A 72,089-nucleotide genomic window follows, 5' to 3' on the forward strand; every position below is an offset into this window, starting at 1 on the left:
ACATCATTCACTGAGTTGTTACCTACCATAGAGAACAAACATATGTTTGAAGTACTTCTAAGAGTTCATTAAAGTTTTGTTAATAAATGTAAGATTTTCCTTTTAATAAAAATCAAAACTCAAAATCAAATCCAGTGGAGAAACCTTCCATTCTGTTCCAGAGCCAAACGTCTTCTGCTGCGTTCCCTGCAGTTTTCTGAAAAATTGACTGTCCATCATTAATTTGGAGTTTACAGCAACTAAGAATAACAATAACACATGAAACTTCTTTCTACTGTGTTGTCATCTTCCCTTAGCACCTATTCTCTTTTTTTTTTCTTCTTCTTCTTTTGCCTGTCCCGTTTGGCTCTTTTGCCATCAGAATTATTGTCTAAAGGCGAAGCAAGATGCCCAGCGGATTTACTTTACCAAATGGACCATCCCAGCCTTGACGTAATGGTCTATTTGATTCACCTTTTATTGTTTATTTTATTTTCACTTGCTGAATACGGGACAGACTTGACTGGGGGAAAGAAAGGGGAGAAAGAAAGAGGGAAAGAAAAACAGCTGAGAAGAGGGACGGGGGAAAAGGGCAAAAAACAAAAACCAACAGAATAAGTAGACAAAAAATACATATATCGATCACCTGGATCACCTGTTGAGAAAGAAAAACGAAAACAAGCAGAAGAAAATGAGAGTAATAGAATAAACAACATCAGAATATGGGAATATGACAGTAAATACTAAATATTAAACATTATTGTGCAGCACGTAAGATTGACAGCACACAGCGTGCTTTGAGGTAGGAGCCAAAAAGGGTGTAGTTTGTGTGTGTGAGCACCCGTGTGTACACCTGTGAGCATGGACGCGCTTGTTTTTTTTAAAGGGTTCCTTCATGTAATGATCTGCTAGAGGGTGTGGGGGGCCACTGCCCCGTCCTCCAGGGCATGAAGCAGGTACGGAGGAGATCAAGACTCCAGACATCCAGAGGCCCCCAGAACACAAGAGACCAAGGAAGACCAACAGAGGGGCAGCCGCGCCACTATCCCAGAAAGAGCTGAGGAGAGTCCCAGATGAGGGGTCACTCAGCAGCCGCGGAGCAGAAGCCAGGGGGGGTTGCAGTGACGTGCCCGTGAGCTCCGCCGGCAGCCAGCTGTGCCTGAGTGACCGAGCCCCAGGCCCAGAGGCCGAGGGCACCCCATCCCCGAAGTGGCCCGAGCGAGCCCCAGGCCCCGATAAGCAGCCACCAAGGAGTGAGCCGGTGTGTACCTGGACGCCCATCCCCGGACACAAAGAACCACCAACGCACCGATGTCTGAGGGCGTCCGCCACCGGCAGGGGAAGTGGTGGGGGGAGATAGGCCTCCAAACCTTGGAGGGCCTGAGATGTCCCCAGAGAGGTGGCGTCTGATACCCAACCTGACATATAGACACAGACATACAGGCACACACAGATACAAACATCCATTCCCACCCTCATGCTCTCATAAGCAATTACTCCACACTCAACCAACGTGAAGACAGACATAAAGAGACGCTGTACACACAATCACACTCCCCAAGCGTACTCTAAGAACCGGGTCTAGGTACCCTTGCCCCTGAAGGGGGAAACTGCACCCAGACCCAGGTGGTGTTACCCTTTTCCCTGCGGTGGGGAGATGCAGACCGCCCCGACTCCGCAGCAGCAGGGAGGCCCCACATTCCAGACCCCAGTCGGACGGCCAACTCCTCCTCCTAGCCCCCCCGCTCCAGCAGGTCGCAGAGACCAAGGGTGTGAGAAGACTCCAAACCTCCCTCCACCCGCTCATATGTAGTGTTGATGTATGTGTGTTCTAAGGTGCATTTAAAACCCAGGAGGGCATGGAGGTACCTGCCAGAGAGCAGCAGGTAAGCGCATAGCCCCTCCTGCTAGCCCTCAATGTCTGCGTGTATTTAAAATTGAGAGGTGGGCAACGACGCCAGGGGTGAGGTGTACACCCTGATGGTCTTTTGGAGTCCGTGTAGTGTGCCCACCCCCAAGATCCTATATGTATGTGTTATGAGAGTGTGAGTAATGTGAATGTCTAAGTTGTGGGATAAAATTGAGGCAGAGGCAGCCAGAAGGGGACAGAGGGGGGGGGGATGCCTCCTCTGCACCCTGGTGACACACCCCTACCCCAAGGCCCTGCATGTGTGGGTGATTGTGGTGGAGCGGGAAGAGGGAGGCAGCTGGAGATGGCGAGGGAAGGTTTTGCTGAAAAGAATGATACCAAACAGGGCAAAGTAAATAGTTTTTAACGGTGAAATGTAGAGGTCAAATCAAAAGTAGTTAAAATGGCCAATAACACCCTAGACCCCAGAGAGTTAAACATTTTTTTAAAGTAAAGCAATAGTTACTTTTCAAGTAATTAATTACTTTTAGAATCTTGTAACTCAGTTACTAACTCAGTTACTTTTTTGAGGAAGTAACTAGTAACTATAATTAATTACTTTTTTGTTTTTGTTTTAGTTGTTTGTCGCAACACCACAATGACTGCAGGATACACAGGTTAGCTTGCTGTGATGGATTTTAAGTAAAGAACAGTGTGTAACTGCTGCACAGTGGCTGTGGTTGCATGCTCAGAGTTAGGTTGCATCTGTGCAACCTAATGCAGCAGAGATTCATATGAGGTTTAGCTGATGATGCTTAGATGCACTGACTGAATTCCACCTTCATTAAAACTGTATAGTGTCTAATATAAAGACCGTATAAACAGTGTACTGTCAATGTAGAGGATCGAAATCACCAGAGTCATTGCTCTTAGAGTAACTGGTGTGACAATAAAATACACAAGCACAAAAAGAGACACAATCAAACTTGGAATAAACATCTGAAAGTAGGATATCACTCATAAGTAACAAAAAGCTGTCTGACAGTAATGTGACAACAATAAGAGGTAGTGAGCAGATGTAAAAGCATTCTTTTTGAAAAGAGGTCAACATGTTGATACAATGAAAGTGTCACGGCTGCGACAGCAGTCATGTGGTGTTGTGAAGGAGGACCCAAGGAGGACCAGAACCAAAACAGAGCCCCAAGAGTCCACACAAAAGGTTCCTTACCCACACTAGAGTTCAGGTGGGCTGACCTAGAGATTGACAGCACAGGAGCCCAGGGTGAAACAGTTAGGGGGGCCAGCCACGCAGAAGGTGATGGTGACTCAAGAGAACAGGGGTGTTGCATCCTGTGAGGCTGTGGGAGTGTGTGGGCGTGGTGTTGTCCTCTCCCGCTCCTCCTCCTTCCTTCTTGCCCCTCTCTCTGCCCCTGCCTTCTCCTTTAGGACACACCTGCTCATCTGCCCTCATTTACCACCAATTACCCTCCAGAGGTGATATAAGCTGGAGGAGAGCAATGCAGGTGGGAGAGGCTTTTGGTGGATTTCCTCTGCGCTGGTCTGTGTGTGATTCTGGCCTAGGTGTGGAAAAGGCCTGCTGTGCGTGTGTGACCAGCCCCACCGTGCGTGGCTATTTTGTGAGTAGCTTTCAACTGGGCAGTTGTTTCTTGTAGGTGAAGCGGCCTCCTTTTCTTTGGATTGGTTTATTGCTAATAGCAGTGTTGCTGTCTTTTTCTGTTGAATCCTTATAATTGTTTTCTTAGTTGAAGCGGCCACCATTTCTTTGGGTTGGCCTGTCTGATTTATCGTCAAAGCAGCGTTGCTGCCTCTTTCTGTTGATACTGTTTATATGGTTATTGGTTTATTGGTTATAATAAAGACTTATTTTGTGTTAAACACTTCTGCCTGTACAACTGTTGAGTTCCGGTATGATGGCGCCTGTGTTTGGCTTTGCCACTGCCGGGTGCACTTTGTCACGCTCTTTCAGCGTGCTGTTTTTCTCTGCTCTGCTGTTTTCTATTTGTATCAATGATGTACTGGCTGCCTTGGTTTATGATCGTTTGACGCTGTTATCCATCCGATCTTCAATGATGGCTCAAGATGTCTCATCCTCCTGCTCCTTTGGCACTTTCCATCCTCCGCACTCGTTTGGCACTTTCCATCCTCCGCCAGTAGCTGGATCCTCGGCCGGCGTCCTCAGCGGTCCCCGCAGACCACGGAGAAGGAGAGGAAGAAGAGCAGGTATCCAGGTGAAACTTAGGCTTTTCTGGCGGCGGGGTCTGACTGGAAAGCGATGTCGAGCGTGCTTTGTTACCTATGCTCAGAATAGCTCCATGGAGAGGAATTTGTTTTCCACGTCCCTGCTTGGATATGCAGGGCCCGGCTCGCCGAGACCGTGCTGCCTCAGAAGGGTTCATCCAGACTCTCCTGCTGACTGGATTTTCATCCCCTCGGTGAGTGGAATCTACGAGCGTGAAGGCTCGAACCCCGAGTATTTACGTCCTCTAACTCGAGCCCCTGCTAAAAATGATGCTTCCACCCCGCTGAACATGGCGCTTTTTAATGCCCGATCATTGACTAATAAATCGTTCGTTCTTAACGATTTTATATCTTCCAAAAAACTGGACTTCCTATTTCTGACCTAGACCTGGCAGCGGGACTTGGACTGTTCGTCTCTCATTGAACTGTGCCCGAACGGCTATTCCGTCATCGGCCAGCCTCGGGGATCTGGTCGTGGAGGAGGTCTCGCGGTGGCATTTCAGGGCCGTTTCAACTGCCGCTCAGTGAAAGTTGGACACTTTTTTTCGTTTGAACTACAGCTGATCAAAATCGGAAGTAAGGATCCTTTTTATTGTGCTGTGGTGTATCGTCCACCCGGCCCGAATAGCTTGTTTTTATCGGAGTTTAGCGACTTCCTGTCCTCTACTATGAGGTTGTCCAGACTGCTTTTAGTTGGGGATTTTAACATGCATGTTGATGATGACTCCGACCTCTTTGCCAGAGGTTTTATCAACATTATGGATTCTTTTCATTTTACCCAGCATGTGTCAGGCCCCACACATAACAAAGGACACACACTGGACCTCGTTTTTACTTTGGGTTTGAATATTGATTCTATTTGTTCTGAGGACATTTTTATCTCTGATCACCATTGTATTCTTTTTAACATGTCTATTCATGAGCCGTTGTCTCCTGTTCACCGGACAATTATCTCGCGCATCATAAATTCCTCCACAGCGGAGAATTTCACGGATGCTTTTAATTTAACTCTGTCCCCGCAGAACGGTGTTGATTTCTTAACAGATCTATTTAATAACCATTGTTTTTCGATTTTAGATGAAATCTGTCCGGTTAAAATATGACCAGTTTCTGTTTCCAAATCCGTACCCTGGCAAAATGACAACATCCGCTCCATAAAACGTGACTGTCGTAAAGCTGAGCGCTCATGGAGGAAAACTCATTTAAATGTTCATTTCCTTTACTTAAAGGATCTTTTAGCCTCTTTTAACAATGCAATTAGAGATGCGAGGGCTGCTTATTTTTCTCATCTGGTTGCAAAGAGCAAAGGTAATCCTAAAGTGTTATTTGACACTATTACTGATATTATTACTCCTGCTCCACCTGCTGCCATTATTTCTTCTAATGAAGACTGTGAAACATTTCTTTCTTTCTTTCTGGAAAAAATTGGTAATGTAAGGAAAAAATTGTCCCCATCAGCATCTGCATTGTCAGTTCCTACGCCAGCTCGGCCTGTCATTTTAGAAAGCTTTCTACCCGTCTCACTGTCAGAGCTGGAAAAAATAGTTAATGCAACAAAAGCATCATCATGTTCACTCGACATTATACCCGCATCGTTATTCAAAAATGTCTTTCACTCTATTGGTCCCTGTGTGCTCACCATAGTTAACACCTCACTGGGATCTGGTAAAGTCCCTGCTTATTTTAAAACTGCTGTTATACACCCCCTGTTAAAAAAGCCTATGCTGGACCCATCTCTCACTAGCAATTACAGACCAATCTCAAAAATACCGTTAATTGCTAAGATATTAGAGAAGGTTGTGGCTAAGCAGCTTACAGCAGTTTTAGACAAACATAATCTCTTTGACAAATTTCAGTCTGGCTTTCGTAGAGCTCATTCTACTGAAACAGCCCTTCTTAGAGTTTCCAGTGACATTCTGATGCAAAACGATGTGGGAAAGTGTTCTGTACTCCTAATGTTGGACCTCACGTCAGCCTTTGACACCGCTGACCATTACATTTAGCTTGAAAGGCTGAAATACTGGGTTGGTGTATCTGGGTCTGCCTTAGAGTGGTTCTCCTCGTATTTCTATGAACGATACTTTTCTGTGGCGGTCTCTAAGTTCAGGTCATCTTCTACGTCCCTGTCCTATGGTGTGCCACAAGGTTCTGTGCTGGGGCCTTTATTGTTTTTAATATATTTACTTCCTCTCCAGCATGTTTTGAGCCCTTTTGAGGACATTCGCTACCACTGCTATGCAGACGACATCCAGCTATATATGTCTTTTAAACCAGAAGATGTTTCTAAGCTGCAGATTCTAAATGTGTGCTTAGAAACCATCAAAGGTTGGATGGCTGACAACTTCCTCCAACTTAATGAAGAAAAGACTGAAGTCCTTGTATGTGCTCCAGACAGACATGTACCTAACATAATGAATGCTCTTGGTCCTCTTTCAACATTTGTGAAATCGTCTATCAGGAACCTAGGAGTAACCTTTGATTCTGCTCTTACCCTGGACGTTCACGTCAAATCTCTGGTTCGGTCCTGCTTCTATCATTTAAGAAACATTTCTAAACTAAGCCCCATAGTATCTCACACTGAACTGGAGATTGTTATTCATGCATTCATTTCATCACGATTGGACTATTGTAATTCACTGTTTACATGTCTAAACAAAAACTCCCTGGAGCGCCTGCAGATTGTCCAAAATGCTGCAGCAAGACTTCTGACAAGAACATCTAAGTACTCTCATGTGACACCGTTGCTTATACAGCTGCACTGGCTCCCCGTTGAATTCAGAGTCCATTTTAAGATACTGGTTCTGACATTTAAAGCTCTTCAAGGACAAGCACCAGCCTATATCATTGAACTGTTACAGCCTTATGTCCCTAGTAGGTCCCTGAGGTCTTGTGATCAGGGCCTACTTGTTATTCAGCATACTAGGCTGAAAACCAAGGGTGATAGAGCTTTTGCCACTGTGGCCGCCAGACTGTGGAACTGTCTTCCTCAGAACTTAAGATCTGCAGACTCATTGATTACTTTTAAAAAACAGACAAACACGGAATAAACTGCCTCAGCGTTATCAAGTCCTGGCTCGGAAGGAGCAAAAGAAACACAGTTTTTTATTTTCACTAAAGTTTTGAAAATGCCAACTTGGGTGAGGTCAGTTATGATGGAGGTAGGTACCCTACAGCTAATATCCCTTGTCACACAACGAACAACCCCAGAAGAAAAAGTCCTAAAATCTGGGGAAGACGAAGTGTCCCACTCACTCACCACAACCGGCTGCTTGAGAGTTCTCGAGTCTGGCTGTGCGGTGACACGCTGGCAGCGCTTCCTCCTCGGTGATGGCTCCGGCGCGTCAGGTAACTCCACATCCACCGAGGTGGGTCGCGCCTTGTCCGCTGAATTGGGCAGGAAAGCGAAAGCGGCTGGGGGGTGAAGGTGAAGTGTGTTAGGGAAGAAGTTCTGTTGGAGTGGGTGAAGCGATCCCAGTAACCAGGGGAGGCCAGAAAGCAGTCGCTGTAGCTGGGTCTCCAAGGCGCGACGAAACTCCTCCTCCTCATGCTCTAGCCACAGGCTAATCCGCCTTGCAACTGAATCACTTAATTCCTCCAGGAGCTCCTTCGAAGTTGCGAATGCTGCTAGGTCCATTGTGTGGTCACCTCGTACTGTCACGGATATACAATATATACGATATATAATATACGGAGACACACGGGATAAAGAGCAGAGAGAAGCTGAGAACACCAGTTAACACAGATGAACTGATGACGAGCAGACACACACTATACATACACACAAGGGTAATCAGGAAATGACACGCAGCTGAACCTAATGGGCATGGCGAGACACAGACCTTCAAAGTAAAACAGGAAAAAAACAGCAGACCTTCAAAGTAAAACAGGAAAAAAACAGCAGACCTTCAAAGTAAAACGTGTCCCTGAGTTTGTGTTTTACAAACACAAAATCAGGGACACGAACAGAGCACCGGGGGAGGGACACAGGTAGGAATAACTAAACACAAAAACCAAAACCCTAAGAACTAACAAACACACATCAAGAAATCGAAGATTAATGATACAAAACAGAAAACACTGGGTTGCCGACCCAGGACCATGACAGATCTTTGTATTATCTTTGTATTTTTAGTGTACACTGAGGGCCATGGGAGCATTGCAATTTCAAATTCCTGTGTATGACTGTACATATGATCTTTGACAATAAAGCTGACTTTGAGCTTTGAAATAAATGTGCTGATTTTCTTCCCTACCTATTGCCTCTTTTAAGGTATTTACTGCACACGCGACAGTGTAAATCATTTTTAAGAAATTGTTTCAAGTCCTAATTAATTTTTCTAATTGTTCAGTTATATTGGGACAAATATGTAACATGAGGCATACCACAGGCCACAGCATCCCAATAAAACTAGATCTCAACTAGTGATGGGAATTCCGGCTTTTTTTAGAGAACCGGCTCTTTCGGCTCGACTCACTAAAAAGATCCGGCTTTTTCGGCTCCCAACTGGCTCTTCAGGTTGTTTTGTTGCTTTAATTAATGTATTATCAACAACAATATAAAATTATGCACAAAAGGAATTACTAATGTAAAAAAACATGGTTTTATTAATATATGTTTATATATAAATATATAGTGGCCCCTAGAGAAAAAGCACATACAAACTCCAAAAAGCACGTGCACACTCCAAAGCACGTACAAACTCCAAATAACGTACAAACTAAAACACATAGCGTTAACTGACCTTCCAAAACAGAGCTATCTAGATCACTTAAATTACACAATTGAAAGCATATGTGTATTGTTTGTGTATTTATACACAAGCACTCATATATATTCAAATAATTTTTTAAAAAAAATGTTCATTTACCTGTTACTACCACAAACCAAATCCGGTCGTTGGTACTTCCTGGCTTGTGTAGCCACTAGGTAACAAAAGGTCAACACTGCCCCTAGCATCCTGGAGCACTTCCGTCGCGTTTTGGAGTTTGTACGTGTTTTGGAATTTGTTCGTGCTTCGGAATTTGTTCGTGCTTCTGAGTTTTTACGTGTTTTGGAGTTTTTACGTGCTTCTGAGTTTTTATGTGTTTTGGAGTTTGTGCGTGTTTTGGAGTTTGTACGTACTTCTGAGTTTTTACATGTTTTGGAGTTTTTACTTGTTTGGGAGTTTTTACGTGCTTCTGAGTTTTTACCTGTTTTGGAGTTTTTACGTGCTTCTGAGTTTTTATGCGTTTTGGAGTTTGTACATGCTTCGGAGTTTGTACGTGTTTTGGAGTTTGTAAATATACTTTTATTTACTCACTCCACATAAAATGTAATAAATATAAAACCAACTATTTACATTTCAACTTTTAACTATTTAAATTTTCAGCTATTTAAATTTTCAGCTTTTTCCCTTTAAACAAAATTAAAGTGAAACAACACAAAACACTGTTAACACAATTAAATATAAATTAAAATATGCAAAACAAAAAGAAGATGCACATTCTCTGTCATATAGGCCTGCATGAATAAACTTTCTGAATTCTTTATCATCCGCAACTGAAAATAGTTGTGGATGATTACTATACCTTTCTAATGTGACAATGTTGTCTCTTGTTGTTGTCCCTGGCTCTCTTTCTCTCTCTTTCCCTCCTGCTCTGTTCCTGTGCTACTGCGAGTGTAACTACCGTATGGTGTTATTTTTGTGCCACTATTCTGAGCGCACGTAAAAAAAAGTTTGCAGGTGCAAGTGTTGCATTTTGAGGAGAAATTTATTTTGAGCGAAGAAAAGCTGAATTTGAGTGAACAAAATTCATTGCTGCGTGCAGAAAATGTATTTCAGTGTTTGCCATTATCCATACACACACGCAATAGCAGCCCCTCTCACTCAGTTTTTGCATTTGCGCTCGCTCGCAATGTGTTGCTCGCGCTCTCAACATTTCTGCCCGTGCGCGCTCAACTCTTTCTCTACGCTGTTATATTTGTGCCACAAAACCAGCCAATCACAGACTTGGATGCAAAAATATCTGAGTGGCTGTTCTGGTCTCCAATCAGCTCGAAATGACGAAATGCAATATCCCAGAATCCATTTCGTCCAAAACTCAAACGAGGCAGTGGCGGAGGAACACAGAGTGGCGGAGTTTGAAATATTACTCTTTCTGGGTCACAAAATAAACTTTTAAGATATTTTCATGCGAGAATGGTGCTGTGTAAACTTCAAATATCTGCTCGATTCATCAAGACATCACATATTTACATAAGTGCTCTTATGTAAATAAAAACTGAGCAAGAGGGGCTGCTATTGTGTGTGTGTATGGATAATAGCAAACACTGAAATACATTTTTTGCACGCAGCAATGAATTTTGTTCACTCAAATTCAGCTTTTCTTCACTCAAAATAAATTTCTCCTCAAAATGCAACACTTGCACCTGCAAACTTTTTTTATGCGCGCTCAAATTTTTTTTACGTGCGCTCAGAATAGTGGCACAAAAATAACGCCATACTACCGCCCCTCCCCCCTCTGCCCAGCGCAAGCACAAGGCTGGCGTGCGGAGTGAAGTGGGAAAAAAGTGCGAGAGAGAGAGAGGGTGAGAGAAAGAAGAAAAAAAACACGGCTCGCGTCGCTCACTTCAATGAGTCGGCTCTAAGAGCCGTTTCATTCGTGACCAACACATCACTAATCTCAACCATGAAATGCTGAAAGCTAAAAAAAACTCCAGCAAATTTGTTGCAGTTGTGCAGTTCGTTTATAGTGTAAACCTCATCCAACTTCAATACAAACCAACTAAGTTAAAAGAACTTCCCATAGCATGCATGCTTTGTATTGTAGCAAGCAGCAAAATACTGTAGATATGCAAAACTCTGTACTGACTAGCGATAAAAATGAACATAAATTCTCTGTGTTGTCAAATAGTTTACAGCACCTTACTATATTTACTTTTGTTGCTCCCACAACAATACAATACACATCTTGTTTTGTCATCTGGCCAATAAGCAGACTGAACATTCTCACATGGTTTGTAGTGACAGATTTTGGTTTGCTTGGAGTTTATTTGAATTTGTTTGTATGTGAAAACAATCCAAACTATAGGGAAAAGCTACAAGTTTATAAACTCATCCAGTCATTTGGACAAGAGAAAACAAACTATGAGTGTTAACACTCCTTAATAGAGCTGTGCATAAGAAAAAACACCCCTAAACACCCCTAAAACCATGAGCGGACCACAATTCAGTCACAGTTCAGAAACGAATACAGTCACACAGGAAACCATTGCTTCAAGTTATTGCTGCTAAAGGTGGTTCCATAAGCTACTCAGTCATAGGGTGTGCCATATGCAGGTTTACGTGAGTGTGTACTATATATATCACTGTGTAGCTTTCCGTAACTTCATGGCAGGAAGCCATTTTGTCATGGTCTGTCAGTCCTCGCTGGACTGTCACCTTTGCTTTGGTATGCTATGCGTTGTAGTTCACACCTGGTCCCTTCTTTCCTACTATGTCCATTGGTGTGTGTGTGTGTGTGTGTGTTGCTTGTGTGACGATTTGCAGGCAATGCCAGGCTTGAAGAGATTTCCCACACTAAAACCTGACGGCAATCAAGATTCACCTGCTGCTGATGATCAGCAGTTCGGTACTTAACAGAGTGGTTGAGCTTCAATCAACAATGGAGCATTTAGTTATATAGTGAGACAACCCCGACTCTCTATGGTGAACTTGTCTTTGTCCTTCAAGCTGACAGTTTTAGTGGTGGAGTGAGAATCCCATTTGTGTTGTTTGTTGGTACTGGTTGATTCTCATTGTTTACATCATAAAACTGTTCTATTGATCAATTTCAGTTTAATTTTCTTTTTTCTTTCTGTTTATATATATTGTTTATTTATACAGCACCAAGTCCCAACAAATCACAGCAATCCCCTCAAGGTGCTTTATATTGTACAATAAAGACCTCACAACAAATCACCACTCAATCATTCTGCATGGTGTCAAAATTGACCTGGACTTTCACGTGAACAAAGACAAAAGAGAGGAAGCTGCAGCATGGCGAAGTTTAATCCCTGTGGAGGAATGTTATACATGAAAGACCACGTTTCACCAGCAAGGCCAGTGGCCAGGCGAGTAGGCAGAAAGCTTTACTGGGGCCCTATATAACCTCTAAGAGCACCTCTCACACAGGCTACAGCTGATGAAGGACCTCAATTGCCACAAGTGATGCAGATAACCACAGCTGGAAGTACAAACCACTGTTTTTTGCTTCTTTCAGTGATGGAAAGTTAATCATTACTTACTAGTCAAAAAATTCAAAAGTTATTCTTGTATATGCAACTAGTTATTTGCTATGTTTCCTAAACATGAAAGTCAGTATTAATAATATTGTTGATATACTTTGATACTTATACTTTAAATTATGTTCATTTTGAACAGGAAGAAGCAGGAAAAATATACAAGAAAGAATTTTTCATCTCTAACGCCATAGATGAGTGGACTTAGACACCTTGGAACAATGTTAAATAATACATAGTTATAGTATCTTAAATCTTGGTATAAATTTAAATCAACCTGAATGACTGCAGTTTCTATGAATGGGGTCCATAGCCGTAATAGGCAGAGGAGCAGCTGAAAACCATGAAGGATCACTGTTCTCAGTCCTTTTTGTGTTGACTTCTTATTCTCTCCTGATGCAGCTTTGGCCACTTTCATTATTTCAGCATAGGAGAAAATAATAGTGATGCCCATGATCAAGAAATAAAACTGATTTACAGCTGAGCGAACATGATCCTGCCATCTATAAAGCATAAACATCTCCACAGAGCAAATTGCATATTGTTTGTAGAAGCTAATTGAAGCAGTAGCAAAGAACATGGAAATAATAAGAATGCATGGCCCAGAGCTGAGGCCATGAATGATCAGGATACAGTACATAGTGTTGCGTGTGGAGCACAGCTGTCCATGACGAAGAGGCATACAAATGGCCACATAGCGCTCCAGAGTCATTGCTGTCAGAGTAATTGGTGTGACAATAGAATATACAAGCACAAAAAGAGAGATAATTATACACAACCAAACTTGGAATGAACATCTGAAAACGGTTAAAATAAGTAGGATGTCAGTCATGAGTAACAAAAAGCTGTCTGACAGTAATGTGACAAAAAATAAGATGTAGCGAGCAGATGTGTAAAAACATTCCTTTTTAAAAAAGGTCACAATGAGCAACATGTTGATACAAAGAAAGATTATCACCAGGATTTGCACAGTAATGACCCGGTCAGTCAATGGTTGTACCAAAGAAGCACAAATTAATGTGTTGTTACCTGCCATAGAGAATGTACACGAGTGAAGCACTTCTAAAAGTCCATCAGAGTGTAATTATTAAATATTTAGCCTAACCACTCAAGCCAAAAATTTAATCCAGTGAAGAAACCTTTTATTCTTTTTCAGAGACAATGTCTTCTGCTGAGCTCTGGACAGTGCTCTGTGAGGTGACAATGGAACAGTAATTTAAAGATCATACGAAACTGTGTCATCTTTCCTTGATGGCTATTGCTCTCAATGGCTCCACCTCTGTTGGGTCGAAACACAATGGCAACATTCAACAATTAGACCTAACAACCTCATTGATGGAGCTCTCAGGAGACTCAGTAAACAGTAAACACTACATTAAAGTTCTGAAAAAGTTGTTGCATGTTGAGAATTTAATCAGTTGCCATAGTTATTAGCACGTGAAAGAGGATATCATATTATTTTACATGTATTTTTTATAAAGCCCTACTCTGATGTGACACTGACAGGTACTAGGCCAGTACCTTCAGTATACAGTATATGTCTTTCTAAAAGTGCTGTAACTGAGTTTAAGAATAAAGTTTACCCACTGTTGTCATTTTCAATACCCTGTATCAACACAGAGCAGAGCAGCTGCCTGAACGCTACTCCAACAGAGGTTGATTATCTTGTTAATAATTTTGCCTCCTCACTACGTATGACACTGGATAGTGTAGTACTCAAGAAGTACTCGACTCCCTGGTATAATTCTCAAACACATAGCTTAAAGCAGATAACTCGTAATTTGGAGAGGAAATGACGTGTCACAAATTTAGAAGATCATCATTTAGCCTGGAGAAATTGTTTGCTGCTTTATAAGAAAGCCCTCCGTAAAGCCAGAGCATCTTACTATTCACCACTGACTGAAGAAAATAAGAACAACCCAAGGTTTCTCTTCAGCACTGTAGCCAGGCTGACAAAAAGTCAGAGTACTGTTGAGCCAACCATCCCTTTAATCTTTAATGAACTACTGACTTCATGAACTTCTTCACAAATAAAAATTGAATCATTAGAGAAAAAAATACCCATAATCATCTCACAGATGTAACATTATCTACAGCTACTTTCAGTACCACTGATGTTCATTTAGAGTCTTTTTCTCCAATTGATCTTTCTGAGTTAACGCAGCTGTAGTGGCTCCCCATTGAATTCAGAGTCAATTTCAAGATTCTGGTACTGACTTATAGAGCTCTTCATGGACAAGCTCCTGCCTACATCATTGAACTTCTACAGCCCTATGTCCCTAGCAGGTCTCTTAGGTCATGTAATCAGGGTCTACTTGTCATTCATCATACAAGGCTGAGAACTAAAGGAGACAGAGCTTTTGCCACTGTGGCTCCCAGACTGTGGAACTCTCTCCCACTGAGCTTAAGATCTCTGGACTAAGTAGCTGTCACGATCCTGGGTCTTTTAACCCAGCGTTTTGAGTTTTAGTTTATTTTGATGTTTATGGTTTATGTTTAAGTTCATTAGGTTATCTAAGTTCTTTTGTTTATTAGATTTCCCTTGTGTTTTCAACCCCTGTGTTAAGTCTCCTTTGTCCTTTGTGTTTCATGTCTGCATGTCTTTTGTTGTCAAGTTCATGTTGTCATGTCTGTGTTTTATTATGTTTCCTGTTTTATTTTGAAGAGGTCCTGTGTTCCTGTGTTCAGTGTGACGTCGTTATGTGCATGTGTGTCAGCTGTTTCCCCATGTGTTCCCACTTCCCTCATTAGCCTCCTGTGTGTATTTAGTCTTGTTTTCTCATTCAGTCTTTGTCAGGTTGTCTGTTGTTTTCCATGCCATGCTCCTAGGTTTCTATGTTCAAAGTCTCAGGTATTCATGTCCAAGATTATCTGTGTTCATGTTAGGGTCTTTCATGTTGTGCTTTAGTTCACCCAGTTTAGGTTTAGGTTTCAGTTTTGCCCTTGCCCTTTTTGTTTGTAGTTTTTTGCCAGCTCTCAAGAAACAGCTCACTTTTTGTTTATATCAAGTTTTGTTTCATGTTCATTCGTGTCTGCATTTTGGGTCCACTCCTCACTCCATACAGACTGCCTCAGCCAGACTGTGACCTTCTTTCAAAAAACAACTAAAAACACATCTTTTTAGAATTGCATTTTGTTAACTGTTTTCTTTTTTTGTTTCGTACTCTATTATCCTTGTGTGAAGCACTTTGTGATCTTTTATCTAGAAAGGTGCTATATAAATAAAGTTTTACTTACTTTCTTCAGTAACTGCTTCCTCCAAACCATCAACGTGATATATGATCAACCTATCTCTAATAAATAAAATAAGGCCTTCAAGCTGGCTGTAGTTAAACCGTTGCTTAAAAATCCATGTCTTCACACACTAAGGTTAATTATGTTCCACAGGGTTCAGTGCTAGGACCAATTCCATTTACTTTGTGCTGCTAACCTTAGGCAGTATCATCAGAAGGCATAGCATACATTTTCACACCAATTAGTTAAACTGCAGGAATAACTTAAAGACATAAAGACCTGGATTCAAAATCCTGCTCCTCGGGACCTGCTTCATTAGTACCAGAGGTCAGAGCACTGTCCGGTCCCGCCTCATCTGGTCCTGCGCAGCCAGTAGCAGCCTACATCGCCCTCGGGCGATGGTGGTATGTGGCGGGGCGTGGTCTGCAGTGCCCCTGGAGACGAGGCGGATGCACCTGAGCACCATCTGCAGTCACGCCTTGCCTGTGCTCAGCGGTGACTATGGGGAAAAGGAGCCTTCGGGGCCTTCTTGTGAGGCCCCAAAGGCTCCAGTCCTCCACGGAAGATTTTCCACTAGAGGAGTCGTGACAACAACCTACCTACACTCGCCCTTTGACCAAGTAACAAAAGTTGATGGTCACTTGATGCACCCTGAACAGCGTGGACCTACCCATATTTTGTATTCATTACAGATAGGGTGCATCGAGTGAGTCATGACACTTGCACAGAGGAGGAACTCACTCAGCTTTAAAGCTGCTGGGAAATGATCTTCCAGGCAACTCATTATAACCCCATGGCAGGGCATATGGGATATGACAAAACTCTGGAGCAAAGAATGGCATGATTTTATTGGCCTGGCCTCTGCGCAGATATGTGTCGATGGTCCGTATTCCGGCTGCATTGTCAACTGGTTAACCAGCCAGCCATTCCAAAAGCTCCTTTGTGCGAGTTACCATTAATTGATGTCCCATTTGGCCACATACGCATGGACCTCATCGGTCCATTTCACCGGAGTGCACATGGATATAACTTTTTATTAGTTCTGGTGGATTAGCAATGCTATACCCTGAAGCAGTGCTGTTGTGCTTCATTTCTGCAAAGCATGTGGCGCAGGCTCTGTTTCATGCCATCTTCCAAGTTGGCATCCCAAAAGAGATACTGACTGACAAGGCCACATTGTTCATGTCTTGCACACTGTACGAATGTACAGCTGTATTAATTATTGGGCATTAAATCGTTAAATGTAAAAGAAAAGTGTCTGGACTTCTTTAAGTTGCTTGAAGACGTTTCACACCTCATCTGAGCAGCTTCTTCAGTTCTTCAGAACTAAGAACAGCAGACATCTCAGTGATTACAAACATTTACATGACTCAGTTGCATGTGGAAGATGCACAGAAACTTTCGATTGCTTTAGACAAGAGGTTGTCTGTAACTGATTAAAAGAGATCAGAAGATGGAAAATTATGCTGCCTTTGTTTTGTAAGGCAATGAGTATGGAGAAAAGCATTAGGTGCAGAAAATGAAATAATTTTTTGGGGAGCCACTCTTCATGTGTTCTTCAGGTGGCCGCTCCCTGTGATTCTGCATTTATGTTGGTTACTCGAATATATGTCACACTATGCTTACTTTGTTAAACGTTGCAAAACACGCAAATGCTCCCTGAGCAGCACCCTTGCGCTGTGCTTTGCTCAGGGCAACAGGAAAATGTTTTTGTGTGGTAGAAGCTGTAGAAAAGAATGGATTTCAGAGGACAGTTTTCTAAGACTAAAATAAATAGAGAAAAGAGAAAAAAAATGCAAACGCTGCTGATCTCATAGTTATATGTGTACTCATTCAGTGACATACTTTAATAATAATAATAATGGCTTTCTTATTGCGTTTAAATGATATTTATAAGTTTGCATTTATATGCAGAAATAGCATTTCGCTCTATAAACCACCACTGTATATACATAACACTATTTACTTTTTATTTATATTTGTACATTTTATATATTTTTTCTCTTAATACTGTTCATATGTATGTAGTGCTGCAGAATTGTGCAACTGTGCTGTCCCCTCTTCTCTTCACCCTGTACACCTCTGACTTCTGCTGTAACTCTGAATCATGCCATATTCAGATGTTTGCGGACGAAACAGCCATCATGGGGTGTATCTGGGATGACCAGGAAGAGGAGTACAGTAGTCTGGTGAGGAACTTTGTCACATGGAGTCACACAAACCACCTGCAACTGAACACCTCAAAGACCAAGGAACTGGTTCAGGAGGTCCAGACCAGTTCCACTGCCAGTTCGGATAGAGGGAGAGAAGGTGGAGGTGGTCAACACATATGAGTATCTCGGGTTGTGGGTGGACAACAAACTGGACTGCTCATGCAACACACAGCACCTGTATAAAAAAAGGCCAAGGCAGACTGTACTTCCTCAGGAGACTGAGGTTCTTCAACATCTGCAGGAAGCTCCTGAGGATGTTTTACCAGGTTGCCGGAGTACTGTTCTATGCTGTGGTGTGCTGGGGGAGCAGCACAGCAAAGGACGTGTCCAGGCTGGAAAAACTAATCAGGAAGGCTGGCTCTGTGGTTGGCATGAAGCTGGACACTCTGGTGACAATGGCGGAGAGAAGGACACTAAAAAACTGCTGGACATTATGGACAATGCTGGGCATCCTCTGCACACGGCCAGTCTGTTCAGTGACAGGTTGCTTCTCCCGAAGTCAAGGACCAACAGACTTAAAAACTCCTTTGTCCCACATGCCATCAAACTGTTTAACTCCTCGCTGGAGGGGAGAGGGAGGGGAAACAGGGGGACAAAGGAGGGTTGGAACAACTAATCTTTAGTGCCTTTTTCACTGTGCAGTATTTTTTTATATATATATATATATATATATATATATATATATATATATATATATATATATATATGTATGTGTATGTATGTATGTATGTGTGTGTGTGTGTGTGTGTGTGTGTGTGTGTGTGTGTGTGTGTGTGTATATATATATATCCAACAGTGCACTCGCAATAGTTGAAAGCTGAAATGTGCAATTCCCTGATATTCTTATTCCTATTTATTCTTATTTATCCCTATTGTATACTCTGTATTTGTATATGTGTATATATGGTATATTTCTGCTCACATTCCGCAACTTCTGTCGGTGCTGTGCTACTGGAAACTGAATTTCCTGGAGGAACCCAGCTGAGGGATAAATAAAGTTTCATCTAATCTAATCTAATCTAATCTAATGATCAGTACCGAAGCTGTTTTCAAAATAACATTATTCCATCCTTCATCATTCTTCCCCATTCACATAACAGCAATAAAATAAAAGTAGTATTTGTTGTCATATATCATTTGTTTGTCACATAATCCTGATTAATAATGATATTTTTAAGTCTTGTCATGTTGCACATACTCAGTCATTTGGAAATTTCAGTTAAATTATGTTGCAACAATTCATAACAGATAAAGCTAAATCAATCAAGTTGCAACATCATAAAAACTCCACAATTCGTTCTGAGAACCATCTCCTATCAGGAAAAAAAATTATCTTGGACAAATTGTGTAGATACACTTAACATTTATTTAAATTTTGTTTTCTCATTTTAAACTTATGTGTAAACTCTACCTGAAAAGTGACATGTAACTACACACGGAGAGTTGTTTTTAAATGTATAACAATATAGCATCACTGAACATATACAGGAAAGCACGTTGCAAAACTACGAATAATTTAAAATTAATCATTATTTACATGAAATTATTCTTGCATATTGAAACAGTCATTTCCTGTATGGTGTGAGGAAATATGAATGGCAGCATTTATATTTCTGATGTAACTCAAATTATGTTTATTTTGAACAGGATGAAGTAGGCATAAGACTTTTCAGTACAAGAAAAAAATTTTCATCCCTGAGGCCATAGATCAGAGGACTTAAGCACCTTGGAGCAATATTAAACATAATGTAGTTAAAATATCTGATATCTATAAATAACCTGAAATCAATCTGAAGCACTGCAGTTTCAATGAATGGGCACCACAGTTGAATGAGACAAAGCAGCAACTGGAAAGCATGAAGGATCACTGTTTTGAGTCCTTTATGTGTCAACTTCTTTTTCTCTCCTGATGCAGCTTTGGCCACTTTCATTATTTGAACATATGAGAATGCAATAGTGATGCCCATAATCAAGAAATAAAATTGATACACAGCTGATCGAACATGATCCTGCCATCTGTAAAGAGTAAATGCCTCTACACTACATATCATGGATTGCTTGTAGAAGTTAAGTGAGGCAGAAGCAAAGAACATGGACAGAATAATTATACAAGGGCCAGAGCTGACACCGTGAATGATCAGGATACAGTACATAGTGCTGCGTGTGGAGCAGAGCTGTCCATGACGCAGGGGCATACAAATGGCCACATAGCGCTCCAGAGTCATTGCTGTCAGAGTAACTGGTGTGACAATGAAGTAAAGAAGTACAACAACAGAGATAGTTATACACAACCACACTTGTATTGTAAATTCAAAATAGGTCAATATGAGCAAAACATCTGACACCAATAACAAAACACTGTCTGACAGCAGTGTTACAAAAAATAAGATGTAACGTGCAGATGTGTGAAAACATTCCTTTTTAATAAAGATCACAATGAGCAACATGTTGATGCAAAGAAAAATTATTACCAGGATCTGTACGATAATGACACGGTCATTGACTGGTCTCTGCAAAAAAACATCATTCACTGAGTTGTTACCAGCCATAGAGAAGAAACATGTGTTTGAAGTACTTCTAAGAGTTCATTAAAGTTTTGTTAATAAATGTAAGATTTTCCTTTTAAAAATCAAAACTCAAAATCAAATCCAGTGGAGAAACCTTCCATTCTGTTCCAGAGCCAAATGTCTTATGCTGCGTTCCCTGCAGTTTTCTGAGAAATGACTGCATCATTAATTTGAAGCTTACAGCAACTAAGAATAACAATAACACATGAAACTTCCCTGTACTGTGTTGTCATCGTCCCCTAGTACCCATTCTCCTTAGCATCGATGCCTCTAAATAGGTAATTGATGGTATATTCAGGAGACTTTGTAGTAAACTCAACATAACAGACCTAAAAGAATCAAAAAGTTGTTGTTTGCTGAGGAGGTAATCATCTGTAGTTAGTGCAACAAGTAAGACTACATCCCATTATTTTGGCTCTGTCTTAAAAACTCCTAAAGTGATGTGACTGTGACAGGTACTAGGTCTGTTTGTGAGGTATTCAGTTAAGCGAAAACTGTCCTTTCTTTACTAAGCATTGTCTCTTAATTTACCATAAATGAGAAAGTTTAAAATAGCAGAGTTTTGTAAAAATTTTTCTGCCTTTGATTATATTAAACTGTATAGAGACAAGTGCATAACACATGTAAGAAAGACTTGGAAAACATCAGACATTTATATCCTAAAACTGATCACACATAGATTGACCAGTTGGTAGGTTTACTGATGCTAGGTGTTTTTTAAAGATATGTGGCTACTTCAGCTCATCTGTAATCCACCCAGCAGAGACTTCATGGTCCCATTTGTGGCTAATATAGGTAAAAGAATTTGCTAATAACTTACAATTCAAAACAGAGAAGAGAAGTCAGATGGAAAATGTATTGTTTTTTCTTCAGGCATTTTTCCTCACTATTCCCTCTTTTAAATGCACATATCAATTTTTGTTGTATTTTGTCTTGCTAAAGCAGTTAATGAAAAGTGGGTAACTGTCACAGCTAGAAGCCAGAATGTGGAGTGGACCCAAAAACAGATTCAAGCCAAGAAACAGAACTTTGACATGAACAAGGGTTTTATTTACAGTGGCATGAAGGTACAAGAGGATAAGAACATGAACTGTGAAATACAGTGAATGTGAACTAAGAACAAACTGTGACATACTAGGAAACATGAATGAAGTGGAGACTAGGAAGACAAGCTTTGAGTAAACTGTGAGATGCTATGAACTAGCATGGTGTTACTGGGGTTATTAAATATGTGTATATGGGTGTATGTAGATAGATAGATAGATAGATAGATAGATAGATAGATAGATAGATATGTATAAAATTAATAAATAAATGTAAAATAATAATAATACATGTAACATAATGTAATCGTAATGAGGTATTTCTGTAGTGTATTGATTACTAAATAGTGGAAAAGGGGTGAGATTAAATAAGCTTATGCTTCTTCCTGCTCCTTTTTGAACATGAAAGGTTTTTTTGTTTGTTTGTTTTTGGGATTTTTTTTTTTTTTGTGGTTGCTTTGTTTTCCTCTTGTTTTGCTTCATTTGTTTGTCTCTTTTTTATTTCAATGTGGTTGTATTTTTTTTAACATGTTCAAAATAAGATTCAATTCAATTTAACTATGAACTAAGAAGGTGACGTGAAACACTATGTACATGAGCTCAGGGACTATAAACTAGATCGTCCCAGAATATGAATGGTGGTTGACAGGACTCGGCGAGGGGAACAGTGGTACGAGAGTGGGTGCTGGGGAGGCACTGAAACAGAGGGAAGACAGAGTCAGGTTGGTCCTTGGGGAAATGACTGAATTAATCCAAACTGTTAGTTTGAACAGTCTTACTGGGTTGTAGGTGGAGTCATGTGAGAGGGAGGAAGCAGGATAATGAGGCCTGGGTGAGTCGAGTGGAGTAGTGATCCGTGATTCCAAAACAGTGAAGGCAGGGAGGCGAGCAGGTGAGACTGGAGAAAACTGATTGAGAGGTTTACCAGCTATTTGGAGTGCAATGGAGTCCAATGTTCAGGTGAGCGAGGCTATTGCAAGGTTGTAAGGTGAGTCAGGAAACAACTGGGAAGACAAGAACATAGAGGTGAGTACTAGAACAATGAGTGCTGCGAGACACATAAGGCCAAACACTAATGAGGGTTAGCAGACAAGCTGGTGAAGGCTGGTTGTGGACGCTGGTCTTATATACAGCTGGCTTAATCAATCTCAGATGGCCCTCAGGGGAGGAGCAGCTAAGGCTCCGCCCAAAGGTGGAGAGCAGCACTGTGGAAATTTACTGTGACTCACCCAGACCATGACAGGTAAGGGCCATGACAGCTGAAATATTTTGGATTTTAATGAAGGAAAATTCTACCAGAATGGTCTTTATGAACCTCATGTTGAGCCTCTCGAAGCACCTCATGATAGTGGGAATGAATGTAATGTATTTTGAGTTTCTGTTCTGGACTCCACTTGCAGGACAGCATCCAAAATAGATGAGGACCGACTGACCAGATTCAGCATAGATCCAGTTCACCTCTGGTTTTTTCTCAGCTCATCCCACCGGAACAAATTTTGGATGCATCTGTAGTGGCTCATTTTGTCTTAACACAATCTGTATTCCGTATTTTAAATATCTAAAATGTAGCTACATAGAACTGTGAAAGCATTTGTCTCTGATCACATGCCTTTACTGATGAAACTTCATTCATTATAAACCTGGTGTCCTATCCTGCATTTTTTTCAGTTAAAACCATTACTATGAACTCTATTATTTTAGGCAAAGAGTAAAACATCTGTGCTATAGCTTTAAGAGAACCATCATTATTAGCAAAGTCTGATATTAGCTTGGTATAATATCAAGCTAAATGGTAAGACTGCAGTTTTACTGTAAATCAATCAAAATCCATCCATCCACGTCTGCTTATCCTTTTTCAATTCAATTCAATTCAATTTTATTTATATAGTGCCAAATCACAACAACGTACAATAATAGATACAGAGAAAAACCCAACAATCATATGACCCCCTATGAGCAAGCACTTTGGCGACAGTGGGAAGGAAGAAACCTCTGGCAGAACCAGGCTCAGGGAGGGGCGGCCATCTGCTGCGACCGGTTGGGGTGAGAGAAGGAAGACAGGATAAAGACATGATGTCGAAGAGAGACAGAGATTAATAACAGGTATGATTCAATGCAGAGAGGTCTATTAACACATACTGAGTGAGAAAGGTGACTGGAAAGGAAAAACTCAATGCATCATGGGAATCCCCTGGCAGCCTGTCTATTTTAGCACATCTAAGGGAGGATTCAGGCTCACCTGGTCCAGCCCTAACTATATGCTTTAGCAAAAAGGAACGTTTTAAGCCTAATCTGAAAAGTAGAGATAGTGTCTGTCTCCCGAATCCAAACTGGAAGCTGGTTCCACAGAAGAGGGTCCTGAAAACTGAAGGCTCTCCCTCACATTCTACTTTTAAATACTCTAGGAACAACAAGTAAGCCTGCATTGCGAGAGCGAAGTGCTCTAATAGGGTGATATGGTACTACAAGGTCATTAAGATAAGATGGGGCCTGATTATTTAAGACCTTGTATGTGAGGAGCAGGATTTTGAATTCAATTCTGGATTTAACGGGAAGCCAATACAGGAGAAATATGCTCTCTCTTTCTAGTCCCTGTAAGTACTCTTGCAGCAGCATTTTGGATTAACTGAAGGCTTTTCAGGGAGGTTTTAGGACATCCTGATAATAATGAATTACAGTAGTCCAGCCTGGAAGTAATAAATGCATGAACTAGTTTTTCAGCATCACTCTGAGACAGGATATTTCTAATTTTAGAGATGTTGCGCAGATGGAAGAAAGCAGTCTTACATATTTGTTTAATATGTGCATTGAAGGACATGTCTTGGTCAAAAATCACTCCAAGGTTCCTCATATTGTTACTGGAGGCCAAGGTAATGCCATCCAGAGTAAGAATCTGGTTAGATACCATAATTCTAAGATTTTCAGGGCTGAGTACAATAACCTCAGTTTTATCTGAATTAAGAAGCAGAAAGTTAGCAGCCATCCAGGTCTTTATGTCTTTAAGACTTTCCTGCAGTTTAACCAATTGGTGTGTGTTATCTGGCTTCATGGACAGATAGAGTTGGGTGTCATCAGCATAGCAGTGAAAATGTATCCTATATCTTCTAATGATACTGCCTAAGGGAAGCATGTATAATGTAAACAGAATTGGTCCTAGCACTGAACCCTGTGGAACACCATAATTGACCTTAGTGTGTGAAGACGACTCTCCATTTACATGCACAAATTGGAGTCTATTAGATAGATATGATACAAACCACTGCAGCGCAGTACCTGAAATACCTATAGCGTACTCTAATCGCGCTAATAGAATATTATGGCCAACAGTATCGAAAGCTGCACTGAGGTCTAGTAAGACAAGCACACAAATAAGTACACTGTCAGAGGCCATAAGAAGATCATTTGTAACCTTCACTAAAGCCGTTTCTGTGCTGTGATGAGCTCTGAAACCTGACTGAAACTCTTCAAATAAACCATTCCTCTGCAGATGATCTGTTAGCTGTTTGACAGCTACTCTTTCAAGGATTTTTAATATGAAAGGAAGGTTGGAGACTGGCCTATAATTAGCTAAGACAATTAAGTCAAGACATGGCTTTTTAAGCAACGGTTTAACTACTGCCAGCTTAAAGGCCTGTGTTACATAGCTGATTATTAGAGATAAGTTGATCATATATCACGTTGATGGTTTGGAGGAAGCAGTTACTGAAGTTAAGTAAGTAAGTAAAACTTTATTTATATAGCACCTTTCTAGATAAAACATCACTAGTGCTGGAGAAAGTAATTATTGAAGTTAACTCAGAAAGATCAATTGGAGAAATAGAGTCTAAAGGAATATCAATGGTACTGAAAGTAGCTGTAGATAATGTTACATCTGTGGGATGATTATTGGTAATTTTTTCTCTAATGATTAAAATTTTATCTGTGAAGACTGTTAAGGGTTCGAAATTGAGGGAGAGTACAAAACCAAGACAGTCCAGAAGGGTTGGGTCAAAACAATCATTTATTGAGTGCACGCGCGGGAAGATAGTTACTGCACACATCAGCAAGGATCTTCACCAAAATTATACTTCAGATTGCCTTTATAGCATCAGGGTATTATGACGCCCCCTCTTGCGTTTACAAGCACATAATTTGCATCATAAGAACATTATTTGCCTCTTTTACAGACAATGATCAATTTTAAGAATAAATGCAGACACAAGAGTTCCTCTTTCTGGCATCTTGTCCAAATAAGGCGATGGTCTCAGGCCTCTGAGGTCTCCAGGGGCTGGTCATCTCCACGCGTCACCTGTTGTCAGGAAAACTCTAGTGCAGCATGTTAGCTGAATGCATTCAGGCCTCTGCTCAAATCTGTTTCTAGGTTATATGTAGTATATATATGTTTTGTAAGCATGTGTGCAATCTTTCTTAAGCTCCCGGCTTCTTAACCAATGGATCACCCAGACATAACGCTGAATGAAGCTTGAGACCTTTAATTACCTGGGAAAGCTTCAACTCTTTATGAGCACAGAACTGCAATGTGTGTATAGAGATATAACAACGTAAAAATGGTTATGACTGCACCTGTAATAAAGACTAATATGGTGTCAGTATATTTAAATGTCTCCAGGCCATCTTAAAGCTATATGTGACATTGTCAATGCTCTGCTAATGCTATGAGATATATTGTAGCAATAAAGCAATTTTCTTTTAATTCCCCACAAGACGTCTGTGAAGGTTCTCAGTCATCCAGGTCATCGTAGTCAAAGGAGTTGCAATCCTCCGATGTAGAGGAATGCCCAGACCTCTACATCGGAGAGACCAAACAGCCACTTCACAAGCGCATGGCACAACATAGAAGAGCCACCTCCACAGGACAAGACTCAGCAGTCCATCTGCATCTTAAGGATAAAGGACACTCTTTCGAGGATGCCAATGTTCACATTTTGGACAGAGAGGACAGATGGTTTGAAAGAGGAGTGAAAGAGGCCATCTATGTCCACTGTGAGCGACCATCTTTGAACAGAGGTGGTGGTTTACGACATCAACTGTCTGCCATCTATAATCCAGTTTTGAGTTCCCTCCCCAGACGCCTTAATGCCCACTCACATCCTGGGCCATCTGACCTCAGGAATTCACATGACAAGGTGGGGCCAGGTTTCACAATGAGCACACCCGAAACCTTGGCTGATTAGGTCCCACACCCACTTTCACACCTTGGCTCATGTGATTAGAGGATCACCAGGGGGTCCTTTGTCCCTCTTTGGGGGGATACTCCCACTTGGTTTAAATCTGGGACTCTCGGCCATTTGACCTTAGAACTGAAGAAGCTTCTCGGATGAGAGGTGAAACGTCTTCAAGCAACTTAAAGAAGTCCAGACGCTTTTCTTTGCAACTCCTTTGACTTCCCCACAGGACGTTCATGAAGTCATTACTAGTTAACGTTAAAGGGATGGTTGGCTCAACAGTACTCTGACTTTTTGTCAGCCTGGCTACAGTGCTGAAGAGAAACCTAGGGTTGTTCTTATTTTCTTCAATCAGTGATGAATAGTAAGATGTTCTGGCTTTGCGGAGGGCTTTCTTATAAAGCAACAAACTATTTCTCCAGGCTAAATGATGATCTTCTAAATTTGTGACACGCCATTTCCTCTCCAGCTTACGAGTTATCTGGTTTAAGCTGCGTGTTTGAGAATTAGACCGCGGAGTCAGGTACTTCTGATTTGAGGCCTTAGTTTTCACCGGAGCTACAGTATCCAGAGTCGTACGTAGTGAGGAGATAAAATTATTAGCAAGATGATCAACCTCTGTTGGCGTAGCGTTCAGGTAGGTGCTCTGCTCTGTGTTGGTACAGGGCATTGAAGATGATAACAGTGGGTGGATTATATTCTTAAACTTAGTTACAGCATTTTCAGAAAGACATCTACTGTGATGAAGTCTACTCCCCACTGCTGTGTAATCAATTATCGTAAATGTAAGTGTTATTAGGAAATGATCAGACAGGAGAGGGTTTTCAGGAAATACTGTTAAATGCTCAGTTTCAATTCCATATGTTAAAACAAGATCTAGAGTGTGATTAAAGTGGTGGGTGGGTTCTTTTACATTTTGAGAGAAGCCAATTGAGTCTAATAACAGATTAAATGCCATGTTGAGGCTGTCATTTTTTGCATCTACATGAATGTTAAAATCACCCACAATAATTATTTTATCTGAGATGAGTATGGGCAGAAATCTGTGCTTTTGAAAACTGAATAAATGCTTTTGAAAACTGAATTTGAATTAGTCTAATTTGAAATTGAATTTATGGTTTGAAAATGATCATCACTAAATTGAAATCGAATTTTATATTTTGAAAATGAATTGATTTGCTTTGAAACTGCATTTTATCCTTTAAAAATTCAGCTCTCGAATAATTTCAGTTTCACTTCTCACCGTTCAGTTTCAGTTCTACAATTCAATTTCAGTTCCAAAATTCAGTTTTTTGGAACTTACATCCGGTTCCGGTTCAAGCGCAGATTAATAGAACTACGTTTTACTAGCGGACCGAAAGTGTTACTGACGGGATTCTACAGCATCTTGAGCTGAATTAAGACTTCAGAAGTCATTCGTTATGTCGAATGACCAGCGGATAAACTCTCAGGTTGGTAATAAATGTATTACATGTATAAGAACAAGCTTCATGTTAACAAATGATAGCCGTACGGCAACTTTTATGCTTATTGCAGCTGTTAGCTAAAAACGCTAATTTAGCGTAGTTTGCCCTGAATTCAGCTTTGACAAACAAATATGATCGACTGTTTCTAGTAGAATTCCAAAGTTGTCATCTTGTACCCTCTCAGAGCCCTGTATGCTTGCAGAGACCCCTACAGTAGGGAAACATGCAAAACAGTGTCCAAACCTTTGTATTTTAGCTTTATTTATGTCTTACACAGCATCCCAACTCTTTAGCTAACTTAATAACTTTAGCTAAAGTGAATAGTTAGTCTAATTTATTAGTGCAGCATTACTGGATCACCTGTTTAAAGTGATATAATATGATATACAACTATCACTGTGTTTAACTACCATAATAATTCTTAGGGCACTGAGTGCATGCTTAATTAGATTTTTTTTTTAAAACATACTGCTCCATTGCTATGTTTGACAGGCTGAAGTTGTCGGGTCACCTCCTAAATCGACCATCTTTTACAGGTGTTTTGTGCCAGAAATGGAGTGTCCACTGAATTTTGGAACTGAAATTGAATTGTAGAACTGAAACTGAATGGTGAGAAGTGAAACTGAAATTATTCGAGAGCTGAATTTTTAAAGGATAAAATGCAGTTTCAAAGCAAATCAATTCATTTTCAAAATATAAAATTCAATTTCAATTTAGTGATGATCATTTTCAAACCATAAATTCAATTTCAAATTAGACTAATTCAAATTCAGTTTTCAAAAGCATTTATTCAAGTTACAATTCAGATTCAATCTGAGCAATTCAAATTCAAATTTAACTTATTCAAATTCAGTTTCTGATGGCACAGATTTCTGCCCATAGATGAGCACTAAATCAGATAAAAAGTCTGAGAAATCAGACGGAAACTCTGTGTAAGGCCCAGGTGGACGATAGATGATAACAAATAAGACTGGTTTTTGAGTTTTACATCTGGGGTGGGCAAGGCTAAGCATCAGGCTTTCAAACGAATTAAAAGTCTGTCTTGGTCTTTCGTTGATTAATAGGCTGGTGTGAAAAATTGCTGCCACACCGCCCCCTCTGCCTGTGCTTCGAGATTTCTGGTAGTTAGAATGGCTCGGGGGTGTTGATTCATTTAAACTATCATAATCATCCTGCTGCAACCAGGTTTCTGTAAGGCAAAGTAAATCGATTTGTTGATCAATTATTAAGTCATGTACTAACAGAGACTTGGAGGAGAGAGACCTAATATTTAATAATCCACATTTCACTGTTTTACTCTTTGGTTCAGATGTGAATACTGTATTGTTCTTTCTTTGTGATTTTTTTATGTTTAAGTTGTTTGTGGCTGGTTTTTAGCTTTTTTTGTCAGTTTGGGAGCTGACACAGTCTCTATGGAGATGGGTTTTTGGGCGGGTAACAGGAGGAGAGTAACAGGAGGAGAGAAGCTGCAGAGAAGTGTGTAAGACTGCAACTCTGCTTCCTGCTCCCAACTCTAGATAGTCATATTTTGGGGGGTTTAATAAATTTGTCCATATTTCTAGAAATGAGAGCTGCTCCATCCAAAGTGGGATGGATGCCGTCTCTCCTAACAAGACCAGGTTTCCTCCAGAAGGTTTGCCAATTATCTATGAAGCCCACATCGTTTTTTGGACACCACTCAGACAGCCAGCAATTTAAGGAGAACATGCGGCTAAACATGTCACTCCTGGTCTGATTGGGGAGGGGACCAGAGAAAACTACAGAGTCCAACATTGTTTTGGCAAAGTTACACACTGATTCAATATTGATTTTAGTGACCTCCGATTGGCGTAACCGGGTGTCATTACTGCCAACGTGAATTATGATTTTACTGTATTTACGTTTACCCTTAGCCAGCAGTTTTAAATTTCCCTCAATGTCGCCTGCTCTGGCCCCTGGAAGACAATTGACTATGGTTGCCGGTGTCTCTAGCTTCACATGTCTAGAACAGAATCACCAATTACCAGAGTTTGACCCCCCGGCGGGTGTGTCGCCGAGTGGGGAAAAACGGTTAGACACATGAACAGGTTGGTGGTGTACCTGGGGCTTCTGTTTAAGACTATGCTTCCTCCTCACGTCACCCAGTCGCCCTCTTTCCCCAGCTGCTTGGGGTTTGCCGGGGAACAGCTAGCGGGGCCTACGCTATCTTCGGCTGCACCAGCTACAGGGGCCTGGCTAGCTACGGGTGAATGAAGGGTGCGAAGCCGAGTCTCCAATTCAGTAATCCTGGCCTCCAGAGCTGCAAATATGCTACATTTGTTACAAGTATCACTACTGCTAAAGGAGGCCGAGGAGTAACTAACATCTGACACAATGAGCAGGGAAGTGCAGGAGGGACAGGTGAAGAGGCCATGCTGCTAGCGAGTTGGCTACAAGCTAAGCTAAGCTAAGCTAGCGAAACAGTAAAGACACAGTGAGTGAATACTTTGGCTATAAATTAGGGACTGAGTACACAGAGAGTGTGCTTCGGATGAAGCATGTGAAGATTATGCTATGAAGAGATAATGTATCTAAAACTTTAAATAAATCGCTAAGCAGATCAGCTACTCAAAAACATCACCGTGTTTGAGCAGGAACAGGAAGTGATACTCTATCGCAGAGAAAACGCACACCAGCGAACACCAAGTGACAGCGCCAGGGTTGCGGGTGAACTGGAGCCTTTCCCAGCTGTCTTAGGGCAAGAGGCAGGGTAAACCCTAGACAGGTCGCCAGTCTGAGGCAGAGCTAACACACAGACACAGATAATCATTTGCACTCACATTCACACCTATGGGCAATTTAGAGTTTCCAATTAAACTATCCCCACTAATTGCATGTCTTTGGACTATGGGAGGAAGCCAGAGTACCAGGAGAGAACCTACGCAAACACAGGGAGAACATGCAAACTCCACACAGACAGACCCCCGGCCTGATGGTAGAATTGAACTGAACTCAGGACCTTCTTGTCAGGGCTCTGTGTGCGGGCAGGCGGAGATGAGGATCCAAACGCAGGACTCGAACACAGAATTGTAACTCAAAACCTCAGCTTTATTGCTGGAGAAAACAAAACATGAACTGAACAAAGAACACTGGCAACAGAGAACTGAAACACACAGGCATAATTTGATGGTACGACGCGACACTGAGCAAGGGCAAACACAGGGCTAATATACACAGGGAAGTAATCAGGGAATGGAAAACAGGAGGGAGACACAGGTGGGAGAGATAAGGGCTAACGAGACAGGGGGAGCAAAGATGGACACGCTGACATAAGACACAATCCTTCAAAATAAAACAGGAAACAATACAGAAGGACGCAGACTAAGAAACAGACTTTACACGGGCAGAACTAAACATAAACCAGAATAAGCTGGAATATACTAAATAATCATCATCATCATCATACCATAGATCAAGAAAATAACCAAAAATACAAAATCAAACCAAAACGTGAGAACTGAAAATGCTGGGTCAAACTGACCCAGAACCGTGACACTTCTTGCTGTGAGGCAACAGTGCTAACCACCGTGCCACCATGCTGCCTTCAGTCAAAACCAAAATCAGTTTTATTTTATTTTTAAACTCAGGTTATTACATACCACAAGTAAACTAATACTTTACTGAATAATAACTGAAAAACTTAAATGATAATTGGTTATTTAATAAAAAAAAGCTGGCTTAAGGGAAAGAACCACCACAGAGGCTATAGCTATCTGAGCATCTAATCGCAGTTGTGAACATATTGAGCGATAAATCTGATTTTCCTTTCTGTAACTGAAAATAAATAATTATATCATAAAATAGTAAATTAAAAGATAAATATTTATTTAAAAAAGGGAGCATTGTTATGAACATAACAATATTGTGTTTTACTGTGGTATTGTGTTTTACTGATTCAACTGGAATGTGGCTATATAGTTACAAAAGACTACCAGATCACATCCTTATTTAGATATTTTTAAATTCATTCATTCATTTAAAAGGGTAAATTGTCCCTGACAAATAGTTTCTGATTGAAAAGTCAAATGCATAAAGGTTTCCTCTTTTTACAGTAAAACAGCACATGACATACACAACAGCTAAACACAAAACCACCTCTTTAAATGGTGGAAAGATAAAGACTAATAAATAATCAATATGATCAAAATGAATGAATGCTTTGTTTAACAATGAATGTCAACATTATAATTATAATTGATATAGCATGTCAAATTAGGTTTCTTTTGAACATGATGAAGTAAGCAAAAGATTTTAAAGTGCAAAAAAGAATTTTTCATCCCCGAGTCCATAAATGAGAGGACTCAGACACCTTGGAACAATACTAAAAAATACATAATTAAAATATCTGACATTCTGAAATAAATTAAAATCAATCTGAAGGACTGTGTTTTCTATAAATGGGGTAGACAGCTAGAACATTTATTTAAATTTTGTTTTCTCATTTTAAACTTATGTGTAAACTGCACCTGAAAAGTGACATGTAACTGCAGAGTTTTGTTTAAATGCATAACAATATAGCGTCAATGAACGTACACAGGAAAACAAGTTGCAAAACTACTAATAATTTAAAATTAATCATTATTTACATAAAATTATTCTTGCATATTGAAACAGTCATTTCCTGTATGGTCTGAGGAAATATGAATGGCAGCATTTATATTTCTGATGTAACTCAAATTATGTTTATTTTGAACAGGATGAAGTAGGCATAAGACTTTTCAGTACAAGAAAAAAATTTTCATCCCTGAGGCCATAGATCAGAGGACTCAGGCACCTTGGAGCAATACTAAACATAATGTAGTTAGAATATCTGACATCTATAAATAAACTGAAATCAATCTGAAGCACTGCAGTTTCAATGAATGGGCACCACAGCTGAATGAGACAGAGCAACAACTGGAAAGCATGAAGGATCACTGTTTTGAGTCCTTTATGTGTCAACTTCTTTTTCTCTCCTGATGCAGCTTTGGCCACTTTCATTATTTGAACATATGAGTATGCAATAGTGATGCCCATAATCAAGAAATAAAATTGAAACACAGCTGATCGAACATGATCCTGCCATCTGTAAAGAGTAAATGCCACTACACTACATATCATGGATTGCTTGTAGAACTTAAGTGAGGCAGAAGCAAAGAACATGGACAGAATAATTATACAAGGGGCAGAGCTGACACCGTGAATGATCAGGATACAGTACATAGTGCTGCGTGTGGAGCACAGCTGTCCATGACGCAGGGGCATACAAATGGCCACATAGCGCTCCAGAGTCATTGCTGTCAGAGTAACTGGTGTGACAAAAGTATACATAAGCACAAAAATAGTGATGATTATACACAACCACACTTGTATTGTAATTTGAAAATAGGTTAAGATTACCAGGATATCACTCACGAATAACAAAAGGCTGTCCGACAGTAATGTTACAGAAAATAAGATGTAGCGTGCAGATGTGTGAAACGATTCTTTTTTTATAAAAGTCAGAATGAGCAAGATGTTGATACAAAGAAAAATTATTACCAGAATCTGCACAATAATCATCCGGTCATTAGGTTGCTGCAAAAAAACATTATTCACTGAGTTGTTATCTGCCATATAGAACTGAAGCACTTCTCAGAGTTGAGAAAGTGTCATTATTAAATGAATTTTTAAAAACAAAACAAAACCAAAAATTAAGTGCAGCAAAGAAAACTTCTGCTGTCTTCTGTAGCCAAATATCTTCTGCTGGACTGCTGAAGTTGTCTGACAGATGACTGTGCATCATTATTTTAAAGGTTACAGCCTTCGAGAACAACGATCACACAAAACCTTGCTACGCAGTGTCGTCATCTTCCTTTCACACCCATTCCCCTCGATGCCACAATATTATTGATAGATGGAGCACTCAAGAGAGTTTTTTTTTTTCTTTTTGCCTGTCCCGTTCCATACTTTAGTAATCAGAATTGTTTTCTGAAGGACAGGAAAGATGCCCAACGGATTTATTTTTTCAAGTGGAGAAAATATGGCAATGCCATGTTGCCCGCTTGATTGATCTATATTATTATTGTTTATTTTATTTTATTTTATTTTATTTTATTTTATTTTAAGTTATTACAAATTGGACAGACAATTAGACAGTAAAGGAGAAAGAGAAAGAAAGGGAGAAAGAAAAACGGGTGGAAGGGGGGACAGTAAGAGAAGACTGAGAAAATCTGTTGTATCACCTGTTAAAAGAAGAAAAAAGAAAACAAACAACTAGAGAACAACACAATACAGAGATCAAAGCAACAACCTAGATACATGTAAATAACACTAAATGCTAAATATTGAATGTTATTGAGCAGCACACAAGACTGACAGCGCACAATATGCTTTAAGGTAGCAGCCAAGGAAGATATAGTTTGTGTCTGTGAGCACCCGTGTGTACACCTGTGTGTATGAGCGCACTTGAGTTCAACAGGTTTATCCATGTAACGACCTGCTAGAGCAGTGGTGCGGTGAGGGGGGGCAATGGCTCTGCAATGGCGGTATGAAAAAAAATAATGAATGCTTGGACACTGCTAGCATAATGAACATGTTTTTGGACTGGGCTCCCACACAAACATAAAGCAGAGGTTGAAGTATCGCTAAATATGCTTCCAAACCAACTTCCTTGCCAGCCAAAAACTAGAACACATTATGAAGCATATCTTGCCTTTGGCTTCACCTGCACAACACCTGTCGTGCCAAGGTTGGTATCCCCGACAGGATTTGTTTCCTCTTTGTCCTTGTAAAACAAAGGGGGGCCTAGCAACAAAAGTTTGGGAACCACTGTGCTAGAGGGTGTAGGGAGCCATAGCCCTGCCCCCCAGAGCATGAAGCAGACATGGAGGAGACCCAGGACCGAACATCCACAGGCCCCCCAGAGTACGAAAGCCTAAGGAGGACCACCGGAGAGGCAACTGCGCCACCTTTCCGGAAAGAGCTGAGGAGAGTACCAGACGTGGGGTTACCCTGTAGCCACAGTGCAGGCTCTGCCAGCAGCCAGTCGTGCCAGAGCGGACCGAGCCCCGGTCCCATAGGCACGAGGTCCGAGGGCACCCAACCTCCCGGAAGGGGCCCAACCCGGCCACGGGCGCCGGGCCCTGCCAAGCTGCCGCCGGGAGTGCATCAGGTACATACCTGAGTGCTCAGCCCCGGACACCGAGAACCACCAACGCACCGACAGCTGAGGATGTCAGATTTATATTATTGGATTGTCATTTATGCTTAGAAATATCTACTCATTAGGGGTGGGTTTTAATAATCGATTCATCGATTAAAATCGATTCTGGCTTGGATAACGTGAAATCGATTCATTAAAATCCTGAATCGATTTTTTAATATAAATTTATTTTGCCCGAAACGCCAGAATTTCAGGTGAAACCTCACAAAATTTCAACAACCACCAAACAGCTAAGACAGTAAATGAGAGCAGGTACACGGATTCTGCACAAGGACGTAAACACACAGCGTGGACCCGCGGATCAGAATCAGTGAGATGTCGCCTTTCTCACCCGACGGGCGCTGCTGGACGGCAATCACTTTCTGGCAGACAATCACTTTTTGGCACAACAACTGCACGGACACGGTCGGGGCTGAAAGCCGACAGCTCGCTGATTCTGATGTTTCGGCGGGTCCGCGCTTTGTGTTCACGCCCTTTTTGCGCTGATTCTAAAGCTGTTAGTTTTATCTCTCTCCAAACAATATTGACTGAACCAGCAGCAAAAGGTGATCCAAACTAAGCTTCACATAAACATCGTCATGAATTCCCTCTGACTTTTGCTGTTTTGCTTCCAACACGATAAAATCACACTTCATGCACAGCTCTCTCTCTCTCTCTCTCTGTACTTCATGAACAGTTTCCCGTCTAAAAATCTGTTTTCTGCATTATTCGCTTGCTTGTTACGCACAAGTCTACCGTTGTTTACAGCGCTGTCGGCCGCTGTTTTTTTTTTGTTTTTTTTCGTTTTACATACTTCCGAAAAGAAAACCTAATTTCTGCCGTTCAATACTGAACAAATTTAAACTTTTTAAAATTATGCAAAATGCAAAATGCTCAGCCGTGTCTCTAATAAAACCGCTGTAACGTCAGAGGTAACGTTCATATGTTGATTAATGGTTTTCTTTCGTTTTTGATGTACTGCAGAATATTTTTATAAAATCCCAGGCCAGGAAAACCACCTTCATGTTTTTCTGTGTTTTATCTTCAGCTACTTTGACACAAAGGCATCTGCTGTGACGCTCACACCTTTGATAAAGTCTTGCGTGTGTCAGCTTCCTTTTTATAGATACAAAAATATGTAAATGTACTGATCTGAATTATAATATTTCTGACTGTCAAAACTTCCCAGATTCAAATCGAATTTAATTGAATCAAATCGAATTGAATTGAATCGAATCAAATCGAATCGTGGATCGAATCGATTCGGGACCTTGTGAATCGGAAACTGTTGGGTCTGTTCCCACAAACCCCGCTAGTTCTAGAGACTTATTTATCATGAAAGAAAACAAGGCAACAGCGTTCGATCGATTACTTGCGCAAGGGAGGCCTTTGGTCAAGAACCAGCTCTTGGAGCTCACGCTCCTAACCTGTCTCCAGCCCAAAGTCCTTCAAAGAGCAGCTTCCCTCGCAGCTATTTATTGACAAACTGTTACAGTTCACACAATAGTTTACAACACGTACCTCCCCTCTTAACCCCCCTTGGTTACAAAGACGAGGCACTGTGTGTGTGTGTGTGTGTGTGTGTGTGTGTGTGTGTGTGTGAGACCTCCTGCTGGGCAGGAAGCTTACATCAAACAGACCTTCCAGATAGGATGTGTCTGTAATCAAACCTACAGCCCCTCACCCAAAAACTCAAGAATCTGGGGAGGGGGACTGTGGAATTGCTTTACAATGTAGAAATGGATGGTAAGCATAAAAATGACAAACATTTAACAATTCACTCTGACATTTCCCTCCTGTTTTGTTATTTTTATGCTCCAAACTATTCCTATGTAGTATATTCTTATCCATGCACCTCTTGCTTAACATTTTCAGTGCAGGCGTCATTCATACACAGGCTTCTGTCATGTCATTCATTTCAGTCAATTCATATTGTTGTAAAAGTACATAATTAACAAATGTATTAGGAATCATCTTAGTTCGCATTGATCTTATACACGGTAAAATTCATCCTATACATAAACAAATCAAATGTCAACAGTCCAAAAACAGGAATTAATATTTCCAAAAGAAGATGCCACCAAGGACCAGACATTAACCAAGTTATCCAGCCTTGTGGTGCATCTACTCCTGTCATGTGATTCATTATGTATTCCTGCAAGTAAACAACTGAATGTAACAGTCAAAAAGAATGATCAACATTCTCAAAAAATCATATGTCACTACAATCCAACTGTATACAGACATAGACATTCAAACACATCAGTTGACTTTATCGTTTGTCCATGTGGCTCTCAGCTAACTTCAAAGCTGTAGCCTGGTCAACACCCTTCTTTATGACTCCTATCAACCCCCCAAATCTTCTCACTGTAGGCATCCTGTGGGGGTTAGAGTCAACTAGTAAATTATCCGCATTTACAACTCTTCTCCTGTCCTGTTGTCACCACAGGAAAAGCTTTGTAAAGGAAATTGGATCAAGGTGTTTTGATCTTCTTGGCTCAAAACCTCAACCAGCTTAGAGAAGTGTTCATGATGTAAATGTAGACAAAAGGCTTCTCTGTTTACATCCTTCTTGCAGAGGACACAAAGAATAGGTGATGTTGTACAAATTCCATGATAAATCTCCAACTTGGACTAATCCATTGCCCTTCATACACATAGGCAACTGGCCTGTTTCCAGTTCATTTAGCTTTTCAATGTCCTGCTGCGAGTCAGACACTTTGAGTCAGACTAGCAGGTCTGTCGTACCAGAGCAGTTCACCTTTCCAGCTACTGGTGAACCAACCGTCCATTCAGGTTCAGAAGTTGAAAAGTTGGCAGTGTCCCAAGTATGTTTACTCCTGGATGTGTTGCCAAGGCAACCAAACAAACTGTCTCACTCTTAGTGATGCTATATGGCCACAGTCCAGAAGAATGTGTAGCCAGTGGCATCACAAGCATAACCATTGGTCTCGTTCTTTATGTGAGCGGTTGTGTTCACAAACTGCCACCAGTAGTTGTTGAAGACCCAATGCGGGTACTGGGTGTGGTTTGCTCTGTCCCAGTGCGCTCCTGTCATCCCACTCAGGGTCCACAGGCACAAGAAGGCGAACAGCACATTCCCAGCCATTCTAAGTTGGGTTCAGGATCCGTTGGTTTCTTCACCAGGATTGAGATGAGAGGTCCTAGAGATATACTCCCCCCTTTGTACCGCTGGCCTTTTCACCATCACCCAGAGTCGGCCAGGAAGTGTGTTACCTTCTTGCAGTGCGCTTGATGTATCCAAGTATTCCTTTCAGCAATCTTCACTGCTGTGGTCATCGTCAGCAGCATCCGATAAGAACCTTTCCACCGTGAACTGGACCAGCACTTCCTCTCCATGGCCTTGTCAACATCCAATCTCCAGACTTCAGATTCTGCTCCTGCGGAGAAACAGAATCATCTGGCAGATCATTTGTTCTCAAGACTTCTTTATTTTTTAACATTTAAAGCATCTAATCTGCTAATATGCTCAGGTATTTAATCTTAAAGTATAAACTATTGCTGTCATCATCTCCCTCCTGTTGCGACATGGCAAAGCCCATGGCGCAAAATAGCAGCAGTCTTATACAAATTCTAAGGTAGTATTGGTGTATCACACAGATAATAAACACCATCCTGCAAGCTCGCTCCTTCTATAAGTCACAACTGTTTTCCTGCAGTAGGTGAGTGGTTATACATGTCTACCAGTGCATTCCGCATAATAGGCAACGTCTGCTGGCACTGCACTGCTAAAACGTTAACAACATGTTCTCCTAAAGTTGCCTCTTTCGCGATCTTATGTGCAAAAGCATTCTCTAATGCAACCGGATCTTTCCCTCACATGTGTGCTACACATTTACAAACGGCAATTCTACTGGGTAAAAACTCTGCCGTCAGCAGATTTTGCAAGAGTTTGGCGTGTTCTACAGGTTTCCCTGTAGAAGTCGTCACACCTCGTCCCACTCACTGCACTACAAAGAAATGTACTGTAGCAAATGCATACTGGCTATCAGTGTATATTGTCACATCTCGGTTCTCTGCAGCTTTACACGCTTCCGTTAAAGCTAGCATCCCTGCTGCTCAAGCAAATATGAAACATGCTGGTTGTCCTGTACAGATAACTTTCTCACTATCTACTACAGTAAAACCTGTTTTAGTCTGTCCCTCTGCTGCTGTAAAGCTCAAACCATCAACAAACCAAACCTTTCCCTCACCAAGTGGCACAGCTATTAAGTCATCCCTTGGCTTACACTCCTTCTCTACGCGCTGTCTACACTCATGAGAAGTGCCCTCTTCTTTCGTTGACAAAAGGTGTAACGGATTCAGAATTGTGCATCACTTTATGGTTATATGTATGGTTATGAGAGTAACAGCAACATTAAAGACAAGCGTCTTATAGGTGACAGAAATGTAATTTTAGTCTGCAGTAGTAGACATCTACCTCGTGTGGAACTAACAGTGTCAAAAAGGTGAAAAACTATATCCTGAAACATTGTACAGCTTAAGCTGCTGCACATATTGATCTCACGCATGGAAGTAAAGCACAAGCAACTAGAGCTAATCTTTTAGGATAGGAAGTTACTGGCTTCACTTGTGGAAAAAGTGGTGTTAGGTATTTCGCAGTCACCTGGCATTTGTGCTGTTCACAGAACCACAAGTCCATCGCTGGACCTCCTCTGTGCTGTCACTTTTTGGAGCCTGGCACGCTCCCTCAGGTTCAAACGATTCAACGTTGCTGAAGATTTTAAAGGCAGAGCACGTCGTACACCTTAGTTGTCTTCCTCAATGTCAACGTCGAAACTCTTTTATCTTATTTAAGATTTTGCTGTGCAGAGTCTCCTCATGACGATCTCCTGGAAGCTCAGTAGCACAGTTCTCTGTGCTGAAGGTAATCTCCGATCCTCCTGAAGACTCTCTCCAGGCCTCAGCTTCCATCTTATGGACGATCCTCTCAGTCACTCCTTCTCGTCATGGCACCTCACGACATCTGCAAATTAAAATGACACTCCTCTCGCCACATGGCTTCTGCCATGTGTCAACTCCCCAACGAGACATGTACAAGAATGTTGCACAGTCTCCCTAAAACAATCTCCAGGGTTTGTCCCTTGGAGCAGCTTCACTCCAACCTGTAACCCTGTGTAAAAACATTAGTCGGCAATTAAATGTTTAGCTTGTTTAACTCCCAGCTCCACCTGGAGCCTGTATCCTGGAAGACAAAGTCTTTAAATAAAACTTCACATTTTCAACCAACTATAGATCATGAGAGTAATAAGGTATTCAGCATAAAAGACAAATATCATGTGCAGGTTTTCTCCAGTCATTAAATCACTATTATTATTATCATAATTTGTCCCAAATCATGAATCATCCCAATTTATTCCACAATTTAATCGGTGACTTTCCTTAAGCAATGTCACTTCACTTACTATGAGCTCAATAGTGGCCAGCTAATGAGCCCATATTAAACTATTCCATAAACACTGCATCTCTTATTTGTTTTCTCATGTCACTTGTCTGTTTTCTGCTGAATCCTCTACATGCACTCTTAGAAAAAACAAACATTAACAACACACATAAACAATCCTGGTGGTCAGGTGCCGGCCATCCAGATTCCAGAGATGCTGTAAAAAAGAAGTAACACTGGTTTCAAACACAGTGTCACACTGTATTCACTTCTCCCTTATAACACTCATATTTTCTCCAACACAGTGTAAGTTAATCACCAATACACAGCCTGTAACTACAGTTTTCTTCACACAAAATCTCAGTAATCCTGTGATAGAAAAACATCATTAAGATGTGTCCTGCTATAAATCACATGATCGAATCACATGATTAACCATCTACTGTAAAAAGAAAGGTAAATGTTAGCGCTGCGCATTTGTATACACTCTTTCTCACAGTAATTTCTGTAAGCAACACAAGTTAGTGAATAACACACCCATGGTGAATTCACAGACACAGAAAATTTTAAACTAAAAAGGTTAAATTTGCAGAGTTCACATAGTCATGTGACCCAAGTTTCCTCCTGTGGTCTCCTTCTGTTCCTGCAACAGAAGACACACACAGAGATACATCCACACCTTTGTCAGGTGGGGGTTAACTTCACACAATGGTGTTACGTCAGTCAGTCTTGTCAGCTTTTGTCAGTCAGTTTTTTCACTAATTTTTTATTTGCTAATAGTAGAACCCTTCTTGACGCAATAAGTTTCTACTGCCAGCAATGACGTCATTTCAAAAAAGAAGAAGAAAAACTTTAGAAGCGGATTACATCGCTGAATCCTTTTTGGCAGGGACTTGTTTTCTGATTGTCCCAAATAAGTGGCTTTCTCCCAAGCCCATTTTAATTTTTGGAGAAGCTCACTTTCGCAACAGTTTTGTCGACGACGAGTCGTATAGCGCTTCTGTTCTAATCGTGCATCTCTGCTCAAACAGACATCATCAAACGAAACTTTCAGTGCACCATGAAAGTAACAAAATAAAAAGAAAGGAAAGAAAATAAAGGAAAGCAAAGGAAAGAAAGGCCTTGTTAAGTCATGACACGTGTTTTTCATGCCAGGGGGATAAATTGTAACAACCCATTTGGCAGGCTCAACTTAGTAACAAAAGACAAATCAACAGCCAGTTTAATCTCAAACATTCATCCAATCAGCCACACACAACATACAGCATAACCCTGTTGTCTCAGCACATAATAAGTTTCTTCTCATGTAACCAAATGTGTGCCATGGTAAAACTTCTTCACACACCAGAAACTCACAATCAGCTCACTCAGCTCACTCATTTAAGACCCCTCATCAGCATTCTGTTTTCCTCTATGATGCAGTCATCTGTCCTCCTATAATATTCAGTCCACTAGTCTATGTATCACTTTCATCTTACTAGTGACTTGGACAAGATGACAAACAGAATCTCATGCTTAAGATGCTGTCTGGTCTTCATGAGTATCATTTATTGTGTATATGCATGTAGGGTTAGTATGGTTGATGTATTTTCTGTATGTTTTTGTGTTCCTCTCATCACATTTTCATTATTCTCATCACTGCTTAAAACAACACACATCTCTCTCTCTCTTAAAAACAGAAAGTACATTACAGCTGTTTCAGGCTGAGAAACACCAAACACTCTTCGTGCTATCATTCACCACACAACTATTTTATTTCTTTGTCCGCTGGGCAGGTGACCTGCAGAATCACGTCTGCTCCAGCTGGATACCGTTTCACACACACCGTGACGTCAGACACACTCACACTCACTTCTGCTTTAGAGCACAATTTCACTTAATTCTTCAACGATCCACACACCACGTTCTGCCCAATAAAAACTTTGCAGTGTATTTCATTCTCTTTCAAGGCAGACTTCTTTTAAGTTTGCAACTGGCAACGCGACTTACACCAAAACCCAGGCTACGTGTACACAACAGGTCACAGAATTCCATTAACACCGCTTAGGTTAACTTCTGTGCTGCTGCGTTCACTTACTGGCACTCACACACATATACGCTCATTCACACTCTTTTTAGGCCTATAATCCCCCTTACCGCGGCGAGCTCTTTCCTCCTTACCATTGGTGGAGAAACCATACACTCAACGCCCTTAACTGCGGAGAACCTTTTTTTATCTTTATAGAGCTCTATCCTCCTTTCGGTGGAGAAACCGTCCTTACCCTCCTTCTATTCGGTGGAGAAACCTCTTTAAACCTCCTTAAATAAATCAAAAAGATAAAACAAAAACAAAAACACTGGCGGAGAAGCCAGGTAGCTTGCGTCTACACGCACAGCTTGCGCACTCACGTACCTGCTTTAACGCACGGGCACGTAGCCGCTCTCTAAGGCCTTCTGTACTCACTGTTCGTTTTGTTTCCGTTCATGGGAAGAGTCTCTGGTTCCCGTCAATCGCCATCCATCCCGTGGGGAGTTCAGGCGCAAACTGTCCGGCCTGGAACAAAGCAAAGTACCAGGGCTTTCGTCAATCGTCCCAGACGATGGCTGCTAGCAGACTGCGGTGGCGTCCTCTCCCTCCCCTCGCGGTGGAGGCGATGTGTTGGGCTCCGGCTCGGAGGACCAAATAAATGTTGGGTCTGTTCCCACAAACCCCGCTAGTTCTAGAGACTTATTTATCATGAAAGAAAACAAGGCAACAGCGTTCGATCGATTACTTGCGCAAGGGAGGCCTTTGGTCAAGAACCAGCTCTTGGAGCTCACGCTCCTAACCTGTCTCCAGCCCAAAGTCCTTCAAAGAGCAGCTTCCCTCGCAGCTATTTATTGACAAACTGTTACAGTTCACACAATAGTTTACAACACGTACCTCCCCTCTTAACCCCCCTTGGTTACAAAGACGAGGCACTGTGTGTGTGTGTGTGTGTGTGTGTGTGTGTGTGTGTGTGTGAGACCTCCTGCTGGGCAGGAAGCTTACATCAAACAGACCTTCCAGATAGGATGTGTCTGTAATCAAACCTACAGCCCCTCACCCAAAAACTCAAGAATCTGGGGAGGGGGACTGTGGAATTGCTTTACAATGTAGAAATGGATGGTAAGCATAAAAATGACAAACATTTAACAATTCACTCTGACAGAAACGAATCGATTCTAGAAATCAGTGACGATACCCAGCCCTACTACTCATATATGCTTAGAGTTTTATAATCAATGTCATATTGATAGGGGTCTGATCCTTAGTAGTCTGCAAAGACTTTGAGTGCATTCCTGAGTGTTGTGGCATTCACACTCAGATCCTAGGGTCATGGGAAGAGGTTATATCTTCTCTTACTGATATTATGGTATAGTAAACACATCTATATCTGTTTTAGTCTAAGTGCCTTTTGTTTAGATGAACTGCTGGACTTCCAGACCAGCAGGTTTAGGGAAGTCGTTTATGGGGTCACATTCTGACCCCCCACACACACACACACACACACACACGCACACACACACACACACACACATACTTACACACACACAGACGGTACTCTTTGTTCACATGTATACCTATGTAAGACGTCATTTGTTAATGAGCCTATGCATATTCATGTAACCTCAATAAAAGAGCAGTGTTACGAGGGAGCAGACGAGAGCAACTGAAGTCAAGTGGAAGGACCGACACTTGGCTCGGGCCTCCCTCGTATACGAGTAACACAAAGAACTTTGCCTGCTTAGTGTCTAATGCTTTTTGCTGTTGTATTAAAATTCTCTCGTTCCAGCGGCGGGTCTGCGCTAGACAGACCCATCAGAGGACATCAGCCACCAGCAGGGAGTGTGGTGGGGGGAGACAGGCCTCCACACCTAGGGGGGCCTGAGATGTTCCCAGAGAGGCGGCGTCATGTTGCTGCTTGCTGTTCTAAAGTGCATTTATTAAATATGTGTATCTATATATGTATATATATATATATGTATATATATATATATATATATATATACACATATATATGTAGTTTGCCGGGGGTCTGATTCTACCATCAGACCCCCGGCTTGATGGTAGAATTGAACTGAACTCAGGACCTTCTTGCTGTGAGGCAACAGTGCTAACCACCGTGCCACCATACTGCCTTCAGTCAAAACCAAAATCAGTTTTATTTTATTTTTAAACTCAGGTTATTACATACCACAAGTAAACTAATACTTTACTGAATAATCACTGAAAAACTTAAATGATAATTGGTTATTTAATAAAAAAGCTGGCCACCACAGAGGCTATAGCTATCTGAGCATCTAATCGCAGTTGTGAACATATTGAGCGAGAAATCTGATTTTCCTTTCTGTAACTGAAAATAAATAATTATATCATAAAATAGTAAATTAAAAGATAAATATTTATTTAAAAAAGTGAGCATTGTTATGAACATAGATGTGGGTATTGTGTGTTACTGATTCAACTGGAATATGACTATATAGTTACAAAAGACTACCAGATCACATCCTTGTTTAGATATTTTTAAATTCATTCAATTATTTAAAAGGGTAAATTGTCCCTGACAAATAGTTTCTGATTGAAAAGTCAAATGCATAAAGGTTTCCTCTTTTTACAGTAAAACAACACATGACATACACAACAGCTAAACACAAAACCACCTCTTCAAATGGTGGAAAGATAAAGACTAATAAATAATCAATATGATTAAAATGAATGAATGCTTTGTTTAACAATGAATGTCAACATTATAATTATAATTGATATAGCATGTCAAATTAGGTTTCTTTTGAACATGATGAAGTAAGCAAAAGATTTTTAAGTGCAAAAAAGAATTTTTCATCCCTGAGTCCATAAATGAGAGGACTCAGACACCTTGGAACAATACTAAATAATACATAATTAAAATATCTGAAATTTAAAAATAAATTAAAATGAATCTGAAGGACTGTGTTTTCTATAAATGGGGTAGGCAGCTAGATGAGACAGAGGGCAGCTAGAAAGTATGAAGGATCACTGTTTTGAGGCCTTTGTGTATTGACTTCTTATCCTCTCCCGATGCAGCTTTGGCCATTTTCATAATTTGAACGTATGAGAAAATAATAATAATCCTGATAATCAAGAAATAAAACTGATGTATTGCTGATCGATCATGATCCTGCCACCTGTAAAGAATAAACAACTCAACAGTGCAAATCACATATTTTCTGTAGAAATTAAGTGAGACAGTAGCAAAGAACATGGACAGAATAATTATGCAGGGTCCAGAGCTGACAACATGAATGATCAGGATACAGTACATAGTGCTGCGTGTGGAGCACAGCTGTCCATGACGCAGGGGCATACAAATGGCCACATAGCGCTCCAGAGTCATTGCTGTCAGAGTAACTGGTGTGACAATAGTATACAGAAGCACAAAAATAGTGATGATTATACACAACCACACTTGTATTGTAAATTGAAAATAGGTTAAGATTACCAGGATATCACTCACAAATAACAAAAGGCTGTCTGACAGTAATGTTACAGAAAATAAGATGTAGCGTGCAGATGTGTGAAAGGATTCTTTTTTTTTTTTATAAAAGTCAGGATGGGGAACATGTTGATACAAAGACAAATTGTTAGCAGAATCTGCACAAACTTTTTGCGAGATCTCGCAAAAGTTCATCTTAGTTTTTTTTTTTCTTCTCCCATGTCCCTTGCGGGACTCCGTAGGGTTATGATCAGTACCAAAGAAGTTTTTCAAAATAACATTATTCCATCTTCATCATTCTTCCCCATTCACATAACAGCAATACAATAAAAGTAGTATTTGTTTTCATATATCATTTGTTTGTCACATAATCCTGACTTTCAATGATATTTTTTAGGTCTTGTCATGTTGCACATACTTAATCATTTGGAAATTTCAGTTAAATTATGTTGCAACAATTCATAACAGGTAAAGCTAAATCAATCAAGCTGCAACATCATAAAAACTCTACAATTCATTCTGAGAAAGTGAATCATCTTCTATCAGGAAAAAAAAAATCCCTTGGACAAATTGTGTAGATACACTTAACATTTATTTAAATTGTATTTTCTCATTTTAAACTTATGTGTAAACTGCACCTGAAAAGTGACATGTAACTGCAGAGTTTTGTTTAAATGCATAACAATATAGCATCACTGAACATATACAGGAAAGCAAGTTGCAAAACTACTAATAATTTAAAATTAATTATTTACATGAAATTATTCTTGCATATTGAAACAGTCATTTCCTGTATGGTCTGAGGAAATATGAATGGCAGCATTTATATTTCTGATGTAACTCAAATTATGTTTATTTTGAACAGGATGAAGTAGGCATAAGACTTTTCAGTACGAGAAAAATTTTCATCCCTGAGGCCATAGATCAGAGGACTCAAGCACCTTGGAGCAATATTAAACATAATGTAGTTAGAATATCTTACATTTATAAATAACCCGAAATCAATCTGAAGCACTGCAGTTTCAATGAATGGGCACCACAGCTGAATGAGACAGAGCAACAACTGGAAAGCATGAAGGATCACTGTTTTGAGTCCTTTATGTGTCAACTTCTTTTTCTCTCCTGATGCAGCTTTGGCCACTTTCATTATTTGAACATATGAGTATGCAATAGTGATGCCCATAATCAAGAAATAAAATTGAAACACAGCTGATCGAACATGATCCTGCCATCTGTAAAGAGTAAATGCCTCTACACTACATATCAGGGATTGCTTGTAGAACTTAAGTGAGGCAGAAGCAAAGAACATGGACAGAATAATTATAAAAGGGCCAGAGCTGACACCTTGAATGATCAGGATACAGTACATAGTGCTGCGTGTGGAGCACAGCTGTCCATGACGCAGGGGCATACAAATGGCCACATAGCGCTCCAGAGTCATTGCTGTCAGAGTAACTGGTGTGACAAAACTATACATAACCACAAAAATAGTGAAGATTATACACAACCACACTTGTATTGTAAATTCAAAATAGGTCAATATAAGCAAAACATCTGACACCAATAACAAAACACTGTCTGACAGCAGTGTTACAAAAAACAAGATGTAGCGTGCAGATGTGTGAAAGGATTCCTTTTTAACAAAGATCACAATGAGCAACATGTTGATGCAAAGGAAAATTATTACCAGGATCTGTACGACAATGACCCGGTCATCGACTGGTCGCTGCAAAAAAACATCATTTACTGAGTTGTTACCAGCCATAGAGAAGAAACATGTGTTTGAAGTACTTCTAAGAGTTCATTAAAGTTTTGTTAATAAATGTAAGATTTTCCTTTTAAAAATCAAAGTTCAAAATCAAATCCAGTGGAGAAACCTTCCATTCTGTTCCAGAGCCAAATGTCTTCTGCTGCGTTCCCTGCAGTTTTCTGAGAAATGACTGTGCATCATTAATTTGTAGCTTACAACAACTAAGAATAACAATAACACATGAAACTTCCTTCTACTGTGTTGCCATCATCCCCTAGCACCCATTCTCCTTAGCATCGATGCCTCTAAATAGGTAATTGATGGTATACTCAGGAGACTTTGTAGTAAACTCAACATAACTGACCTAAAAGAATCAAAAAGTTGTTGTTTGCTGAGGAGGCAATCACCTGTAGTTAGTGCAACAAGTAAGACTACATCCCATTATTTTGGCTTTATGTCTTAAAAACTCCTAAAGTGATGTGACTGTGACAGGTACTAGGTCTGTTGGTGAGGTATTCAGTTAAGAGAAAACTGTCCTTTCTTTACTAAGCATTGTCTCTTAAATTACCATAAATGAGAAAGTTTAAAATAGCAGAGTTTTGTAAAAAATTTTCTGCCTTTGATTATATTAAACTGTATAGAGACAAGTGCATAACACATGTAAGAAAGACTTGAAAAACATCAGACATTTATATCCTAAAACTGATCACACATAGATTGACCAGTTGGTAGGTTTACTGATGCAAGGTGTGTTTTAAAGATATGTGGCTACTTCAGCTCATCTGTAACCCACCCAGCAGAGACTTCATGGTCCCATTTGTGGCTAATATAGGTAAAAGAATTTGCTAATAACTTAAAATTCAAAACAGAGAAGAGAAGTCAGATGGAAAATGTATTGTTTTTTCTTCAGGCATTTTTCCTCACTATTCCCTCTTTTAAGTGCACATATCAATTTTTGTTGTATTTTGTCTTGCTAAAGCAGTTAATGAAAAGTGGGTAACTGTCACAGCTAGAAGCCAGAATGTGGAGTGGACCCAAAAACAAATTTAAGCCAAGAAACAGAACTTTGACGTGAACAAGGGTTTTATTTACAGTGGCATGAAGGTACAAGAGGATAAGAATATGAACTGTGAAATACAGTGAATGTGAACTAAGAACAAACTGTGACATACTAGGAAACATGAATGAAGTGGAGACTAGGAAGACAAGCTATGAGTAAACTGTGAGATGCTATGAACTAGCATGGTGTTACTGGGGTTATTAAATATGTGTATATGGGTGTATGCCTTTATTGATGAAACTTCATTTGTTATAAACCTGGTGTCCTATCCTGCATGTTTTTCAGTTAAAACCATTACTATGAACTCTATTATTTTAGGCAAAGAGTAAAACATCTGTGCTATCGCTTTAGAGAACCATCATTATTAGCAAAGGCTGATATTAGCTTGGTATAATATGAAGCTAAATGGTAAGACTGCAGTTTTACTGTAAATCAATCAAAATCCATCCATCCACTTCTGCTTATCCTTTTTCAATTCAATTCAATTCAATTTTATTTATATAGCACCAAATCACAACAGCAGTCGCCACAAGGCACTTTATATTGCACAGTAGATCGTACAATAATAGATAGAGAGAAAAACCCAACAATCATATGACCCCCTATGAGCAAGCACTTTGGCAACAGTGGGAAGGAAAAACTCCCTTTTAACAGGAAGAAACCTCCGGCAGAACCAGGCTCAGGGAGGGGTGGCCATCTGCTGCGACCGGTTGGGGTGAGAGAAGGAAGACAGGATAAAGACATGATGTGGAAGAGAGACAGAGATTAATAACAGATATGATTCGATGCAGAGAGGTCTATTAACACATACTGAGTGAGAAAGGTGACTGGAAAGGAAAAACTCAATGCATCATGGGAATCCCCCGGCAGCCTACGTCTATTGCAGCACAACTAAGGGAGGATTCAGGCTCACCTGGTCCAGCCCTAACTATATGCTTTAGCAAAAAGGAAAGTTTTAAGCCTAATCTTAAAAGTAGAGATAGTGGCCGTTTCTCAATTCTCAAGTACGCGAGTACGTACTCGCGTTCTCGGCGAGTACGTACTGGCCGAGAACGCACGGGAGTACGGACTCGCCGAGAACGCGAGCACGGACTCGCGATTTGTACAATTGGAACACCAGCATACGTGATGATGTCACAGGTCCGGAGTTTCTACTGCCGTCCCCTCTTAATTTAACTGTGAGTAACATGTTATCAGGGCTCGCAAAATTTCAAAATCCTTGGTAGCCCTTCGGGCAGGCACTCTTCAGTTTTTGGTAGCCCAAAATAAATTTAAGTAGCCCGAATAAAAAAAAAAAAAAGAGGACAATTTTTTGATTGATGTTTTGTTTCCTTTACAATATTATACTTTAATGTATAATATTGTAAAGGAAACAAAACATCAATCTAAAAATATTTAAAACATAAATTACAACAACAATTTCAACCATCAACTCAAATATTTGGTCCTAATTGAACAGAAATTTCTATGAACTTGCAAGAACTGTGTACAACATGAATCAGTCTGTGTCAGATCCTGAATTTGAAATTTCCACTGAAATCACGGGTAAGAGGCAAGTGGAACCAAGCAGTGGTAGTTCACTCTTTGCAACATAGTACCCTATTCTAAACAGATTTTTCAGGACTTCTTGTTATGCTTGGTTTACTTTTAGTATGCTTTTTGCAATTGGTGTTTGTTCTTGGAAAGATACTGCAGACTGAGCAATAATGTATTTCTTGCATTTCTCATGGGTTCTGATGGGGTCTTTCTGAAAATGACTGGTCCCAGTAACAAAGGCGCTTGTCGACTCAGAAATCGAGGGAAACTCACAACACACCCGGCAGAACATTATGTTATTTAGCTCGTCATATTCCAGCCACATAAATTCTTTTGTCCATGAAACCAAAAAAGCTGCGCTTTCTTTTTCCCTCATTGTCTGATTTGTCATAACTTTTCCGTTTTGTGGTCGGCTTTTCTTTGGCTGCCCCTTCTTCACCCTGACCTCTCTTGTTTGGCTCTGCAGAACTAAAATACCTGCCTAAAGCCATCTGCTCTTACACACATACTTACCTAACGATCAGCAATTCTCTGCGCAATCAACCTCTATCACATGTTTAAGCTTGCTGCAGGAGATTTCACTTGTCATGTTTGATAGTAAGCTAACAATTAATAAGACGATGTCAGAGGAATTGGTGCGCAGTTAATCTGTGACTTACCAATTAGTGGTGCCGCTCTCTACACACAGTTCGCGCGATCGCAAAGTGAAAGTAAAAGCAAAAAACAAGCGCAAATTCAAACGCAATTTCAATGTGTCACATATTGACAGTGGCTCATCGATGCCGATGACATAATTCATGTTAGTGGACACTCAATACTATAGACAGCTGCTGGGGTTTCTTTAACCTGAGTAGTGAGAAGACCACGAGCGGGGGGGGGGGTTGAAAACGATGTGCCGGGAGTCCGCTGTTGAGTTTCGGACGAAATGCATTCTGGGATATTTAGCTGTACCAAGTCCACACCGATGCATGCTCGATAAAACGGGCGGAGCGAGAACACATCCGGGACTTTTTCGCGTTCTCGGCTTGATGCGTACTTCGAAATGGAACAGTACTTGGTCTCCGACTGATGACGTATCACGAGTACACGAGAACGCAAGTACGCACAAGTACGCATATTGAGAAACGCCCAGAGTCTGTCTCCCGAATCCAAACTGGAAGCTGGTTCCACAGAAGAGGGGCCTGAAAACTGAAGGCTCTCCCTCACATTCTACTTTTAAATACTCTAGGAACACCCCCGTTCTCTGCGGCCTGCTGGAGCGGGGGGGGCTAGGAGGAGGAGTTGGCCGTCCAACTGGGGTCTGGAATGTGGGGCCTCCCTGCTGCTGCCGAGTCGGGGCGGTCTGCTTCTCCCCACCGCAGGGAAAAAGGTAACACCACCTGGGTCTGGGTGCAGTTTCCCCCTCAAGGGGCAAGGGTACCTAGACCCGGTTCTTAGAGTGCGCTTGGGGAGTGTGATTGTGTGTACAGCGTCTCTTTATGTCTGTCTTCATGTTGGTTGAGTGTGGAGTAATTGCCTATGAGAGCATGAGGGTGGGAATGGATGTTTGTATCTGTGTGTGCCTGTATGTCTGTGTCTATATGTCAGGTTGGGTATTAGACGCCACCTCTCTGGGGACATCTCAGGCCCTCCAAGGTTTGGAGGCCTATCTCCCCCCACCACTTCCCCTGCCAGTGGCAGACGCCCTCAGACATCGGTGCGTTGGTGGTTCTTTGTGTCCGGGGATGGGCGCCCAGGTACACACCGGCTCACTCCTTGGCGGCTGCTTGTCGGGGCCTGGAGCCTGGGGCTTGCTCGGGCCACTTCGGAGGTGGGGTGCCCTCGGCCTCTCGGCCTGGGGCTCGGTCACTCAGGCACAGCTGGCTGCCGGCGGAGCTCACGGGCACGTCACTGCAACCCCCCCTGGCTTCTGCGGCTGCTGAGTGACCCCTCATCTGGGACTCTCCTCAGCTCTTTCTGGGATAGTGGCGCGGCTGCCCCTCTGTTGGTCTTCCTTGGTCTCTTGTGTTCTGGGGGCCTCTGGATGTCTGGAGTTTTGATCTCCTCCATACCTGCTTCATGCCCTGGAGGACGGGGCAGTGGCCCCCCACACCCTCTAGCAGATCATTACATGAAGGAACCCTTTAAAAAAAACAAGCGCGTCCATGCTCACAGGTGTACACACGGGTGATCACACACACAAACTACACCCTTTTTGGCTCCTACCTCAAAGCACACTGTGCGCTGTCGATCTTACGTGCTGCACAATAATGATAATATTTTGTATTTACTGTCATATTCCCATATATCATTGTGATGTTGTTTATTCTATTACTCTTGTTTTCTTCTGCTTGTTTTCTTTTTTCTTTCTCAAAAGGTGATCCAGGTGATCGATATATGTATTTTTTGTCTGCTAATTCTGTTGGTTTTTGTTTTTTGCCCTTTTTCCCCGTCCCTCTTAGCTGTTTTTCTTTCCCTCTTTCTTTCTCCCCTTTCTTTCCCCCAGTCAAGTCTGTCCCGTATTCAGCAAATGAAAATAAAATAAACAATAAAAGGTGAATCAGATGGACCATTACGGCAAGGCTGGGATGGTCAATTTGGTAAAGTAAATCCGTTGGGCATCTTGCTTCGCCTTTACACAATAATTCTGATGGCAAAAGAGCCAAACGGGACAGGCAAAAAAGAAAAAAGAAAGGCTGCTCCAATTGAACTTATTGTTTCGGAGGAAAACACAAACACAGCGTACAGTCGACTCTTAATAGCATACTTACAACTGGGCTCGTCAGGCACTCTTCTTGGCTGCAGTGGTTATTATTATAATATTTACATGCTTCCAGCTCCCGTTTCTGCTCGATGACAACTTGTACTTTTCCACTCACCTTTTTCTCCCTCCTCGCGCTCACAGACACATAACGGACATGGCAGTCCATTCTCCCTGCCCATGATGCTACATTCTTTAGTGCTATACCTGTAGCATTCTGCCTATTAGCTTAGCACAACAACAACAACAAAAAGGCACTCTCTCACCCAGGAAACACGCAGAGAGAGAGCGTCACCCTACAACCATGGCAACCATAACTTGCCGCGTCGTACAACAGAACATAGCTGTCAAACAAAACCCAAACAGTCCTGACCCGCCACAATATGAAACAGGAAAGTACCGCCGTGTAATCCATTTATTTCAACAAAGTAACTGTATTCTAAATACCACCTTTTTAAACCGTAATTGTAACGGAATACAGTTACTCATATTTTGTATTTTAAATACCTAACGGCGGTACATGTATTCCGTTACTCCCCAACACTGGTGGTACATAGCCGATTATTGGAGATGAACTGATCATATTTAAGATTAAACCATTAATTAATGGCAGGACTTCTTTGAGTAGTTTTGTAGGAATGGGGTCTAAGAGACACGTTGATGGTTTGGAGGAAGTAATTGTTGAAGTTAACTCAAAAAGATCAATTGGAGAAAAATAGTCTAAAGGAATATCAATGGTACTGAAAGTAGCTGTAGATAATGTTACATCTGTGGGATGATTATTGGTAATTTTATCTCTAATGATTACAATTTTATCTGTGAAGAAGTTCATGAAGTCATTACTAGTTAACATTAAAGGGATGGTTGGCTCAACAGTACACTGACTTTTTGTCAGCCTGGCTACAGTGCTGAAGAGAAACCTAGGGTTGTTCTAATTTTCTTCAATCAGTGATGAACAGTAAGATGTTCTGGCTTTGTGGAGAGCTTTCTTATAAAGCAACAAACTATTTCTCCAGGCTAAATGATGATCTTCTAATTTTGTGACACACCATTTCCTCTCCAGCTTACAAGTTATCTGCTTTAGGCTACATGTTTGAGAATTATACCACGGAGCCAGGTATTTCTGATTTGAGGCCTTAGTTTTCACCAGAGCTACAGTATCCAGAGTCGTACGTAGTGAGGAGATAAAATTATTAACAAGATGATCGACCTCTGTTGGTGTAGCGTTCAGGTAGCTGCTCTGCTCTGTGTTGGTACAGGGCACTGAAGGTGATAACAGTGGGTGGATTATATTCTTAAACTTAGTTACAGCGTTTTCAGAAAGACATCTACTGTGATGAAGTCTACTCCCCACTGCTGTGTAATGAATTATCGTAAATGCTACAGGGGCCTGGCTAGCTACAGGTGAATGAAGGGTGCGAAGCCGAGTCTCCAATTCAGTAATCCTGTCCTCCAGAGCTGCAAATATGCTACATTTGTTACAAGTATCACTACTGCTAAAGGAGGCAGAGGAGTAACTAAACATCTGACACAATGAGCAGGCAAGTGCAGGAGGGACAGGTGAAGAGGCCATGCTGCTAGCGAGTTGGCTACAAGCTAAGCTAAGCTAGCGAAACAGTAAAGACACAGTGAGTGAATACTTAGGGATTGGGATTAGGGAGTGAGTACACAGAGAGTGTGTTTCAGATGAAGCCTGTGAAGATTATGCTATGAAGAAAGAATGTATCTAAACTTTTTAAATAAATCGCTAAGCAGATAAGCTACTCAAAAACACCACCGTGTTTGAGCAGGAACAGGAAGTGATACTCTATCGCAGAGAGAACAAACACCAGCGAACACCAAGACACTAACACACAGCCACAGACAACCATTTGCACTCACATTCACATCTATGGGCAATTTAGAGTTTCCAGTTAAACTATCCCCACTAATTGCATGTCTTTGGACTGTGGGAGGAAGCCAGAGTACCAGGAGAGAACCCACGCAAACACGGGGAGAACATGCAAACTCCACTGAACTCAGGACCTTCTTGCTGTGAGGTGACAGTGCTAACCACCGTGCCACCATGCTGCCTTCAGTCAAAACCAAAATCAGTTATTATTTATTTATTTATTTATTTATTTATTATTATTTTATTTTTAAACTCAGATTATTACATACCACAAGTAAACTAATACTTTACTGAGTAATCACTGAAAAACTTAAATGATAATTGGTTATTTAATGAAAAAAACTGGCTTAAGGGAAAGAACCACCACAGAGGCTATAGCTATCTGAGCATCTAATCGCAGTTGTGAACATATTGAGCGATAAATCTGATTTTCCTTTCTGTAACTGAAAATAAATAATTATATTATAAAATAGTAAATTAAAAGATAAATATTTATTTAAAAAGGTGAGCATTGTTATGAACATAGATGTGGGCATTGTGTGTTACTGATTCAACTGATATGGCTATACGGTTACAAAAGACTACCAGATCACATCCTTATTTAGATATTTTTAAATTCATTCATTTATTTAAAAGGATAAATTGTCCCTGAGAAATAGTTTCTGATTGAAAAGTCAAATGCATAAAGGTTTCCTCTTTTTACAGTAAAACAACACATGACATACACAACAGCTAAACACAAAACCACCTCTTTAAATGGTGGAAAGATAAAGACTAATAAATAATCAATATGATTAAAATGAATGAATGCTTTGTTTAACAATGAATGTCAACATTATAATTATAATTGATATAGCGTGTCAAATTAGGTTTCTTTTGAACATGATGAAGTAAGCAAAAGATTTTTAAGTGCAAAAAAGAATTTTTCATCCCTGAGTCCATAAATGAGAGGACTCAGACACCTTGGAACTATACTAAATAATATATAATTAAAATATCTGAAATTCTGAAGTAAATTAAAATGAATCTGAAGGACTGTGTTTTCTATAAATGGGGTAGACAGCTAGAACATTTATTTAAATTTTGTTTTCTCATTTTAAATGTATGTGTAAACTGCACCTGAAAAGTGACATGTAACTGCAGAGTTTTGTTTAAATGCATAACAATATAGCATCACTGAACATATACAGGAAAGCAAGTTGCAAAACTACTAATAATTTAAAATTAATCATTATTTACATAAAATAATGTAAATTTTGTATATGTATATTTGTATATGTATATTTAAACAGTCATTTCCTGTATGATCTGAGGAAATATGAATGGCAGCATTTATATGTCTGATGTAACTCAAATTATGTTTATTTTGAACAGGATGAAGTAGGCATAAGACTTTTCAGTACAAGAAAAAAATTTTCATCCCTGAGGCCATAGATCAGAGGACTCAGGCACCTTGGAGCAATACTAAACATAATGTAGTTAGAATACCTGACATCTATAAATAACCTGAAATCAATCTGAAGCACTGCAGTTTCAATGAATGGGCACCACAGCTGAATGAGACAGAGCAACAACTGGAAAGCATGAAGGATCACTGTTTTGAGTCCTTTATGTGTCAACTTCTTTTTCTCTCCTGATGCAGCTTTGGCCACTTTCATTATTTGAACATATGAGTATGCAATAGTGATGCCCATAATCAAGAAATAAAATTGAAACACAGCTGATCGAACATGATCCTGCCATCTGTAAAGAGTAAATGCCTCTACACTACATATCAATGATTGCTTGTAGAACTTAAGTGAGGCAAAAGCAAAGAACATGGACAGAATAATTATACAAGGGGCAGAGCTGACACCATGAATGATCAGGATACAGTACATAGTGCTGCGTGTGGAGCACAGCTGTCCATGACGCAGGGGCATACAAATGGCCACATAGCGCTCCAGAGTCATTGCTGTCAGAGTAACTGGTGTGACAAAAGTATACATAACCACAATAATAGTGAAGATTATACACAACCACACTTGTATTGTAAACTGAAAATAGGTTAAGATTACCAGGATATCACTCACGAATAACAAAATGCTGTCCGACAGTAATGTTACAGAAAATAAGATGTAGCGTGCAGATGTGTGAAACGATTCTTTTTTTATAAAAGCCAGGATGAGCAACATGTTAATACAAAGAAAAATTATTACTAGAATCTGCACAATAATCATCCGGTCATTAGGTCGCTGCAGAAAAACATTATTCACTGAGTTGTTATCTGCCATATAGAACTGAAGCACTTCTCAGAGTTGAGAAAGTGTCATTATTAAATGAATTTTTTTTTAAAAACAAAACAAAACCAAAAATTAAGTGCAGCAAAGAAAACTTCTGCTGTCTTCTGTAGCCAAATATCTTCTGCTGGACTGCTGAAGTTGTCTGACAGATGACTGTGCATCATTATTTTAAAGGTTACAGCCTTCGAGAACAACAATCACACAAAACCTTGCTACACAGTGTCGTCATCTTCCTTTCGCACCCATTCCCCTCGATGCCACAATATTATTGATAGATGGAGCACTCAAGAGAGTTTTTTTTTTTTCTTGTTGCCTGTCCCGTTCCATACTTTAGTAATCAGAATTGTTTTCTGAAGGACAGGAAAGATGCCCAACGGATTTATTTTTTCAAGTGGAGAAAATATGGCAATGCCATATTGGTCCACTTGATTGATCTATATTATTATTCTTTATTTTATTTTATTTTATTTTTTAAGTTATTACAAATTGGACAGACCATTAGACAGTAAAGGAGAAAGAGAAAGAAAGAAAGGGAGAAAGAAAAACGGGTGGAAAGGGGGACAGTAGGAGAAGACTGAGAAAATCTGTTGTATCACCTGTTAAAAGAAGAAAAAGAAAACAAACAACCAGAGAACAACACAATACAGAGATCAAAGCAACAACCTAGATACATGTAAGTAACACTAAATACTAAATATTAAATATTACTGAGCAGCACGCAAGACTGACAGCGCACAGTATGCGCACGATATGCTAGCAGTGTCCAAGAATGCTTGGACACTGCTACCATAATGAACATGTTTTTGGACTGGGCTCCCACACAAACACAAAGCAGAGGTTGAAGCATCGCCAAATATGCTTCCAAACCAACTTTCTTGCCAGCCAAAAACTAGAACACATAATGAAGCATATCTTGCCTTTGGCTTCACCTGCACAACACCTGTCGTGCCAAGGTTGGTATCCCCGACAGGATTTGTTTCCTCTTTGTCCTTGTAAAACAAAGGGGGGCCTAGCAACAAAAGTTTGGGAACCACTGTGCTAGAGGGTGTAGGGAGCCATAGCCTGCAGGCTCTGCCAGCAGCCAGTCGTGCCAGAGTGGACCGAGCCCCGGTCCCAGAGGCACTAGGTCTGAGGGCACCCAACCTCCCGGAAGGGGCCCGACCCGGCCACGGGTGCCAGGCCCCGCCAAGCTGCCACCGTGAGTGCATCAAGTACATACCTGAGCGCTCAGCCCCGGACACCGAGAACCACCAACGTACCGACAGCTGAGGATATCAGCCACCAGTAGGGAGTGTGGTGGGTTTAGACATGCCTCCACACCTAGGGGGGCCTGAGATGTTCCCAGAGAGGCGGCATCATGTTGCTGCTTGCTGTTCTAAAGTGCATTTAAAACACGGGAGGGGCATGGTGCTTCCTGCCAGAAAGCAGTAGGTGTCAGCACGTCCCCTCCCAAGAACCCTCAATTTCTAGATGTATTTAAAATTGAGAAGTGGGTACCGACCCCAGAGGTTAGGTTGCATATACAAACCGTACTCTGGATACCGTTCTCCCAAAGCCCTATATGTATGTGTTATGAGACTATGAGTAATGTGGATGTCTAGGTTACAGAATAAAATTGAGGCACAGGTGTCCAGAAGAGGACAGAGGAGGAATGCCTCCCCTGTACCTCAGTGACACACCTGTACCCCAAGGCCCTGCATGTGTGCATGGGTGTGATGGAGCGGAAGAGGGAGGCAGATGAGGATGGGGAGGAAAGGAATGGGGGGGGGGGTAAATAGCCCCTCCCTGTGGCCAGCTCCCCCGCTGACCCCCACTTCCCGGAATCCACCAAGGGGCAGGGGGCTCAGGCCCATCCGGTCGGGGGCCCGCAGCAGCACCACCACCAAGCCCCGCAGAGCCCAGGACGACCCACCCAACCCCACTGCAGAGGAAATTACACCTACCCCATCATCCAATCAACTACCACACTACATAAGACAATAGACACCTAGGTTGAGTTCATTCTCCACCTCTCCTGTACCTCTCCCCCAGCTGCAGGGTGGACTCCTGGAGAGCAGAGACCTCCTGGAAGGATGTGACAGCCTCCCCGCCAGTTGAAGGGGCCCCCATTTCTGCCGGTGCACCAGAGGCCCCCTGCTCCAGGGCTAGGCCCCCGTGCATGCACCCACCAACAACCCCGGCGACACACCAATCAGGACCTGAGCCCCAGGGCCCAGGCAGAGCCCCAGCCTGAAGGTGGAGCACCCCCAGAACCCCAAGCCCCCAAGCCCACCCTGGACCACCCAGGGGCAGCTAGGCTACCAGGCCAGTGACCCACGTATGCCAGTACAAACCCTCCCCCAGCCCTCCTGCACGCAGCCACCAGGAAAACACCCAAGAGCCACGAGAGCCCCAACTAGGACATGACAAAACCACGACCCCCCCACTCCAAAGAGCCGATCAAAGGAGCCCAGAGGGATTGAGCTAATGTGGTGGTAGAGGCTGTATCAAGATGTGATCTATCAGACGGTCTCTATAATGGTTAGGTTGAGATTATTTTTATTTTTCCTGTTTATGAGGACCATTTTCTTGGCAATGCATAGGGCGGTGAGAACCATGTGGGCTGTATTCATCTCTGTAGTAACATCATTCAAGTTGCCCAACAAGCAAACTAGAGGAGAGGCTGGAATGTGTACATTTCAGACACTTTGATAAGACTTCACATATCCTGCGCCAAAACCTTTGAACAGGTGGACAGAACCAGAGATTGTCGATGTAGTTGTCAGGTCTATTGCCTTGACAGTGTGAGCAGTTGTTAGAATATGTAAAGCCCATCTTGAACATTTGATGACCTTTATAGTGCACTCTATGCAGTATTTTGTATTGTATTAATTGCAGACTGGGATTTCTAATCAGTTGAAAGGTTTTTAAGCATACCTGAGACCAGAGGTTTTGGATAAACTGACTGATAAATCTGCTTCCCATTCTGCAATAGGAAGGGATATTGATTCATCTATTTGTGTTCTGTATATTTTAGACAATAATTTAGGGGTTTTAAGAGTATGAAATTGTACCACACTTGGTGGTGTTTGTAATTCAACTTTACTGGGTTTAAATTTCTGTTTACAAGCACACCATTGTTTTTCTTGTGACATTACCAATAAGTTTGATGTGTCACATGGCCCTCTTCCTATTGAAAAACAAAAGTTGTATCCAAGATGGCCGACTTCTAAATGGCCACAATGGTCACCACCCATCTTGAGGCGTTTTCCCCCTCACATATACTAATGTGCCACAAACAGGACTTTAACATCACCAACCATTCCCATTTTATTACGGTGTATCCATATAAATGGCCCACCCTGTATAACTAGTCTGTCAAACGGAACAAAGTCTGTTCCTTCTAATGTATGTTCCAAGTATTTAATTCCTTTAATTTAGTCAAATCTGCAAGTTTAGGAGAGACATTAATACCTAAATATTTAATATTTCCAGATTGCAGTGGGGTAGCAGAAAAGTTATGAAAGGAACCGCCTTGCCACCAGGGTGCGCCGTTCAATTTAAACTCACAATTTTCTCACTAAAGCATCATGAAGGACTGGTGTTAATATTCACCGCTTTTGAGGTGGATCTGATGAACCTGTGAAAAGCAGTCATCAGCAGGCATGTCAAAGTATAAAATATGACATTTCCTGTTCCCACTGGGTGGCGCTCTGACTATTCCTGACAATGGGCATATCAATCTGTTCAGGGCGGGCCTGTCATCATGCCTGTAAAGTTTGGTAGTGATCAGACTGGATTTCTCTGAGTTATGCTAATTTCTTTCTTCATGGCGAGACATCAGTGTTCGCCATGCTGCTGGGGTCACACCCTTTGCCGAAAAGTCACACTTTTCACTGTAACCCAAGACCAACTCCTCAAGGCTTTCCTGGAGAAATTTTAGGCTGCTAGGGTCACCCAACTCTATACTGTACCCCAAAGTGTAAAACATGACATTTCCTGTTCCCACTAGGTGGCGCTCTCCCAGATGTCAAATATGGCAGTTGAAATATGTTCAGGGGCGGGGCCTTATCATATGCAAGAAATTTGGTCCAGATCGGACGATTCATATGGGAATGAGAGGCAATAAGATTTTCATTGCAAAAACAGAGTTTTAAAAAAATCTCCGTTTACATGTGGACGAAAGGTCCAAACGCATAGAAACAGCTGCGTTTTCACCAACACCCATGTAGGTGTGGATGTAGGTAGGTGAGGTCACCCCCATGAACAAAAAAACGTGAAAGAATGAGGAATCATCAACATTTGGGCTATATATGCTTACAATACATAGCTTTTTGTTAAGTATAGATAATTTAATGATTAGGAATCTACCCTCAAGTTAATTCTTATGAGTCAGCATAGGGGAAACTAAAACAAATCATAAGTATGGCTCCCCTGCTCCCTTTTTCCAAGGAAGGGCAATTTCTGCCCTGAGATTTTGCGGTCCAAACATATTTGTTTATCTCTTGAGGTAAAACACAGGCAGTGTGGCCACAGCCAAAACAAGAAACTAAAAATTGTAGGAAAAAAGAGCACAACTAACTTATCTACCACCACAAAACCCCAAAACAAACCTCAGACCTCTTACCTGCCTCCATAACCTAATCAGGGAAAGGTGTTAAAAGAAAAGGTATGCAAAACAAAGACTTCGCTTGCAGAATTTTGAACACAGTAACAAATCCGGTCGACTTCTAGCTAACCAGTTAAAAATAAATAAAGAAAAAACAACTATATGTGCTGTTAAAGATCTATCGGGGAACACAATATATGACCCTGGAAGAATAAACAACATTTTTAGGGATTTCTATGAAACTTTATACTCACCACAAATAAACCCGTCTAAAAATGAAATTGATCAGTTTCTTGACAACGTAACTCTTCCAAAATTACTAGACAGTCAAGCAATGGCACTGGATTCGCCACTGATGCCAGGTGAACTCCAGGAAGCCCTGACAAGTATGCCCAATAATAAGGCTCCAGGTCCAGACGGCTTTCCTGCAGAATTCTACAAAGAATTCTGGACAATTTTGGCACCAGTATTCCACAGAATGTTGCAGGAAATCAAGGTGTAATATATGTTTGCACTGATTGCCGATCACGCTTCAACTGAGTCGTCCTCGGTCAGAAGGAATGGCACTCCACAGTGACGTAGTTCAAGTAACTTTAATAAGGAGGTGGCAGATGACATCAACAGGGTGTACAGCTTTGGTGGGGAGGCGATTGCATTACAGCATTCACATGCAGGTAAAGGGAGTGTGAGTGTGTATATGAGTGTGTGGTCATCTGTAAACAGAAGGAACAAATATTTGTATTAACCACTATGGATAGCAGTGTACCCCTTATACAGTACTGTGGGTTTCCAGCGTAATGTTATATAGTCTGCCATAACCCCATGGCCACTAGATGGCACCCTAAGACCATAAATGAATTTCTAATTAGTATATACATTGGCAAACAGGACCTCTACAGATTACAACGATTCAGGTAATAAACATAGTAAATAGTTACATCCACCTACAACCACAATGCTTCACAGTAGGTCGTATATTAAATGAGATATCAGCTGCAACCAAGGCTGCCTGTAGTAGGCCAACAACGTAGCTTAGCGATAGCAACGGGACTAGCTTCTTACGTAGCAAATTACACAGAGCAGATTACACAGATAAAGTCAAACAATCATCACTCTCATCTTATAATACTCACATGATAAGCACGCACACAGGGTCAACACACACAGGAATGCAAGGAACAACGTTAATCCTCCGACACCTCCGACACACCTCTCATCTGTGCAGAACTGCGCTGAACGTTCCCAACCGGAAGTACAGATACCGAGGTGCATCATGGGTAACGTAGTCTAAACAGTTAAAGTGAACAAGCGGACTTTTAACAGCCGCCCCTGTATTTGTATGCAAATACACTCATGCTAAAGTCCTTCTATTTTGAGACAGTATCATCTGAGTCCTCAGGAACTTTGGGAAGTTCCACCAGCTTAGTCACCGGGCGAACATAGGTACTGTCTTTAACCTTGACCTCGGCAGCTCGAACGATGCCATCAGTCCCTGGAAAAACTTGGGAAATGGTACCCACAGGCCAAAGGCCTCTAGGCAGATTAGAGTCCACAATCATAACAGCTTGTCCCACGGCCATGTTGTCATTGGACTTCCTCCATTTCTGTCGGAGTTGCAGTCCTGGGAGGTAGTTCTGTATGAACCGCTTCCAGAAGTGGTCGCTGATGACCTGACTGTGTCTCCAGCTTCTGGTTGAAAGAGTGCCTGAGGGGCCGTAAACTGCCTGGGGCAGTGCTGAATCATGCCGCCCCATCAAGAGAAGATTTGGTGTGATGGGGTCGGGGTCAGCTATGTCAGCCGATGCATAGCCAAGCGGTTTTGAGTTCAGAATGCCCTCAACCTCTATGAGAGCTGTAAGTAGGACTTCTTCGGCTACAACTTGGTCCTTCAGGACTACTTGCAGAGCTGACTTCACTGCTCTGATTTCCCTTTCCCAGGCTCCTCCGAAATGAGGAGAGTGTGGGGGATTGAAGCAGAAGTTGATGGTCTGCTTGGCTAGTTGCTGCTTGAGGTCAGGCTCCATGTTTTCAAACGCCGTTTGGAGTTCTCTGTGACCACCTCTGAAATTGGTCCCTCGATCAGACCACATCTCGTATGGCTTCCCTCGGCGTGCGATAAATCTCCGTAATGACATAAGGAAGGAATCGGTGTCAAGACTAGGGAGGAGATCATGTGACCAACGATTGGGGACTGTTAGGTCGGCGAGATGTTTCCCTCTGGTGATGTCATCAGCGGGATTGAGGTCAGAGGTCACATACCGCCACTGTTCAGGTGATGTCAGCTCCTGTATTTCACAAATTCTAGTCCCCACAAATACCTTATAGCGACAGGAACTAGACTGGATCCACTGCAGCACCGTTGTAGAGTCTGTCCACAGGTAGATCGACTGCAGGCGGATGGTGAGCTCTGTCTGGAGTACTTTGGCCAATTGGGCTCCTGTGAGTGCTGCGCAAAGCTCCAACCAGGGCATTGACACCTGTTTGCGTGGGGCCACTCTGGAACGAGCCAACAGGAATGATGTGGCGATGGGCAGTTGTTGCTCGATTACTCGAAGATAAGCCACAGCCCCATAAGCCTTTTCTGATGCGTCACAGAATATGTGAGCCTCGTATGTCACATTGCTGGAGTTGTGAGGAGGAGCGTAGCAACGGGGAATGGTGACATGCTGAAGGTGTGACAGCTCACCTTCCCACTCAAGCCAGGACTGAAGTAGATTCCCTTCGATGGGCTCATCCCATCCTCTCTCGGTGCTCCACAGGGCCTGTACAATCAGCTTGGCCCTTGTAGTGTAGGGACAAATGTAACCTAGGGGGTCATACTGGGTAGCTAGTACCTTGTACACATTGCGCAGCGTGACCGTGGAGTAGGTTATAGGGCGGTGCTTATATCCCAGGACATCTGTCGGGCAGTGCCAGCTGAGTCCTAATGTTGACTCTTGTGGGTCGAGACTTTTGAAGTTCAACCAAAGCTCGCAGCTCTCTGATCTAGCTGAAGCGGGCAGGTGAGCAACTACTTCGGGCACGTTGCTCGCCCACTGACGGATCTCGAATCCTCCTTGACTGAGTAAATCTCTCATTCGGTCGATGAGCTGCTTTGCCTCTTCTGGATTGGACAGGGACTGTAAACAGTTATCCACATAGAAGGCTGTGTGGACAGAGTCACAGATGTCCTTGTGGGTGTCTTCGTGCTCCCTTGCATGTCTCTGTAGGGCGAAAATAGCACAACAGGGGCTACATGTCGTGCCGAAGGGTAAAACTCTCCACTCATATACGTCTGGGGGCCGGTCAGTTTCACAATCCCTCCACAGAAACCGCAGTAGAGGACAATCCTCTGGGAGCAGCCGAATCTGATGAAACATGGCTTTGATATCTCCACTCACGGCCACAGGGTGTTGGCGGAAGCGGAGTAATACCCCCAGCAGAGTGGGCCCCAAGGGAGGTCCTGGTAAGAGGTAGTGGTTCAGGACGATCCCCTGAAACTCAAATGAACAGTTGAAGACCACCCTAGCCTTATTATTGTGATGTACCATGTGGTGGGGTACATACCATGACTCGGAAGAGCTATGTGTCTCATCTGGGCTCAGCTTAACAACATAACCAGAATCTACTAACCTGTGGATCTCCTGGCTGTATGTGAGGGTCAGATCAGGATTCCTGGCCAGCTTACGTTCGGTAGATCTGAGGAGGCCTTTTACCGCTTCAGGAGAGACACACATCCGTGGAAAGTCCCTTCTTCTCAGCAGCGGAGTGGCGTATCTCTCGACACCATCTACTGGGACTCTGATGGTCTTTGTTTCCAACATAGCTACCGCCTCTCTGTCCTCCTTTGACCGTGTGACCTCCTTCTCTGTCCTGTAGGGGGAAGCATCTAGTTGCCACAAACGCTTCACATCTTGATGCAGGGCCTCTGCAGGAGAAAGGCACATGTTCAGGCACTGCAGGTCCCCCTCAGATGTAGGCATACTACTGGCCGGCCCCTGGATGGCCCATCCGAGCTTGGTGCAGACGGCTACCGGCCCTTTGGACGACCCCCGAAGGACAGGACGGACAGGGGTGATGAGATGAGCGTTATCTGAGCCAATCAGCACCAAAGGTTGGACCTGGTTGAATCCTTCAATCTGGGCTTTCTGCAAGTGAAGATACTTCTTCTTCAGCTGGTCAGCTGGACATGACTGAGTAGCTAGACTCAGCTGCTCGGCTGTGAAGGCATGTGTTACTTTGTACCTCACTTTAGGCTTAGCCCTTGGTGACACCTGAAATGAGACAAAGCCTCCCTTCATCTGGATTACATCTCGACGGGTAGTTCTTAGTGAGAGTGTTGCTGCCTGCTGTTCCAAACCTAGAGATTTAACTGTCGCAGGAAGCACAACAGTCTTCTCTGAGCCGTCATCAAGTACGGCGAATGTGTCCAGAGATTTGCCACCATGATGTAGTTGGATGGGCACTACCTTAAGCATAACACAACCTGAGTGACTTGAATAGTCTAGATAGACCATACTAGTACTCACAGTTAGTATGTTAGGGTCCCGCTTCTTGGCCTCAACCAGGTCATGGAGCACCGACAAATGCTGGTCACCACAGGTGCTGCACGGCTTCTTCAGGGTACACTGCTCTGGAGAATGTTTACGGCCACAGCGCCAGCATTTGGCCTTCTCTGTAATCCAGGTAGCCATAGCTTTGAGGTCTAGCCTCTTGAATCCATCACAGCCATTCAGATAATGCTCTGTCCCCTCGCAGTATGGACAATAAGGTTTGAACTTCTGTCTCTTCTTTGGTTGGACTGTTGGATCTGGAGCTGTAGATTCTACCTCCTGTCTTAGCTGGGCTTGAGGTGGATTTGGGCCGTAGTAGATGGAAGCAGATTTGTTGTGTGGCTTGAGCCCTGCTGAGGCTTTGAGTAGGTTCTTCTCTGGACGTGGCCTGTCAGGGGGCATTTGGGAGGCTTGTCTGGATAGCTGAAGGACTTGGGATTTCCGTTCGAGCCATTCTGAGAAGTCGTACATATTGTAGGTTCGGCTGCTGCCAGTGCGGATGATCCCCCGGGTGATACAGTACTCGATGAAGCTGTCTCTGTAGTTCAGGGGGAGCTTGGTAAGCAGTCTGTCCACATGTGAACCACAATGGAGCTCACTGGCTGCTACTTCATCCATGGTACTGAGAAGCCCGACCAGGCTGGACACGGACAGGGACAGGTCTTCAATAGCTTGAGAGTCTCCGGTTCTAATAGGGGGGCAGTTTAATATAGTGCTAAGCTCACTTTGGACTAACTGCCTTGGCTGTCCATACCTCTGCTCTAGCGCCCTCATTGCACTAGTGTAGGGAGTGCGGTCGTGAATGTAGCGCTTGGCTACCTGTAGGGCGCTGGGATGCTCTAGATGATCTAGTAGGACCTGATACTTGTAATCTTCTCCCAGATGAGAATGTGGCCCTAAGGTGCTGTCCAGCCCTTTCTTTAATAAGGCGAAGTCACTCTCTCTGCCCGACCTGAAGATCACCAGCTTAGGCTTTGGAATGCCATATGAAGACGCCACCATCATCTCCATCAGGTTTGGTAGAGGTGTTCCTGCTGGGGAAGTTGATGAATAGTTACTTCCTGAGGGATAGGGAACATAGTGTTTGCCAGCTGGATCAGGCAAAGCTTCAGGATGCAGTATGCTGGGCACAGGGCGATGAGCTTCTGCCCACTGTGATGGCTGGGTCACAAGTCCTGGTGGACGTGAAGGTTGGTAGGTAGGAACAGCAGGACGTGGTGGTTGCTGCAAGTACACAGGATTAGCTGGATGTCTGGCTTGGAAGACGGGAGCAGCAGGATGTGACGTCTGCCGCAGACTCACTGGGTCTACAGGCTGTGATAGCTGGTGTACTGAAAGATGAGCACGTCGTAGTGGCTGATCAGCTGGGGCTGCAGGATGTAATAGCTGCATCCGGTCTGGCCTGCCCATAAGGAGATGATGTTCCGATTGCTGATATGAGAAGGGTTCAGCAGTGCATCGTTCAGGTCTCCTGAGTGGCGTCGATGCGGCTACATAAGTGGCAGGGTGCAGCACTGGCTGAGTGTGAAGGCTCACTTTACGAGGAGGTGATGGAGCGGATGTTTCCACTGGCGTCAGCATGTTCCCAGGCGTTGTGGTGTCCTGCTCTGAGGGTATTACTGGCACAGTTAGTGGCTCTGTGGTCTCATGTAACACCTCACTGCCAGGTTGTAGTGGTGCAGCTTGTGTTATGGAGGTAATATGTTGGCGTTGTTCTAACGCTCCTGTTTCTGGGGGAAGAGGACTGCCAGGTTTAGAAGCCTGCTCCAAACGCTCCACCCGCTCTAGTAATGTCCCACGAGTTTCCTCCATAGACACTTGCAGTTGAGTCATGTGTTGGAGGACACTGTTCCAGACTGATTCCATCTTCTGCCATCTCTCTTCCTCTTCATAGTCGGAGCTGCTTGAACTACTTGGAGCTCTAGATGACTTGGATGGCTCAGTCAGATTGTGCTCATAGTCCACCAGATGTCCCGGAAGTTTCTTCTCCCGCGTTGGACGTGGGCTACTCGATGCACCTCTATCCTGAGGGTTTGCCATCTCATTAACTCAGCCAAGGCAAATCCGGCTCGAAGGACCACTTGTAATATATGTTTGCACTGATTGCCGATCACGCTTCAACTGAGTCGTCCTCGGTCAGAAGGAATGGCACTCCACAGTGACGTAGTTCAAGTAACTTTAATAAGGAGGTGACATCAACAGGGTGTACAGCTTTGGTGGGGAGGCGATTGCATTACAGCATTCACATGCAGGTAAAGGGAGTGTGAGTGTGTATATGAGTGTGTGGTCATCTGTAAACAGAAGGAACAAATATTTGTATTAACCACTATGGATAGCAGTGTACCCCTTATACAGTACTGTGGGTTTCCAGCGTAATGTTATATAGTCTGCCATAACCCCATGGCCACTAGATGGCACCCTAAGACCATAAATGAATTTCTAATTAGTATATACATTGGCAAACAGGACCTCTACAGATTACAACGATTCAGGTAATAAACATAGTAAATAGTTACATCCACCTACAACCACAATGCTTCACAGTAGGTCGTATATTAAATGAGATATCAGCTGCAACCAAGGCTGCCTGTAGTAGGCCAACAACGTAGCTTAGCGATAGCAACGGGACTAGCTTCTTACGTAGCAAATTACACAGAGCAGATTACACAGATAAAGTCAAACAATCATCACTCTCATCTTATAATACTCACATGATAAGCACGCACACAGGGTCAACACACACAGGAATGCAAGGAACAACGTTAATCCTCCGACACCTCCGACACACCTCTCATCTGTGCAGAACTGCGCTGAACGTTCCCAACCGGAAGTACAGATACCGAGGTGCATCATGGGTAACGTAGTCTAAACAGTTAAAGTGAACAAGCGGACTTTTAACACAAGGAAAATGGCAGACTACCACCAAATATGAATTCTGCCAATATTAGTCTCCTACTAAAACCAGGCAAGGACCCTTTATTTCCCTCAAGCTATCGTCCAATATCTCTTATAAATGTAGACCTCAAAATAATCTGCAAAGCTCTCTCAAAAAGATTAGAGAAAATAACCCCCCTCTTAATTCATCCTGACCAAACTGGTTTCATAAAAGGTAGGCACTCATCAACAAACACTCGTAGATTACCTAATTTAATAGACTACTCATGCAGTAAAAACATTGAAACCATAATATTATCTCTAGATGCAGAAAAAGCGTTTGACAGAACTGGAAATTTTTATTTGCAACTTTACACAAATTTGGTTTTGGAAACTCTTTCATAAACTGGATAAGAATATTATACAATTCCCCAACAGCTTGTATCAGGACAAATGACCAGACATCCTCCAGCTTCTGTCTCCTGAGGGGCACCAGACAGGGATGCCCACTCTCCCCTTCACTTTTTGCAATTTTTATCGAACCACTAGCGGCATCATTTAGACAGGCTACAACAATTAAGGGCATAAAATGTAAGAACATAGAACATAAAATCAGTCTCTATGCGGATGATGTGTTGCTTTTTCTGCAAAACTCACAAACCAACCTTTCTGAGGTAATTACTCTAATAAACTGGTTTTCAAGAGTTTCAGATTATTCAATTAACTGGCCAAAATCTACAGTTCTTCCCATTAACTGCTCCTTCCATAATTCTTCTTCTGCCCCACTACAATCTGGAAATATTAAATATTTAGGTATTAATGTTTCTCCTAAGCTTTCAGACTTAACTAAATTAAACCACATCCCACTTCTAAAGAAAGTAGAAGGCGATCTGACTAGATGGAAATCTTTACCCATATCACTCATGGGAAGGGTCGCCACTATAAAAATGATGATCTTGCCAAAAATAAATTACTTATTTTTAATGATCCCTAACAAACCATCACAAGATTGGTTCAGATCTCTGGATTCATATATTTCTAAATTCCTTTGGAAAGATAAACCCCCACGTATCAGCTTAAAAACGCTACAAAGAACCAAGGATAGAGGAGGATTAGATCTGCCTAACTTTCAACAATACTTCTTAGCCAACAGGCTTCAGTTCATTTCAGAATGGTTAAAACATACCTTCTTAGATGAACCTTGGCTAGATGTTGAACAGGCACTATGCAATGATCTAGAGATTTCAGACCTACCATTTATCAGCTCAAACATCAAAAGACATGAATGCTTTAAAAGCATCAACATCAGCTCTTCTCTGACAGCATGGTGGGAGTTTCTAAAAATAACGGAGTCTTCATTAATCCCATGCAAACGTACACCTATCTGGAATAACCCTGACATATTACAAAACAATAATATGATTAATTTTCCAGAATGGAGTTGTAAAGGAATTAAATACTTAGAACATATATTAGAGGGAACAGAATTTATTCCATTTGACAGACTAGTTACGCAATATGGGATCAACAAGAAAAGATTTTTAGAATATCAACAAATTAAATCCATAGTAAAAAAGAAATTTTACCTCAGTCAAGCTGAATTACAAACACCACCAAGTGCGGTACACTTTCTTACTCTTAAATCCCCCACATTATTATCTAAAATATACAGAACACTTTCTAAAATAGATGAATCAATATCCCTTCCTATTGCAAAGTGGGAAGCAGATTTATCAGTAAGCTTAGACCAAAACTTCTGGTGTCAGGTGTGCTTAAAAACCTTTAAATTGATTAAAAATCCCAGTCTGCAATTAATACAATACAAAATACTACATAGAGTGCACTATACTGGTCATCGGATGTTCAAGATGGGCTTTACATCTTCCAACAACTGCTCACACTGTCAAGGCAATACTCCAGACAATTACATCCACGCTCTTTGGTTCTCTCCACCAGTGCAGAAGTTTTGGCGTGAGATATGTGAAGACTTATCAAAGTGTCTGAAATGTAACATTCCAGCCTCCCCTTTAGTATGCTTGTTGGGAAAATTGGATGATGTCACTATAGAAACTAATACAGTCCACATGGTTTTTACTGCCCTATGCATTGCCAAGAAAACGGTCCTCATGAACTGGAAAAATAAAAATAATCTTAATCCTAATCAATATAAAAACCATCTAATAGATCACATTAGTCTCGATACAACCTCTGCCACCACATTAGATCAATCCCTCTGGGCTCCTTTGATCGGCTCCATCACCTAGCGGGGGTGGGGGGTCGTGGTTTGGTCCTGCCTTAGCTATTGTGGTTGATGTGGAGGTTGGGACGGGCTTGGGGCGCCTGGAGAACCCCTAGAGACGTTATCCCTGGAGGGCTCAACCCGGGGGGTTGTGGTCATAACCTGGTTAGTGGCTCTGGTCGCTCTTAGAGGGTGTTCTCGTCGTGGCTGCGTGCAGCGGGGCTGGGGGATGGTCTGTACTGGCGGACGTAGGTTACTGGCCTGGTAGCCTGGCTGCCCCTGAGTGGATCCGGGGCAGGTGGGGGGGCTTGGGGTTTGGGGGTGCTTCGTCTCTGTGATGGGGCTCTGGCTGGGCCTTGGGGGCTTCGGTCCTCGTCGGTGTGTCGCCGAGGTTGTGGGTGGGTGGGCGCACAGGGGCTCAGCCCTGGCGCAGGGGGCCTCTGGTGCATCGGCCTAACTGGGGGGCTCTTCAACTGGCAGGGAGGTTGTTCCATCCTTGCAGAA

The 72,089-nt window shown here is 41.9% G+C and overlaps 5 protein-coding genes and 1 pseudogene across 5 annotated transcripts; all 6 read right to left on the minus strand.

The window, feature by feature from the left end:
- Positions 1–12,465: 12,465 nt before the first annotated feature.
- LOC134640662 (odorant receptor 131-2-like) lies at positions 12,466–13,383 on the minus strand. The gene has a single exon (XM_063492567.1). The coding sequence runs from the start codon at positions 13,381–13,383 to the stop codon at positions 12,466–12,468; it is 918 nt and encodes a 305-aa protein (XP_063348637.1).
- A 6,045-nt stretch (positions 13,384–19,428) lies between these two features.
- Positions 19,429–20,343, minus strand: LOC134640663 (odorant receptor 131-2-like). Its single transcript, XM_063492568.1, has one exon. The coding sequence runs from the start codon at positions 20,341–20,343 to the stop codon at positions 19,429–19,431; it is 915 nt and encodes a 304-aa protein (XP_063348638.1).
- A 12,393-nt stretch (positions 20,344–32,736) lies between these two features.
- On the minus strand, positions 32,737–33,648 carry LOC134640664 (odorant receptor 131-2-like). Its single transcript, XM_063492569.1, has one exon. The coding sequence runs from the start codon at positions 33,646–33,648 to the stop codon at positions 32,737–32,739; it is 912 nt and encodes a 303-aa protein (XP_063348639.1).
- Positions 33,649–45,393: 11,745 nt separating this feature from the next.
- On the minus strand, positions 45,394–46,880 carry LOC134640666 (odorant receptor 131-2-like; annotated as a pseudogene).
- A 54-nt stretch (positions 46,881–46,934) lies between these two features.
- On the minus strand, positions 46,935–47,858 carry LOC134640667 (odorant receptor 131-2-like). The gene has a single exon (XM_063492570.1). The coding sequence runs from the start codon at positions 47,856–47,858 to the stop codon at positions 46,935–46,937; it is 924 nt and encodes a 307-aa protein (XP_063348640.1).
- Positions 47,859–56,431: 8,573 nt separating this feature from the next.
- Positions 56,432–57,343, minus strand: LOC134640668 (odorant receptor 131-2-like). The gene has a single exon (XM_063492571.1). It carries the CDS (start codon positions 57,341–57,343, stop codon positions 56,432–56,434), a length of 912 nt encoding a protein of 303 aa, XP_063348641.1.
- Between the last annotated feature and the right edge of the window lie 14,746 nt (positions 57,344–72,089).

Source organism: Pelmatolapia mariae, linkage group LG14, assembly GCF_036321145.2.
Source record: "Pelmatolapia mariae isolate MD_Pm_ZW linkage group LG14, Pm_UMD_F_2, whole genome shotgun sequence".
In the NCBI taxonomy this organism is placed as follows: domain Eukaryota; kingdom Metazoa; phylum Chordata; class Actinopteri; order Cichliformes; family Cichlidae; genus Pelmatolapia; species Pelmatolapia mariae.

Coding starts and splice junctions, on each gene's coding strand:
- LOC134640667 (XM_063492570.1), bottom strand. CDS start 47,858: ATGGCTGGTAACAACTCAGTAAATGATGTTTTTTTGCAGCGACCAGTC.
- LOC134640662 (XM_063492567.1), bottom strand. CDS start 13,383: ATGGCAGGTAACAACACATTAATTTGTGCTTCTTTGGTACAACCATTG.
- LOC134640664 (XM_063492569.1), bottom strand. CDS start 33,648: ATGGCAGATAACAACTCAGTGAATAATGTTTTTTTGCAGCAACCTAAT.
- LOC134640668 (XM_063492571.1), bottom strand. CDS start 57,343: ATGGCAGATAACAACTCAGTGAATAATGTTTTTCTGCAGCGACCTAAT.
- LOC134640663 (XM_063492568.1), bottom strand. CDS start 20,343: ATGGCTGGTAACAACTCAGTGAATGATGTTTTTTTGCAGAGACCAGTC.